The sequence below is a fragment of the Anser anser genome, assembly GCF_964211835.1.
Source record: "Anser anser genome assembly, contig: HAP1_SCAFFOLD_32, whole genome shotgun sequence".
NCBI lineage: Eukaryota > Metazoa > Chordata > Aves > Anseriformes > Anatidae > Anser > Anser anser.
The window spans coordinates 4,666,796-4,737,479 of NW_028154148.1; the positions used below are offsets into that span (position 1 = coordinate 4,666,796).

Below are 70,684 nucleotides of genomic sequence, written 5' to 3' on the forward strand. Positions count from 1 at the left end.
CTATCATGGTGTGTTCCCTCATCTTCCAGGCAGAAAACCTGACTTGATTACACAGACCCTGCTGAATGTCCCCTTTCCAGCTGCCTGTCTGGACCTATGCACTTCCCATGGGTCTCCTTCTTTGCCCTCCCCTTACTCTTTGATCACTCAGACTGCTCTCACCAACCCAGTTGCTGCTTTGAGTTTCAGCGAGTTCCAGCTCGCCCATCTCTCAGCAGTCTGTCTAATGGTTTCCTTAGCAAGAAACTCATCATTTATCATTGTATTAGTATGATATGGATTAATATTAACACTACTATTTAAAATTTCCTATTAATCAGTGTAAAATAAATCTTGAACAGTCATCCTTTTTGGAAGGTAAACATCACTGGAGGCCAAAAAATAAGGTACTTAAATTTTTTTTTTTTTTAAATTGCAGCATGGTTTCCTATTCTTTCTTTTCAAATAGGACAAACCCTGCTCTTTCTACCTAAGCAGGGCTTCAAAGGAGAAAGCCTAGACCAATATCTATAGGAAAATGATGCTCCAAACTGAAATGCAACAAAATTCAGCCTTTAAAACGAGGAAAGATTTCTATTAGATGCTCTTTGAAATCTTCCTCCTTAACTACACCATGAAAGCTCTCCAATTAGCTGAACAAGTCTTGAAGACTTGAAGAAAACTGTGGGAGAGATATGGCTTCTTAGGAGATTCTCTGTTTTAATGAGATCCATGGCGTATTTTGGTGCTGAGTCTATGAAACTTGGGTACTGAGAGGAGAATGATGCAACTGCTTGAGAAATTAAAGTCAGAAGGAAAAGTTGAAGTGACTTGGAGTATTAATGGGCCCCACTGAGGGCTGTTCCTAACAAAGCCTCCCCAGGGACTTGTTAGGGCAGATAACTGGAGGCCATGATTGCAGACAGGCAAAGCGCTGTGCTGAGAAAAGTCTTGGTTGGTTTTGGTGAAGCAGAAGGGCCAAGGCCTGACACCAGCCCCTGGGAGGGGTGATCCTGCACCCCCCCGTCTGGCTCAGGGCTCTTCTTGGGGTCTGTATGATGTGGTGGGCAGTGTGATGCCACGAGAAGAACTTCATGAGGACACCTCCCCACCCCTGCACAGGGTATCAAGGAAGCAGTGAGGCCCCATTGCAATGACTATATCTCGTCTCCTCAGAAGCTCTAGCCAAAAGGACAAACGTCAGGGCTGTTGGGGCCTTCCATTCTTGCCAGCACCATCTGCCTTCTCCTCTGCAGGCTTTCCTATGTTGTTCCAGACTTTGTCCTATTTCCTTGAAGTCTGCAGACACCCATCTCTGTCCAACACCTTGCTCTCATCCAGGACTTTCCATCATCTCACCCATGTCTCGTCAACCCTCATCAGCTGTTCCTTAAAACACAAAGCCTGTGTCTGATTACAGACACTCTTTGGGTGACCTCTAGCACCACAGCACGACCCTTTGAGGGACATTTCTTTCTCCTTGCCGCCAGTGCCACCCTTCCAAGGTGCACTTTGTGGCAGTTTTTCCTCTCCTGGTCTTTCCTACTACCAAAGAAAGCTCCATCAGGGTGGAAACCACTCCTGAAGTAGGCATCCCAACCCGTCAGGCTCCTTGCGGCCTGTCAGCCAAGCACACAGAAGTCAACTCAGCAGCATCTCCCAAGGCCTGGGCCTGCTGCTGGCCTTGCAGCCTCTTGGCTAGACACAGACAAGCCTTGTGCCTCCTGCTGTCCAGTCCTGGACTCAAGCAGAAGGGACAGGACAACCCCTGTGCGGGCCTTCTTTCTGTCTGGGTCCTCCTGGGGATGGAGGCAGAGGGGATCCCACAGGCAGCATGCCAAGCAGGGGCCTTCTGCTGGCCTAGCAGGGCCACTGGCAGATGTCAGCCCCAAAGTGCACATCCCAGGGAGAAGCCAAGGGTGAGCTGCCACCTCCAGACACAAGGGACCTCACAGTCCCTTTGTGTGACATGTTCCTGCTGCTGCCCTATCAGCTGCAGAGACAGAAGTGACCTCCCAGTCACTGCCCCAGTCGCATTCCTCCTGCTGGGGCAGGAGATCCTGAGGCAGAGCTCACCCAGGGGAGTCGTAGCTGACCTACAGAGTCCCCTCGGTACCTGTATTTCACTTTCTGGGTTAGAGATGAAGCAAAGTTTTAGTGGGAGTGTTTGGTGTTCTGCTTGTGGTGTCAGCTCTGTGGTTAAGGTATGGACTAGGTCTGTGGTTTAGGGGTGTTTTAGGCCTGCCAAGAAGTCTAGGTTTAAAGAGACCATTTTAATTTTAGTGTTAAGGCAAGATATTAGGGTTAGCAAGCGAGAAAATGGATTCCTTTGAGAGTGTTATAGTAGCATTTAGGTTTAGGGATTAAAATTCCTGGTTCAAGTAAGGTAAGGGCCATACCTGACTGTTTTAAGTCAGTGTTACCACAGCATCTACATTACAGGAACCCTCTTAGGTCTACCAAATCATAAGTTTCTGCTGGGCAAGCTCTTCTTCCCACCCCAAAATCTCACATCTCTCTTGTCCAGGCTGCTCCTGACCTCCCCATATCTTATTGGGATCAGCTTTCGGATGACATTCTTGATCCCAGAGTATCTGTCTCACCTCTGTTGGCAACTCTATTCTTGAGACAGAAGTGGCATTGTTGTCAGGAGGGAAAAGGGCACAAAGGTCTTTAGGAGCATCCTCCAAAATATGCCCATGAGCTCTGCACCTCTAGCAAATTACGCTTGTTGTGGTTTTACCCGGCCAGTAGCAAAACACCACAGAGCCGTTCGCTCACCCTCCCCCCTCCCTCTCTGGGATGGGGGAGAGAAAACGGGAAAGTGAAGCCTGTGAGTTGAGATAAAGACAGTTTATTAAGACAAAAAAATTAATAATAATAATAATAATATTACTAATAATAATGTGTACAAAACTAGTGATGCACAATGCAATTGCTCACCACCTGCTGACCGATGCCCAGCCTATCCCCGAGCAGCCGGCCCCCCACCCCGGCCAGCCACCCCTATATATTGTTTAGCATGACGTCAGGTGGTATGGAATACCCCTTTGGCCAGTTTGGGTCAGCTGTCCTGGGTCTGTCCCCTCCCAGCTCCTGCTGCACCCCCAGCCTGCCCGCTGGCAGGACAGAGCGAGAAGCTGAAAAGTCCTTGGCCTGGTGTAAACACTGCTCTGCAACAATTAAAACATCAGCATGTTATCAGCGCTCTTCTCATCCTAATCCAAAACATAGCACCCTACCAGCTACTAGGAGGAAAATTAACTCTCTCCTAACTGAAACCAGGACAGATATCCACCCCTTATTCCATACCATTTTATGTCATGCTCAGGTTACACTCTTTCCAATACCTTGTAATTAATCACCATTTTCATCTATGGTATATAGCAATCATGGTAGTGACGACATACAGTAATATATAATAATTAACATACTACAATTCAACTCATGGTCTATTCTCACCCAGTATTAAATCCCCTTGAGGTACACACCGGACCTCCCCATCCTTTTGCATTACCCACCAAGTGCATCCAGGTCCCTGAGCAAAAGCAATTCCACGAATGGGTTTGCCTTTTCCTGAGGCAGGAGTAGCCCAGACTGTTTTACCCAACATGTTTCTTACGTGCACTACAGGAACTTTATCCCCTTCTACAGTGCGTAACAGGTTTGATTGGGCAGGTCCAGCTCGGTTGGCAGCTCCCCTAGTATTGACTAACCAGGTGGCCTTTGCCAAATGTGTATCCCAATTTTTGAATGTCCCAGCACAAATTGCTTTCAGTGTAGTCTTCAACAGTCCATTGTATCGTTCAACTTTTCCAGAGGCTGGTGCATGATAGGGGATGTGATACACCCACTCAATACCATGTTCTTTGGCCCAAGTGTCTATAAGGTTGTTTCGGAAATGAGTCCCGTTGTCTGACTCAATTCTCTCTGGGGTGCCATGTCACCACAGGACTTGCTTTTCAAGGCCCAGGATAGTGTTCCGGGCGGTGGCATGGGGCACAGGATATGTTTCCAGCCATCCGGTGGTTGCTTCCACCATTGTAAGTACGTGGCGCTTGCCGTTGCGGGTTTGAGGGAGTGTGATGTAATCAATCTGCCAGGCCTCTCCGTATTTATATTTCAGCCATCGTCCTCCATACCAAAGAGGTTTTGACCGTTTGGCTTGCTTGATTGCAGCACATGTTTCACAGTCATGAATAACCTGTGCTATAGTGTCCATGGTCAGGTCCACCCCTCGATCATGAGCCCATCTGTATGTTGCACCTCTACCTTGATGGCCTGAGGTGTCATGGGCCCATCGGGCTATAAATAATTCACCTTTATGTTGCCAGTCCAGGTCCACCTGAGCCGCTTCAGTCTTAGCAGCCTGATCCCCCTGCTGGTTGTTTTGATGTTCTTCAGTAGCCCGATTCTTGGGCACATGAGCATCTACATGGTGTACCTTTACAACCAGGTTCTCTACCCGGGCAGCAATATCTTGCCACAATGCAGCAGCCCAGATAGGTTTGCCCCTGTGCTGCCAGTTGTTCTCCTTCCATTCCTGTAACCACCCCCACAGGGCATTTGCTACCATCCATGAATCAGTGTAGAGACAGAGAACTGGCCACTTTTCTCGTTCAGCAATATCTAAAGCCAGCTGAATGGCTTTCACTTCTGCCAAATGACTCGATTCACCTTCTCCCTCAGCAGCTTCTGCAACTCGTCGTGTAGGACTCCATACAGCAGCTTTCCATCTCCGATGCTTTCCCACAATACGACAGGACCCATCAGTGAACAAGGCATATTTCTTCTCATTTTCCGGTAGCTTGTTGTACAGTGGGGCTTCTTCAGCACAGACCACCTCCTCCTCTGATGATATCCCAAAGTATTTGCCTTCTGGCCAGTCCATAATCACTTCCAAGATTCCTGGGCGACTGGGGTTTCCTATTCGAGCCCGCTGATTAATCAGTGCAACCCACTTGCTCCATGTGGCATCAGTTGCATGATGTGTAGAGGGGACCCTTCCTTTGAACATCCAGCCTAGTACCGGCAGTCGGGGTGCCAGGAGGAGCTGCGCTTCAGTACCGACCACTTCCGAAGCAGATCGAACTCCTTCATATGCTGCCAATATCTCCTTTTCAGTTGGAGTATAGCGGGCTTCAGATCCTCTGTATCCCCGACTCCAAAACCCCAGGGGTCGACCTCGAGTTTCCCCAGGTTCTTTCTGCCAGAGGCTCCAGGTGGGACCATTCTCCCCGGCTGCGGTGTAGAGCACATTCTTTACATCTGGTCCTGTTCGGACTGGCCCGAGGGCTACTGCATGAACTATTTCCTGCTTAATTTGTTCAAAGGCTTGTCGTTGCTCAGGGCCCCATTCAAAAGCATTCTTCTTACGGATTACTTGGTAGAGCGGGTTTACAATCAGACTGTAATTTGGAATATGCATTCTCCAAAACCCCACGACACCTAGAAAAGTTTGTGTTTCTTTTTTGCTAGTTGGTGGAGACATAGCTGTTATTTTGTTGATCACATCCATTGGGATTTGACGACGTCCATCTTGCCATTTTATTCCTAAAAACTGGATCTCTCGTGCAGGTCCTTTAACTGTATTCTGTTTTATGGCAAAACCGGCCTTCAGAAGGATTTGGACTATTGTCTTCCCTTTCTCGAAAACTTCCTCTGCAGTGTCACCCCACACAATGATGTCATCGATGTACTGCAGGTGTTCAGGAGCTTCCCCCTGCTCCAGCGCAGACTGGATCAGTCCATGGCAAATGGTAGGGCTGTGTTTCCACCCCTGGGGCAGCCGATTCCAAGTATATTGGACTCCCCTCCAAGTGAAAGCAAACTGTGGCCTGCACTCTGCTGCTAGAGGGATGGAGAAAAATGCATTAGCGATATCAGTTGTGGCATACCACTTGGCTGCCTTTGATTCCAGTTCATACTGGAATTCTAACATGTCCGGCACTGCAGCACTCAGTGGTGGCGTGACTTCGTTCAGGCCACGATAGTCCACTGTTAGTCTCCACTCACCATTAGACTTTCGCACTGGCCATATGGGACTATTAAAAGGTGAATGAGTCTTGCTGATCACTCCTTGGCTCTCCAGTTGACGAATTAGCTTATGGATGGGACTCAGGGAGTCTCGGTTGGTGCGATATTGCCGCCGGTGCACAGTTGTGGTAGCGATCGGCACTTGCTGTTCTTCAACCCTCAGCAACCCCACAACAGAAGGGTCCTCTGAGAGACCGGGCAAGGTAGACAACTGTTTAATGTCCTCTGTCTCCAAGGCAGCTATGCCAAAAGCCCAGCGGAACCCTTTTGGGTCCTTGAAATATCCTCTTCTAAGATAGTCTATGCCAAGGATGCACGGAGCATCCGGGCCAGTCACAATACGGTGCTTTTGCCACTCATTCCCGGTTAGACTCACCTCAGCCTCCAATCCAGTTAACTGCTGGGATCCCCCCGTCACACCATAAATACAGATGGGCTCTGGCCCTTTATAGCTTGATGGCATTAGAGTACATTGTGCACCGGTGTCTACCAAAGCCTTATACTTCTGTGCGTCTGACGTGCCAGGCCATCGAATCCACACAGTCCAATAAACTCGATTGTCCCTTTCCTCCCCCTGGCTGGAGGCAGGGCCCCTCTAGTCCTGGTCAGAATCTTCGTTTCTGTGTTTAAAGGACTGCCTGCTGGAAGTTGGAGCAGCAAACTTTTCAGAGAACCCCTTTTTCCCAATTGTTTTCTTTTGCAATTCACGTACCTGTGCCTCTAGGGTCGCAGTAGATTTTCCATCCCATTTTCTCATGTCCTCTCCATGGTCACGTAGGTAAAACCACAGGGTGGCGCGGTGTGTGTGCCCACCATATTGTCTTCCTTGCATAGATGAACGTTTACCCCTAATAGCTGAGACACTGGTTTGTACAGGTGGGGAGGAAAATAAACTCTCTTTAAGTTGGTGGACCTCTTCATATAGTTTCCCCAAAGTATTCTCCTTTAGCTGGTGGACACTGGTTCGCTCAGGTGGAGGGGAAGATAAATTCTCTTTAAGTTGGTCGAACTCTTCAGAGAGTTTCTCCACAGCCGAGACACAGGCCTGTAGGGAAGAGGAGAGATTTCCTTCGTACTGCCGGAGTATTTTAGCCACTTCATTCACTGTGGGTTCCTGATCCTCTTTCCAGGTTAGTATTGCCAATGAGCTGGCATATGATGATGGTGCACTCCGTACAAACTTCCGCCACATGGGTCGTGTACACTGGACTTCATCTGGATCTGTGGATGTTTGTGCGTCGTCTAGGTCCTTATAAATTACTTCCCGTACGGCAAATTCCCTCAGGTGCTGAATTCCCTTCTGCATGGTGATCCACTTGCCTGGTAGACATACAAGTTCTTCCTTGAAGGGATACCTTTCCTGCACAGCTGACAGGAGGCGCCTCCAGAGGCTGCGAGATCGTGCTCCATCTCCAATTGCTTTGTCAATACATGCGTCCCTAGCAAGGGATCCCAGCCGCCTGGCTTCCTTGCCCTCTAATTCCACACAATTGGCTCCGGTGTCCCAGCACCGGAGCAGCCAGGTGACAAGCTGCTCGCCTATACAGCGACCAAAATCTTTTCGCACATCTCGTAGCTCACGCTGGTATAGAGTCCGGGTAGTTACTGTTGACTTTTCAACATCCCCATCCTCATCTTCAGTCTCCTGCACCTTTGATGGCCCAGCCTCATCTTCACTATGCCCAGACTTAGCAGAAGACTGTCTGCGTTCTAAACGACCTGAGCCTCTATACCATTTTTTCACCTTGTCTACAGGGGCAACTTGCACTGCTACAGCTCGTTTCTCTGACCCAGCCACAGGGTCTGCCACAGGGGTTGGAATACCCTCTGCGGGGGCAACTTGCACTGCTACAGCTCGTTTCTTTGACCCAGCCACAGGAGTGGGGGCAGCTGCAGGAGCTGGAGCTGCTGCAGGAGTTGGAGTGGATGCGGGAGCTGGAGCTGGAGCGGCTGCAGGAGCTGGAGCTGGAGCGGCTGCAGGAGCTGGAGCGGCTGCAGGAGCTGGAGCTGGAGCGGCTGCAGGAGCTGGAGCGGCTGCAGGAGCTGGAGCGGCTGCAGGAGCTGGAGCTGGAGCGGCTGCAGGAGCTGGAGAGGCTGCAGGAGCTGGAACTGGAGCGGCTGCAGGAGCTGGAGCGGCTGCAGGAGCTGGAGCTGGAGCGGCTGCAGGAGCTGGAGCGGCTGCAGGAGCTGGAGCGGCTGCAGGAGCTGGAGCTGGAGCGGCTGCAGGAGCTGGAGAGGCTGCAGGAGCTGGAACTGGAGCGGTTGCAGGAGCTGTCACTAGGTTGATAGTAGCATCAATTGCAGCTCGATAGGCACAAGCCAGACCCCAGCACGCTACAGTGATTTGTGTCACTTTGGCACTGCCAGAGTCATGACACCTTCTTTTCAAGCATTCTGCCAGCTTTTTAGGATTTTGCAGTTGTTCAGGGGTGAATGTCCAAAACACTGGAGGTGCCCACTGCTCTAGAAACCTGCCCATATCCTCCCACACTCCCTGCCACTCGCAACTATCCCACCTCAAGACAGATCTCCGGATGAGATTCCTAAGTAGTTGTTTAACCCTCCACAAAATCTGAAGCGCATTCAGGAGACATAACAACAAGAGCAGGCAGGTCTGAGTATCCCAAGGATATTCAACATCTCGGAGAACCACCGTAACTAGCTCGGGGGATAAGAGGGTGGTGAAGGAGAAAGGGAGAGTGAACAGGGAGGGAAACATGTCTTCCCCTGTCCCCTTCACAGATTGGCTCCCTAACGAAAACAGGCAATAGGTGTAATTGCTAATAGTTTCCGAGATATGGGTTCCAAAGTATAGAGTCGACGTCAGTGCTGAGTACAAATACCAGGTTAAAGTCGTGACCAGATATTTCATCATTTCATAAGCCATTGCTACACCGCACAGTACCATAACAATCTTAAACCAGGGCCCGGAAAGGATAAACAGTGCAACAGGGAGCACATACAGAAAGTAACGCACCATAAAACTCAATTTGGAATACAGGTACAGCAGACTGGAGATTAAGGCAATCAACATCGTGACTAGCAACTATTAAGCAGGTCCAATACTTATACCAATTTTAGTTTAACACACTCTGGTCAGATTTGTCGATATCTCAACCCTTCATGCCTCACGTTGGGCGCCAAAAGGGCTGTTGTGGTTTAACCCGGCTGGCAGCTAAACACCACACAGCCGTTCGCTCACCCTCCCCCCTCCCTCTCTGGGATGGGGGAGAGAAACGGGAAAGTGAAGCCTGTGAGTTGAGATAAAGACAGTTTATTAAGACAGGAAAATAATAATAACAATAATAATAATAATAGTGATAATGGTAATAGTATTAACAATAATAATGTGTAAGAAAACAAGTGATGCACAATGCAATTGCTCACCACCCGCTGACCGATGCCCAGCCTATTCCCGAGCAGCCGGCCCCCCCACCCCGGCCAGCCACCCCTATATATTGTTTAGCATGACGCCAGATGGTATGGAATACCCCTTTGGCCAGTTGGGGTCAGCTGTCCTGGGTCTGTCCCCTCCCAGATCCTGCTGCACCCCCAGCCTGCTCGCTGGCAGGACAGAGCAAGAAGCCGAAAAGTCCTTGGCCTGGTGTAAACACTGCTCTGCAACAATTAAAACATCAGCGTGTTATCAGCGCTCTTCTCATCCTAATCCAAAACATAGCACCCTACCAGCTACTATGAGCTACTTAACTCTGTCCTAACTGGAACCAGGACACTTTTCCAAGTCCCCAGAAATCTCTGATCCAAACCTTTGACAGCCCAGTCCAGAAAGGCGGGGTATTGTGACATGGCAGAGAGGGGCATCTGCACTGAACCTGTGCAAGCGGGGGTTACAGGAATCTCACAAGGACACCAGGGATAGTTTCTGGAGTCACACAGGGCAGTGTCAGGGCTCCGTGAGGTGTCCACATCTGAGTTGGCCTCCTGTGTTCCTCACACACATGGGGCTGTTGAGAGACATGAGCCCCTGCCTTGCACACCCACAGGCAGTGCACTGCAGCACTTGCAGTGTCCCTCTGGCTCCTGCAGCCACTGATAGAGGCTGGGAGGCACCTCAGCCCTGCGGTGCTTCACCCTGCTCTGCCCTCCTCTGAGATGCCCCAAGGCATGAGGAGTGGGCACAGGGACCTCGGTTCAAGGAGGCACATCCCAGAGCTGCACTCAGGTGGCTTCCCAGGGGATGTTACTTGGACTTGTGGCACTATCTGCCCCACTGGCCTTCAAGAGGCTTGTAGGAATAGCTGATGGCCTTGGTGCTCACTCATGTTCATCTCTCCACATGCATGCGATGGCACCACCAGCAAAGGCTTTCTCTTCCCATTTTTCTCCTGCACACACAGGGGGACCTGCTCTTCTCCCATGACATCCCATCTCCCAAGGAGCATTTGCCAGGTGAGCACGTCTGCGCTGGCCTGGACAGACACTGTGGCAACCCTTCCCCATGCAACCCACTTTCTACACAGCCCCGAGTTGCTGCCCTGCCCGGCAGAGTATTAAAAATGACCACAATACCAATAGAATAACCCTTGTGCCAGTAATGTGTTAGATTAGAAGATGAAGGGCTGAAGACGAAGGGCAATATCTTGATTTTGAAGAACATCAAGGCATCAGTTTCCTCAAAGCATCTTTCAGCTCCAGGTTCCTCATGCTGTAGATGAGGGGGTTCACTGCTGGAGGTACCACCATGTACAGAACTGCCACCACCAGGTCCAGGGATGGCGAGGAGATGGAGGGGGGCTTCAGGTAGGTAAACATGACAGTACTGATAAACAGGGAGACCACGGCCAGGTGAGGGAGGCACGTGGAAAAGGCTTTGTGCCGGCCCTGCTCAGAGGGCATCCTCAGCACCGCCCTGAAGATCTGCACATAGGACAGCACAATGAAAACAAAACAAGCAAATGATAAACAGGCACTAAATAAAATAAGCCCAACCACCCTGAGGAATGCCTTTGAGCAGGAGAGCTTGACGATTTGAGGAAGCTCACAGAAGAACTGACCAAGCTCATTACCTTGGCAGAGGGGCAGGGAAAATGTATTAGCTGTGTGCAGGACAGCATTGAGAAAGCCACTGCCCCAGGCAGCTGCTGCCATCTGGGCACAAGCTCTGCTGCCCACGAGGCTCCCGTAGTGCAGGGGCTTGCAGATGGCAATGTAGCGGTCGTAGGACATGACAGTGAGAAGGGAATACTCTGAACCAAAGAAGAAGACAAAAAAGAGAACTTGAGCAGCACATCCTTGGTAGGAGATGACCCTGGTGTCCCAGAGGGCATTGGCCATGGCTTTGGGCAGAGTGGTGGAGATGCAGCCCAGGTCGAGGAGGGCGAGGTTGAGGAGGAAGAAGTACATGGGGGTGTGGAGGTGGTGGTCGCAGGCTACGGCGGTGAGGATGAGGCCGTTGCCCAGGAGGGCAGCCAGGTAGATGCCCAGGAAGAGCCCGAAGTGCAGGAGCTGCAGCTCTCGCGTGTCTGCGAATGCCAGCAGGAGGAACTCGCTTACAGAGCTGCTGTTGGGCATTTCCTGCCCTTCATCAAAGCCACTGCAAAGAAGAAAAAATACAGACTGTTAGGGTAATTTTCCCTGAGGAATACTCTTTTCTTTTCTCCTTAAAGCCTTCACATTGTCTTTCTTTCAGGGTTACCTTTGTGTCTCTCCCTGGTTGTAGCCCTGCTTTGTGCTTGCTGAGTGTCCCGTACTTAGCAACCACCTCAGCCCATCAGCCCCCAACTCGCCACCTCTGCTCCACTGCAGTGGTAAATGTTGTTGCTGTGGCGGAAACCTCAGCCAGAGGTCACATCCAGGAGGGCTGCTCTGTCCATCCCCTGATGCCCAGCTGCTGGTTGCTTGCAGCACTCAGGTGTGGGATGGCTGCACTCAGAGGCTGTGCTAAAAAATTACATCTCCTTGTCTGCAGGTCCTAAAGAACAGGACAGAAAAACCCTGGTGCAGTCTCTAAGTAGGGGATAAGGGAGAATATCCCCTCTAAGGGGGGGGATATTCTGAGGTTTGTCACTAACCTGCTTAGGTCTCAGTTCAATGCAGTGGAAGCTCAGCCACCTGTGCAAATCCAACCACTCAACACAGAGCCTGCCCCAGAATCAGAGCAGGAAAAACAGGCACAGACTGCAGAAAGTGCCTTCTTTTTCCAGGCAGCCCCTGCCCTCCCCTTCCTCTGCACAAGGCTGCCCTGCAGCAATTTCTCCTCTGCACCGCACAAGCCACGAGAGACGTCCTGGCACCTCCTGGCCAGGCAGAGATGTCCCGTACCCAGGAGCCCCTTCCAGGAACCTCCCCTGCACTGTCCTGCAGCCAGAGACTTACCATGGGCAGAGCTGTGAAGGTTTCTCCTGCACTGAGCTCTCCTCTGCCCGCACCCTCCAGGCTGCCTGGAATCCCTTTCTGCCTGGGTGCCTGCGGTCAGAGCCCCCAGCCCTGCTGCACTGTGCACAGGAACTGATCCTGGGCACAGCTGTCTCTCTGCACCACGGCCCTCTTGCCACGAGCTCTCTCTGTCCCACGAGCCCGGCCCAGCTCAGCACCACACGCCCAGCCCAAGGCATTGGAATCCCCCCTTGGGGGGCTGTGGGGAGGAGCCCACGAACCTCAGGCACTGAGAGACAATTGAAGACATCTCTCCAGAAGTCCAAGTCAGAGGCAAGTTTCCTGCAGTGTCCCCCTGAGGGCCAGCACTGACACAGCCTCCCTTGGAGCTCGTTAGAGCAGAGCATTGGAGGCAGTGAGGACAAGGAGACAAAGGCAGTGTGAAGGTGACCCTGATGTCACTTTTGCAAACTGGATGAGTTTCACCAAGCACAAGGTTCAGGCCTTGACCCCTGGAACCCTGGAAGAGAGACCTGTTCCTGTCACACCTTGCTCAGGGCTCTTCGTGGGGGAGGGGGAGATGGGGATGTGGATGGCCAAGTGCAGGAGAATGGTACGACCCGTGCCTGGTTCATGGGTGGGGGCGAGGAGGCAATGAGGCCCTGGTGCTTTACCGATAAGCTGTCTCCTCCTAGGCCTCAGTGGCAGAGACAACAGCCGGAGCCATGGACACAAAGCCCTGGGTCCTGTTGGGACTCTCAGCCTTGTCACAGCCCTTGCTGCTCTCCACACTAGGCTGTCCTAGGGACTTCCAGACCTGTACCTGTTTTCCTGCTGGCTGTAGACCCTTGTCCGTGTGGTATCTCAGACGATCTGAGCTGAGTCTGATAACTCAGATATCCTTGGTGGCCATGCTCCTCGTAAGGCAGCTCTGTAGGAAGCTGGCCTGGTTCCTGGGGAGCAGCACCACTGCTCGTATGGCATCCGTCGTGGTGCCCAGGCCCTCCTCCTCCTGGGCACTGCTCACTCAGCAGGGTCCCAGACTGCCCTGATGTGTGGGGTTATTGTTCTTCTGGTGCAGGACTGGGCTCTTCTCCTTGGAAATGCCACGATGTTTCCATAGGCAAAATCCTGCAGTTTCTCAAGGTTCTCCCACATGGATGCTGCATTCTGTCAGCTGTTAACATCTGCAGGCAGACAGTTCAACCTTCGTGTGATTGTGCTTTCTCTAAGACAGCGGCATGAGGAGCTGCAGGAAGGTTTGGATAACACAGGAGTAACCAGCTGAATGGAATCGCAGCACAGAGTCACAGAAGGGCAGGGGATGGAAGGCTGCCAGGTTCCACCTCCTCTGTGCTTCCTTCTCATGCATGCTGTCAGTTTGTCTGGAGCTGTGTCCGGAATGTTACGGGGCTGTGCACGTCAAAGTTAGAAGGGCCAAAGCGCTGGTAGAGCTCAATCTGTCTATTACTGTCAAAGACAATAAAAACCGTTTATATAAACACTTTAATAAAGGAGGATTAAGAAGACTCATCATCCTTTAATGGATGTGGGGGTAAACCTGGTGACAAGAGATGAGGTAAAGGCTGAGGCACTTAATGTCTTTGCCTCAGGCTCTAGCAGCAAGACCAGTTGTTCCCCTGGACTTTTCCTCCTCCTCATGGTGAGTGCCACACTTCCAAGGTGCACTTTGTGGCACTTTTTTCTCTCCTGCTCTTTCCTACTACCAAAGAAAGCTCCATCAGGGTGGAAACCACTCCTGAAGCAGGCATCCCAACCCATCAGGCTCCTTGCGGCCTGTCAGCCAAGCAGACAGAAGTCACCTCAGCAGCATCTCCCAAGGCCTGGGCCTGCTGCTGGCCTTGCAGCTTCTTGGCTAGACACAGCCAAGCCTTGTGCCTCCTGCTGTCCAGTCCTGGACTCAAGGAGAAGGGACAGGACAAGCCCTGTGCGGGCCTTCTTTGTGTCTGGGTCCTCCTGGGGATGGAGGCAGAGGGGATCCCACAGGCAGCATGCCAAGCAGGGGCCTTCTGCTGGCCTAGCAGGGCCACTGGCAGATGGCAGCCCCAAAGTGCAGACCCCAGGGAGAAGCCAAGGCTGACCTGCCACCTCCAGACACAAGGGACCTCACAGTCCCTTTGCGTGACACGTTCCTGCTGCTGCCCTATCAGCTGCAGAGACAGAAGTGACCTCCCAGTCACTGCCCCAGTCCCATTCCTCCTGCTGGGGCAGGAGATCCTGAGGCAGAGCTGACCTAGGGGAGACGCAGCTGACGTAGAGAGCCCCCTCGGTACCTGTTTTTCAGTTTCTCGGTTAGAGATTAAGCAAAGTTTTAGTGGGTGTTTTTGTATTTCTGAGGCCGTGATTACAGACAGGCAAAGGCACTGTGCTGAGAAAATCTCATTTTGTTTTGGTGAAGCAGAAGGGCCAAGGCCTGACCCTAGCCACTGGAGGACATATCCTGCACCCCCATGTCTCACTCAGGGCTCTTCCTGGGGTCTGTGGGGTAGGGGACGATGCCCATAATATCATGTGAAGGACAATGGTATGACACCTCCCAGTGTCTGCACATGGTTGAAAGGAAAATACATGGTCCCAGTGCCATGAGTATAACACGTCTCCTCATAAGCCATGGTTGCGGAGACAAAGATGTCAGTGCTGCTGCAGCCTTCCATTCTTGTCAGAGCCCTCTGCCTTCTCCTCTGCAGGCTTTCCTGTGCTGTCCCACACCTCTCTGAAGGCTGCAGACAGCCACTTCTCTTCCCCACCTGGCTCTCACTCTGGTATTGCCAGGATTTCACTGATGCCTCTCCACTCTTGCCAGCTGTTCCTTCAAACACAAGGGCATGGGCTGATCCAAACTCCCTCTGGGTGACCTCTGGACCCACAGCACCAGTGCCAGTGCCTCACCTCCAAGTCAAGAATTTCATCTGACTATCTACTCTAAATCTACCTTCTTCAAGTTTAAAACCATTCCCCTTGTCCTATCACAGAATCATAGAAATCATAGAAACACAAAGTTGGAAAGAATCATTTAGTCCAACCATCCTATCACTAATACTACCCACTAAGCTACTAAATCAGATATCGTAGCACCTTGTCCTGGTGCTTCTGGAACACTGCGAGGGGCGGTGACTGCACCACCTCCCTGGGCAGACCATTCCAGTGCCTGACTACTCTTTGAAAGAAAATGTCTTTCGTGACATCTAATCTAAATCTCCCCATGTGCAACCTGTGGCCATTTCCATGAGTCCTATCGTTAGTTATCTGAGAGACGAGGCTGACCCCTGCCTCACCACAACATCTCTTCAGGAAGTTGTAGAGTGCAATAAAGTCTCCCCTGAGCCTCTTCTTCTCCAGACTAAACAATCCCAGCCACTCTTCATAAGACTTGTGCTCCAGAGCCCTCACCAGTTTGGTTGCCCTTCTCTGGACACACTCCAGGGCCTCGATGTCCTTCTTGTAGTGAGGGGCCCAAAACCGAACACGGTACTCGAGGTGCGGCCTCACCAGAGCAGAGTACAGGGGGACGATCACCTCCCTGCTCCTGCTGGCTGCACTATTTCTACTACAGGCCAGGATGCCGTTGGCCTTCTTGGCCACCTGGGCACATGGCTGGCTCATGTTCAGCCGAGTATCAATCAACACTCCCAGGTCCCTTTCCTTTTCACAGTCTTCTAGCCACTCTGCCCCAAGCCTATAGCGTTGCATGGAGTTATTGTGGCCAAATTGCAGGACCCTGCACTTGGCCTTGTTGAACTTCATCCCATTCACCTCAGCCCAGCAATCCAGCCTATCCAGATCCTTCTGAAGAATTCTAAAGAATTCCTTCCAGGTATCTCATTTAAACCTACCCTCTTTTAGTTTAAGGTCATTACTCCTTGTCCTATCACTACACTCCCTGACAAAGACTGTCTCCCCAGCTTTCCTGCAGGTCTTCTTTAAGTACTGCAAGGTTGTTCTAAGGTTTCTCCAGTGCTTTCTCTTCTCCAGGATGAGCAGTACCAGCTTGCTCAGCGTGCCTTCACAGCAGACATGCTCCAGCCTCTTAACCATCTCTGTGGCCCTCCTCTGGACCTGTTCAAATAATTCCATGTACTCGAACTGCCGCGTTAAGTCACAGCAGTGTTTTTGGCACCCAGAGTGGGGCACGAAGGATTGAGATAATGACAGATCTTACCAGAGAGTGCTAAAATTAAATTGTTATAAGCATTAGAACAGTTTAGTAGTTGCTGATCACAATGTCGACGTTTTGGAGCTCAGGTCTGTTGTGCTTGCTTTCAGAAATGTGTTGTATAGCACATTACTTACTGCATGTGTTCCCGTTGTGCTGTTTATCATTTCTGGGGCTGGTTTAAAGTTATTTTGCTATGTCGTGTAACACTGGCTTATGATTCTATAAAATGTCTGGTCATGTGAAAATGTGCTATTTGTACTGAGCATTGCCATCACCTCCATACCTCAGGAACCATCGCTCAGAAACTTAAGAATTACACTCTTGACCTTTTTGCTTTAGGGAGCCAATCTAGGGGGAGAAAATGGAGGGACACTTCTCCACTTATTCAGTCCCCCTTTCCCCTTCACCTCCCCCTTCTCCTCCAGGCTAATTACACTAGCTCTACAAAGCTTTGAATATCCTTGGGATGCTCCTATTGTGATGTCTCCTGAATGTATTTCAACTTCTGTTTAAGGATAAACAACTATTTAAGAATGCCCTCCAGAGACTTGCCCCAAGGCAGGAGAGTTAGGAGAGGCAGGGAGAGTGGGAGGATAAGGGCAGGCACCTAGAGCAGTGGGCACCTCCAGGGCTTTGGAACTTCCCCCCCGAGCATGTGCAGAATCCTTAAAAACTGTAGAAGTGCTTGAAAAGGAGGTGTTATCACCTTGGCAATTCCAAAGGGACACAAATCACTGGAATGTGCTGGGACTTGGTCTGTGCTCACTGAGCCTCAGTCAGTGCCACTCCAACCCCTGTGACAGGCCCTGCAGCTACTCCAACACCTCTGACATGTCCTGCAGCCGCTCCAGCCCCTGGGACAGGCCCCAGGTCTAGTCTGGGGACTAGACCAGACCCCCCAGGTCTGGTCTTGCTAGGCCACAGCACCAACCTGTGCCAGTATCCGTTGCCTCTATATGCAGGAGAAAACAATGGGTGTGAAAATCAGGCTCCTTAGAATGGAAAAGAACTACTACCCAGAAAAGAAAGGAGGAAGAAGAATGTTGATCTATGAAACCTTGACACAGACTTCCCCACGAGGGGGTACTTCAAAGATCCAAACTGGTACAGGTGGGGTTTTGGGACAGCTGCCTTGGAGACAGAGGATATTAAAGAGTTGTCTACCTTGACCAGTCTCTGGGAGGAGCCTTCCGTTTGTGGAGTTGTTGAAGGTCAAGGAAGAGCAGGTGCAGGTGGTTACCACAATGTTCTACCAGCCTGGGGACAGGCTGGACATCAGTAAGTAATGAGCAATTGCACTGTGCATAGCTTGCTTTGTACATAACAACAATGATAATAACAATAACAACAACAATAACAACAATAATAATCATTGTCATAATCATCATCACCATCATCATCATAAAAGCTACTATTATTATTATTTCTCTTCCCTTTCGGTCCGTTAAACTGCCCTTATCTCAACACATAAGCATTTGGGGGGTTGGTGTGAGCTAACTGCTGTGTGGTGCTGAGCTACTTGCCAGGTTAAAGGACAACATGTTTGACAACCACACTCTAATAGCACAAATCGCACTTGTAAAATTCATCTCTCCTGTGTTCAGAGAAGGGCAGTCGCTGATGATTTCAGTCTGCTTCAAGCACCACACCCCCTGAGATGGGTCTAAATTTAAACCAACCCTTGTGACAGGCCCTAGAGCCACTCCAAAATCTGCGATATGCACTGCAGCCACTCCAACTCCTCTGAAAGGCCCTGCAGCCAGAACAACTCCTGTGATGGGCCCTGCAGCCACTCCAGCCCCTGAAATGGGCCCCATGGCTGGGCCAGAGAACCAGCCTGTGCCACTATTGGTTGCCTCTTTATGAAAGAGAAAACAATGGGTGTGGAAGTCAGTTTTTCTTCAGAAAGTGAAGAAACTCCTACCCAGACAAGACAGGAGGAAGAAGAAGATAAGGCAGGTTTCACCAAAGAAGGGCCACCATGGAAGCAGGAGGACAAAGAAGAAGAAATCACCTAAACATCAGAAACCACGTGATCCCTTTCCCAGGGTAAGCTATGAGATAAGGGAAAAGATTTCAGCCATCATCTTGGTGAGCACATTGTCACCTGGCTGCCCCCGTGCTGGGAGAACAGGGCCAATAGCCTGGAATTAAAGGGCAGGGAAGCCAAGCAGCTGGGATCCCCCTCTAGAGAAGGAGTGATTGACAAAGCCATTGGAAAAGGGCACAAGGAATTTAATCCTGTCAGGCGTCAAGGAAAGGTCTCCCTTCAAGAAAGATCTTGTATGTCAACCAGGAAAGTGGACCAACATGGAGAGGGGTATCCGGTACCTGAGGGAATTAGCCATGCTGAAGGTGATTGATAGTGACCTAGACAACAAACAGCTGTCCAAAGTTCCAGATGAAGTCAAGTGCCCATGACCCATGTGGCAGAAGTTTGTACAGAGCACACCATCACCGTATGCCAGCTCATTGGCAGTTATGACCTGGAAAGACCAAGAGGAACCCACATGGATGAATCGGATGTAGTTGGATGTAGCCAACTACAGCATTACAATGAAAGTCTCTCTTCTTCCCTATGGGCCTGCATCTCGTCTTGAGAGAAATTTTCTCACGAGATGCTAGAACTACAAGAGGATACATCTTCCTCCCCACCTGCACGAACCAATAGCTCGGCTATCAGGTGTAAGCATCCCTCTGCTCAAGAAAGTTGATATAGTGCGTGCATACTACGTGCCACCCTGTGGTTTTAACTGTGTGACCATGGAAAGGCCATGAGAAAACGGGATGCAAAAATCTACCCTACCTCCACCCTAGAGGCAGGGATCCATGAAGCGCAAGGAAAAGCATTCGCAAAAAGTGGTTCTTCTGAGAAAATTGCTGTTCCAGGTTCTAGCAGACAGTCCTCCAAACAGAGTAATGAATACTATGAGCAGGACTAGAGGGGCCCAGCCTCCATCCAGGGGGAGGAAGGGGACAATCGGGTGTATTGGACTCTGAGGAGTATTGGCCTGGCACATCAAACCCAAGAGTTAACTGTACTGGTGGCTGAAGTGAGCCTAACTGGGAAGGAGTGGCAAAAGCAACCCATTGGGACTGGCCTGGAGGCTCTGTGCAACCTTGACATAGACTACTTCAGGAGGGGGTACTTCAAAGATCCACAAGGGTATTGGTCGGCTTTTGGCATAGCTGCCTTGGAGACGGAGGACATCAAACAGTTGTCTACCTTGCCCACTCTCTCACAGGACCCTTCTGCTGTGCAGGTGCTGATGGCCAATGGGCAGCAGGTGCCAATCGCTACCACAACAGCGCACCTGAGGCAGTATTGCACTAACAGAGACTCCCTGATTCCCATGCATGAGCTGGTTCATTGACTGCAGAGCCAAGGAGTGATCACCAACACTTGCTCACCCTTTAGTAGTCCCATATGGACAGTGCAAAATTCTAATGGTGAGTGGAAAACAACGATGGGCTTCTGTGCCTGACTGAAGTCACACCACCGCTGAGTGCTGCTGTGCTGGGCATGCTAGAACTTCATTCAGTACGAACTGCAGTCAAAGGCAGCCAAGCGCTATGCCACAATTAATACTGCTAATGCATTTTTCTCCATCCCTTTGGCAGCAGTGTGAAGGCCACACTTTGCTTTCAGTTGGAGGGGCGTCCTGTCCACCTGGAATGGACTGCGCCAGGGGTAGAAACACAGCCCTACCATTTGCCATGGGCTGATCCAGACTGCCCTGGAAGAGGTGGAAGCTTCTGAACACCTCCAGTACATTGATGTTGCCCTCACATGGGGCAACACAGCTCAAGAAGTATTTGAGAAAAGAAAGAAAATAGTCCTAATCCTTCTGAAAGCTTGTATTGCCCTAAACCAAAGTAAGGTCAAGGGACCTGCACATGAGATCCTAATGCAGGCTGGTCAGGTTCATGGGGACCCCTGCTTGGGGAAAGGTTGTGCATCGGTCAGTGGGCGATGAGCAATTGCATTGTGCATCACTTGCTTTATAAATATAATAATAATAAAAATAAAAATTATTATTATTTATTAGTAGTATTGTTACTGTTATTACTATCTCTTCAATTTCTGTCCATTTAAACTATCTTTATTTCAACCCATTATCTTCTGGGGGTGGGTGTCAACTAACATCTGAGTGGAGCTGAGGTGCCTGACAGGTTAAAGCACAACATGTTTGACAACCACAGTCCAACAGCACAAATCACACGTAAAAATCAGTCTCTGAAATCAATAAAGATGAGTAGTTGGCGATAACTTTGGTCTGCTTCAGACACCACAGCCCAGCAGAGACCCTGCTGCCTTCAGGAGCTGTCAGCCCTGAGGCCTTGGGGACACCTCGAGGGAGCCCAATGGCACAGAGCAAGCGATGCCATGGTCGGGTGCTGTGCTGCTGAGCTGGGCCGGGCTCCTGGGCCCAAGGGGAGCTCGTGGCAAGCGGGCAGCGCTGCAGAGAGACAGCTGTGCCCAGGAGCAGCTCCTGTGCACAGCGCAGCAGGGCTGGGGGCTCTGACCGCAGCTGGCACGGGGAGAGGAGAGAAGGAGAGAGGGCTTGGAGGCAGTGAGGAGCGCAGCAACAGAGGGCAGCGTGTGGCAGGACAGATCTGCAGGCCCTTGGCACCGTGAGTCTCTGGCAACAGAACCATGTAAAAGGGATTTCCAAAGAGTTTTTCTGAAGCCAACACAGCTCATGGTGGATTACATCTTAGAGGATAGATCTCTCTGTTTCTCCAATATGAGGTAGACGCTGCCATTCCTCCTGGCTTCTCCTACTGGCCGTGCTGCTGCTGCTCTTGTTCCCAGGCTGCCTGGGGATGGGGGTTTCACCTGCCCATGGAGTGAGCCCTCGGGGTGCTTGGGGGAAAGGGAGTACGGGGACAGGGTGAGGGGTCTGGAGATGGGCACTTGGGGCCTGGATTCCTCTGCTCCCAGCAGTGTCCAGGTTCTGTAGGCACTGGAACAGCTACCGCAGGGAAGTGTTCACAGTGCTGAGGCTGTCAGAATTCAAGAAACATTTGGGCAACCCCCTGAGGTGTATGGACTGATTTTTGGGTGTTCTTGTACAGATTCAGGGGTGGGATTTGATGATCCTTGTGGAACCCCTCCAAGTCAGGATATTCTATGATTCTACAACTCTAGGAACATAGGAGGAGAATTGTCCTGGAGCTCAAAGACCTGCCAACACAGGGCAGCTGAGACCAGGACTGGTGGAATGACTGCCTCTCCTCTCTGAAGGGCACTCTGCTCTAACAAGGCAGTATCTGTGACTCTGAGGACCTACAGGGTTTCACTTGGAGTGCAGCAGAACGCCCAGGATTTATGCCTTAGAAACACTCTGAAAAACTGCTGCTCAGGTGTGGTGGGGCAGCTGAACAAAGAGGACAAATCAAACAAACAAATAAATAAATAAATCTCCACACGTCTGCTCTTCGATGAACTAGGAGCAAAACTGGGGAAACCTCTTCTATATCAGGAGTGAAGTGAATCTGAGACTACACCATGTTCCTACCATGTTGTTACCTTGAGCTGTAGTGCACGACTGATTCTTCCATTGCCCACGGAAGAGTACTCTTCTTGCAGAGAAACTAAGAAGCAGTTGGAAGTCATTAAAGGGAACTTCAAAATAACTGCCCGCAATTGGACAATCTTTTTGATGTTTTTTAATGAGAAAACTAAATTTTCCTCTGGTAAGTCTGTTGTACATTATTACTATTCTTTCTCTTTGTGCAGGACCACATCCCAAAAAAAGCAGATGTCCAACAGCAGCTCTGTGAGCGAGTTCCTCCTGCTGGCATTCGCAGACACGCGGGAGCTGCAGCTCCTGCACTTCGGGCTCTTCCTGGGCATCTACCTGGCTGCCCTCCTGGGCAACGGCCTCATCCTCACCGCCGTAGCCTGCGACCACCGCCTCCACACCCCCATGTACGTCTTCCTCCTCAACCTCGCCCTCCTCGACCTGGGCTGCATCTCCACCACTCTCCCCAAAGCCGTGGCCAATGCCCTCTGGGACACCAGGGCCATCTCCTATCAGGGATGTGCTGTCCAAGTCCTCTTTTTAGTATTCTTGCTTGGAGCAGAGTATTCCCTCCTCACCCTCATGGCCTACGACCGCTACGTTGCCATCTGCAAGCACCTGCACTACGGGAGCCTCGTGGGCAGCAGAGCTTGTGCCCAGATGGCAGCAGCTGCCTGGGGCAGTGGCTTTCTCAATGCTGTCCTGCACACGGCCACTACCTTTTCCCTGCCCCTCTGCCAAGGCAATGCTGTGGACCAGTTCTTCTGTGAAATCCCCCAGATCCTCAAGCTCTCCTGCTCAGATGCCTACCTCAGGGAAGTTGGGCTTACTGCAGTCACCTTTGATTTAGGTGTTGGTTGTTTTTTTTTTGTTGTGCTGTCCTATGTGCAGATCTTCAGGGCAGTGCTGAGGATGCCCTCTGAGCAGGGCCGGCACAAAGCCTTTTCCACGTGCCTCCCTCACCTGGCCGTGGTCTCCCTGATTATAAGCACTGTCCTGTTTGCCTACCTGAACCCCCCCTCCATTTCTTCCCCATCCATGGACCTGGTCGTGTCATTTCTGTACTCGGTGGTGCCTCCAGCAGTGAACCCCCTCATCTACAGCATCAGGAACAGGGAACTAAGGAATTCAGTGAAGACAGTTCTAGAATACACAATTCTTCAATATATTTACATATAATAATATGCATAAAATCAAAATTCCTATGTTTCCTCAAAAAGGTAGGACAATTTTTTGTTAATATTTGTCTGTATTATTGTATTCTGAAAATATTATTTCTAATTTAAATAATATGTTTTTTATTTTCCTATTTGTTAATCATTTTCCCAGAGATGCCAGTTTCCTGTATAGATATACCCAATAAGGAAGTCATCAGAAGTTCATTGCACTCAGCTGCCATCTCTTCCCATCTGCTTTGGAGCTGGGAGAGCAGCCCCAGCACGCAGGAGAGGCTCAGGGCCCCTGCTGCTTCACTGGAGCCATGGCCATGGCCAGCAGCAGGACGTGGCTTTTTCACTGCTGCTCTCTTTTGCCTTCCAGTGTGTTCCTCCTGTACTCTTTTATCTGTGTTAGTCTTGAGGTCTCATGTACCTTGGTGACAGTCCTGTTGTCTCTGCAGTGACATCCCTGTGGCTGCAGGCAGCAGCAGGCACTGTGCAGCCCTGGCTCACAGCTGGCCTCCCTGCTAGCACCACAGTAACAAAAGGGGCTGCTCAGGGTAAACCCAGAAGCCTGGGCACCTCTTCCAAATGTGTTATCAGGAATAGAGCCAAGGGGTTGCTCCCTGCTCTTCTGTTTTCTGGGCTTCTTCATGGAGGGAAGGACACAGGCTGAAAGTCCCAGGGTGGTCTGTGAGGGACCAAGGGCTGGACCAAGAGCTCAATTTGTGGTGGCACTTACCCATGCAAACGACAACTGGTCTTGGACTCATCTGCAAGGGACTGCATCCCCTGCAGTGGGGCTGATGGCAGATTCCAGCCTGGAGAGGAATCTGGAGCTGCCAGGAGATGTCAGGGGATCTGCAGGGACAATGTGCTCAGTGGGTAGTGATTAGGACCTCTTAAAATGAGTGACCATCCAAGGAAGAGTCTTTTAGGGGGAAAAGCGAATCTGAGGTGTCCAGGGGCTAAGGAGGGCTCTGCAACACCAGGGGAGGTCGTGAAGAGCCAGCAGGTGAAGGCCCATAAGACTGCAGAGTAATTGAGGAGACCTTATTTAAAGCCCTGAAGAAGACGCAATACTTCTTCATCTCTGCAGCCTGCCCCCGAGAAATTGCCTTCCCCCCGAGAAATTGCCCCCCTCTCTTGGAAAGATGACCCATTATTTATTGCTGAGCACCACGTTACTGAGTTCCACCTGGAAGGCAGGGCTAGGCAGTGGGGATGGCAGGAGGAAGACTTGTGTGAAGACTATGAAAAACATGGAAATTCAGGGCTTTAGCAGATCCTTAAAGTGCTGCCTGAGTCCCCAAATGGAAAGCAATGTATGTCTGTGGGTGGAGGAGGAGGAGGCGAGTCCCAGCACAGGGGCAGGGCTGAAGGGCCCTGCGCGAAGCTGGGCTGATGGAGAAGTGTCCACCTTGCGTGTGTGCCTCAGCCTGGGAGAAGGGGCCTGCCCGCGGTGCGGGATGGCTGGGCTGTGCTCAGCCATGCCCCAGGAGCTGACCTTGCTCTCCTCCTCCCCGCCACTCCCCACACGGGGCAGGCCCTCAGGAAACACCCCTGAGCCTGGAGATGCACCAACCTGCTGCGGTGAGGTGCCAGTACTGCAGGGGAAGAGGGGAGGGTTGAAGAGACACGTGGGGCCTGCGGGCAAGAGTGGTGTGGCCTGGGGAAGTGAGGGCCTGGGAAAAGTTACCCTGGATCCATAGGAGCCATTCTGGAAAGAAAACTTGTAGGCAGGAACAGCACATTTCTGGAGGTGCAGAGCTGCTGGGCACATGGTGCAGGGTGCCCTGATGGACCTTTGTGTCCTTTTCCATCGTGTCTTCAGTGCCACTTTTCTCAGAAATAGAGTAGCCAGCAGAGGTGTGATGGATACGCTGAGATCATGAAAGCCATCATCAACATGCCCCTAAGAAGATGACTGTTAAGGGGAGGTCAGGAGAAGCATGGACAGGAGAGGTGTGAGATTTGGGGAGGGAACAGGGGCTTGGCCAGCAGAAATTAAGGATTTTGTAGAGGTCAGAAGGTTCAGGTTTTTGCTGATGCTGTTGTAACTGCGACTTAAAATAGTCACATGAGGCCCTTCACCGGCTTCAACCAGTAAACTTTATTCCTAAATTTAAATGCTACTCCACACCCTGACAGGAATCCACTACTCTTATGCCTGAGCTCAAAGTATGCACTGAAGCCAAAACTCAGCCCATAGCCTCTTTCCCTTACCCTTCCTGTCTTGCTTACCTTGATCCCTACACTTAACACTAGATTTAAATGCTCTATTTAAGCCTAGATTCTTGGAAGAACTAAACAAAACCCTAAATCACAAGGCTTGTCCATAACCTAACCACACACCTGACACCCCAAGCACAACACCAAACCCTCCCACTAAATCTTTTTTAATCTCTAACCCAGAAATATGAGACCTAGTCCCTAATCCCATTCATGAAAATCTAACACATAAAGCCCCTGTTCCTGTGCATTAACCTCCTCACCTTCAGCCCCTCTCCTAACCCTTAACTTAAGGTGCTTGTCCCCTTGGGGTGAGGCAGGAATTGTGAGACTTCTCTGCAGTCCCATGGCATTCAGAGATGGATGTGAGGGGCCATGGATCTGATCAGCTTGTGGGCCACAAGGAGGAGATGGGTGGGAATGCTCTGCTGAGCTCAGCTCCGCCTCAGGATCTCCTGCCCCAGCAGGAGGAATGGGACTGGGGCAGTGACTGGGAGGTCACTTCTGTCTCTGCAGCTGATAGGGCAGCAGCAGGAACGTGTCACGCAAAGGGACTGTGAGGTGCCTTGTGTCTGGAGGTGGCAGGTCAGCCTTGGCTTCTCCCTGGGATGTGCACTTTGGGGCTGACATCTGCCAGTGGCCCTGCTAGGCCAGCAGAAGGCCCCTGCTTGGCATGCTGCCTGTGGGATCCCCTCTGCCTCCATCCCCAGGAGGACCCAGACAGAAAGAAGGCCCGCACAGGGGTTGTCCTGTCCCTTCTGCTTGAGTCCAGGACTGGACAGCAGGAGGCACAAGGCTTGGCTGTGTCTAGCCAAGAAGCTGCAAGGCCAGCAGCAGGCCCAGGCCTTGGGAGATGCTGCTGAGGTGACTTCTGTCTGCTTGGCTGACAGGCTGTAAGGAGCCTGATGGGTTGGGATGCCTGCTTCAGGAGTGGTTTCCACCCTGATGGAGCTTTCTTTGGTAGTAGGAAAGAGCAGGAGCGAAAAAACTGTCGCAAATTGTACCTTGGAAGGGTGTCACTGGCCACGAGGCAGAAGAAATGTCCCTCAAAGAGTAGTGCTGTGGTGCCAGAGGTCACCCAAAGACTGTCTGTGATCACACTATGACATTGTGTTTCAAGGAACAGCTGATGAGGGTTGACGAGACATGGGTGAGATGATGGAAAGTCCTGGATGAGAGCAAGGTGGTGGACAGAGATGGGTGTCTGCAGACAGGAAAGAGCCTGAGAAGAAACTGGAGACAGCTGAGAGCAGAGAAGCCCCAGTCCAAGTGCAGCTGGGCAGAATCCTCACCTTGTCTGTGGGTTGTGAGCAGGATCTCAGCTCCTCCCTCCTATCCCGGGCTGCAGAGGCCTCACTCCAGCTGCACACAGACAGCCATCCAGCAGCATGGACATGGCATTAGCATGGAGGTGTCTCCTCCTTAGGGCACCTGGATAACACAAGGATGCCACGAGAGAGCTGCATCCTGCTGGCGAGCAGCCTGCAGACCAGGAGGATGCAGCACAGACAGAGCTGGATATTTGCAAGCTGGGGTGTCCCAATATCCAGTCTGCATCCCCTGCAGTTTCTGGAGGTGGCTTGGCCACTTGGCTGTTGGCTGACCAGGGCCAGCTGGGTTATGACACTCCAAGGGGCTTCTGCCAGACTGCCTGCCATCCAGGCATCGCAGTGCCATCCAGGAAATAGGGCAAAGTGTGGGACAGCATAGGAAAGCCTGCAGATAGAAGGCAGAGGGTGCTTGTCCCTTTGGCTAAAGCTTCTGAGGAGAGGAGATAGAGTCATTGCAATGGGGCCTCACTGCTTCCTTGATACCCTGGGCAGGGATGGGGAGGTGTCCTAATGAAGTTCTTCTCGTGGCATCACACTGCCCACCACATCATACAGACCCCAAGAAGAGCCCTGAGCCAGACGGGGGGGTGCAGGATCTCCCCTCCCAGTGGCTGGGGTCAGGCCTTGGCCCTTCTGCTTCACCAAAACCAACCAAGACTTTTCTCAGCACAGCGCTTTGCCTGTCTGCAATCACGGCCTCCAATTATCTGCCCTAACAAGTCCCTGGGGAGGCTTTGTTAGGAACAGCCCTCAGTGGGGCCCATTAATACTCCAAGTCACTTCAACTTTTCCTTCTGACTTTATTTTCTCAAGCAGTTACATCATTCTCCTCTCAGTACCCCAGTGTCACTGACTCAGCACCAAAATACACCATGGAGCTCATTAAAATGCAGAATGTCCTAAACAGCCATATCTCTCCCACAGTTTTCTTCATGTCTTCAAGACTTGTGCAGCTAATTGGAGAGCTTTCATAGTGCAGTTAAGGAGGAAGATTTCAAAGAGCATCTAATTAAAATTTTTCCTCATTTTAAAGGCTGAATTTTGTTGCATTTCAGCTTAGAGCATCATTTTCCTATAGATATTGGTCTAGGGTTGCTCCTTTGAAGCCCTGCTGAGGTAGGAAGAGCAGGGTTTTTCCTATTTAAAAACAAACAACGGGAAATCATGCTGCAATTTAAAAACAAAAAAACAAACAAACAACAACAACAACAAAAAAACAAAGTTCAAGTTCCTCAGTTTTTTCACGTTCCTCATTTTCTTTACTCCAGGGAAGTTTACCTTCCAATAAGGATGACTGTACATGGTATATTTAACACTGATTAATAGGAAATTTAAAATAGTAGTGTTAATCTATATCATAGTAATTCAATGATAAATAATGAGTTTCTTGGTAAGGAAACCATTAGACAGACTGTTGAGAAATGGGCGAGCTGGAACTCACTGAAACTCAAAGCAGCAACTGGGTTGGTGAGAGCGGTCTGAATTATCCAAGAGTAAGGGGAGGGCAAAGCAGGAGGACCATGGGAAGTGCATAGGTCCAGACAGGCAGCTGGAAAGGGGACATTCAGCAGGGTCTGTGTAATCAAGTCAGGTTTTGCGCCTGGAAGATGAGGGAGCACACCATGACAGACAAAGCGATGACAGTGTAAGTACAGGTGAACACCAGATTTCTTCTTCTGCGATGAATATAGATCATGGAAATTAACATTTCTTCATGATATAAATTACACTTCACATGTGACTTTCTACGGAAGTGGTTGAATCATTTGAGCTGATGAGTAGTTGCTTTTTTAGTTAAGTACTAAAAAAATTACTGGGTATTCAGGCAGAGCTTTGCTGTCTGACCATAAGCACAATCAGGGAAAACCTCCTGTGGCCCCATTCTGTTTGAGGCACTTCTCTGGACCAGCAGATGTCAGAAAAGACCTGCAGGAGACCGGAGCCCTTTGGGAAAATCAGATGGAGCCAGGTGGAGTTCCCAGGGCACCTCCACTGCTAGCAGTGGTCTTTGTCCCTGTAACTGCAGCCCAGCCCAGCACAGGAAACCCCTTCAAAGACAAACCCCTTCTTCTATGGGTTTCTGGGACGGACCTAGATTTGAAATGGCCCTTGGAAACCCATGATACTCTTCCTTATTCCTACGAGACACTTGAACATCCATTTACCTTCCTAGGTCATCTTTAGAAAATTCAGGCTGAAAAACTCAATTATAGCATGCTTCAAATGGCTGAGGCAGAACCCATCAGCTTGACCCACTTTGGAAATGTTCCCCATCCAACTGAGGTTTTCAAAGTGAAAAATGTGAAAGGACCCGTCAGGTCAATGCGCAGAGGAAGGGAAAGTCACACACATTGTGCTGGAGTAGCAGAAGGCAAAAAGCATTGCACTGTGCCTCAGAGTAATCAAGGAGACCTAATCCAGTTCATCTGTGAGATAAAGCAGAGTGAAGGGCGTTGAGTTGTGTCCTAACATGAAGAAGGATGTACATCACTGCTGAAGGAACTGACTTTTTGTGCCATCACCAATGCCAATTATACAAGAACTGTATCAAATAAAGGTAACGTGTCCCACCCTGGCCCTGTCACCCCACAGTGCACGGGAGAGGGAGCTGAAAGCCAAGGGACGCATTTGGGTGTGGAAGGTGGGGCCCAGCAGAGACAAGAGCCAAGGCAGGAGCTGGGGGAGGCCAGGAGAAGCAGCCCAAGGGGTGGTGCTGCTTGTGAGGACACGTTTGTACCAGCAGCCTGAGTGGGCAGCAGCTGTGCGCAGGCGAGGGGAGGCCAGGAAGCGCATGCCAAGAGCGCTCCTGCCAGCAGAGACAAGGCCGGGGCCGAGGGCAAGGGGAGGGGCAGGCGCAGGGCAGGGGGCTGCAAGGGCCATGCTGAGCTCCCTGCCCCTGCAGCAGCCGCACTGGCCCTCAGCAGATGCGCTGGCCGGTATGCACGGGGAGGTGCTGGCGTGCATCAGAGAGCAGCGAGGAGGGCGCTGGAGAGGGCCGGGGCGAGGCGGGTGGCAGAGCCCCATGCAGGGGCTGGCTGGGGGTCCCCTCTGCTGCAGCCACCGCATGCGGCGTGGCAGGAGGAGGGCTCCCTGTGCACCACGGGGCAGAGCCTGGCCCTGGGCTCTTCCTGACGTCCCTGCAGCTCCTGGCAGGCTGCGGTGAGGTGCCCCTCAGCCTTCCCTCCTGTGCTGCCAGGGCACACGGCTGCCTCCTGCCCAGCTCACTGCCCACCAAGAACGTCCGACAGGGCTGCTTCCCAAGCTGGGCCTTGCCCAGGCTCAGTCCCCTGCAGGGGCAGAAACTGGCCCTTGTCCTGGTGGCTTTTCATGGCCTTCCTCTCAGTACATTCTTCTCATCCTTGATCTCTTTTACTGAATTCAGAGGCCCAGGAGAACTTTTTGGTACAGACTACCGCAGAAAAAACTTCGAGTGCCTCAGCCACATCTCTGCTTTTCCTCCACATTGCAGCTGGGCTCTTCAATCCCACAACCTCTGCTGTACCTGAAGAGAAATCATGAGAAAGAAGAGTCACAGAAAATGACTACCTGCTGGTTCCTTTATTTCGTTAATTACCAAGAGCTTCTCAGCACCTGTACATGAGGTCTTTGGGTTAAAAATAAATAAATAAACAAATAAATAGAAGCTAGAAGAAGTGAGATAGAAGTGAGATGAAAAAATACTTTAATTGGAATAATATTGCAAAGATTGAAAGGCAGTTTTGAAATACATGAACAAAGGATTTTCTGCCTTGCCCGGGTATACGTGAGGAAGATGTGCAGGTACCTCATTGATGGGGAAATGCTGTATATTAGAATAACATCCTCAGTGCCTCCTTCAGCCCCTTGTTCCTCGTGCTGTAGATGAGGGTTTCACTGCTGGAGGCAACACTGAGTACAGAACTGAAACCGCCAGGTCCAGGGATGGGGAGGTGATGGAGGGAGGCTTCAGGCAGGCAGCCATGGCAGTGATGCTGTGCAGGGAGACCACTTTGACCCAAAACACAGCACATCTTTACACCTGCTGAGGGTGCACTCACTCTGTTCCGTCATCCAGGTCATTGACAAATAAATTGAGCAGGACTGGACTCAGTGTAGATCCCTGGGGGGCACTGCTGGCTACAGGCCTCCAACTAGACTCTGCTCCACTAAGCACAACCCTCTGAACTCTGCCATCCAGCCAGCTCACAATCCACCTCACTGACCACTCATCCATCCCACACTTCCTGAGCTGGCCTGTGAGGATGTTAGGGGAGACAGTGCTGAAAGCCTTGCTGAAGTCAAGGTACACAACATCCACTGCTCTCCCCTCACCCACTCAGCTAGTCATTCCATCACAGAAGGCTATCAAGTTGGTGAAGCACGGTTTCCCTTGGTGAACCCATGCTGACTGCTCCTGATCACCTTCTTCTCCTCCACATGCTGGAGATGACCTCCAGGATGAGCTGTTCCATCGCCTTTCCAGGGATGGAGGTGAGGCAGACCGGCCTGTAGTTGCCTGGGGCCTCCTTCTTGCCCTTTTTGAAGACCAGCATGACATGAGTTTTCTTCTAGTCTTCAGGCACCTCTCCTGTTCTCCATGACCTTTCAAAGGTGATGGAGAGTGGGCCAGCAGTAACATCCGCCAGCTCCCTCAGCACTCATGGATGTGTCCCATCGGGGTCCATGGACTTGTGGGTGTCAAGTTTGCCTAAGAGATCTCTGAGCTGATCCTCTTCAACCAAGGGAAAGTCCTCGTTTCTCCAGAGTTCCTTCCTTGTCCCTAAGGTCACAGATTCCGGAGGGCTGGTCTTAGCAGTGAAGGCTGAAGCAAAGGAGGCATTCAGTAATTCTGCCTTCCCTTTGTCCTTTGTCACCAGGGCACCCACCTCATTAAGCAGTGGGCCCACATATTCCTTTGTCTTCCTTCTGCGAGGTCCCTATATTCTTCCCAAGTGGCTTGTCCCCTTTTCCACATTATGTACGCTTCCTTGTTCCATTTCAGTCACCCCAGGGTCTCCTTGATCATCCAAGCAGGTCTCCTGCCCCCTTTGCCTGACTTTTTGCTCACAGGAATACACAGCCCTTGAGCTTGGAGGACTTGGAGGTCAGTGCGCTATTGCTGCCGGTGCACTGTTGAGGCAGCCATCGGCACCTGCTCTGCTTCGGCTCTCAGCAACCCCACAACAGAAGGGTCCTGTGCGAGACCAGGCAAGGTAGACAACTGTCCTGGTTCCTTTAGGACAGAGTTAATTTTCCTCCTAGTAGCTGGTAGGGTGATAAATCTTGGTTTAGGATGAGAAGAGCGCTGATAGCATGCTGATGTTTTAATTGTTGCAGAGCAGTGTTTACACCAGGCCAAGGACTTTCCGGCTTCTCGCTCTGTCCTGCCAGCGAGCAGGCTGGGGGTGCGGAAGGAGCTGGGAGGGGACAGACCCAGGACAGCTGACCCCAACTGGCCAAAGGGGTATTCCATACCATCTGGCGTCATGCTAAACAATATATAGGGGTGGCTGGGTGGGGTGGGGGGGCCGGCTGCTCGGGAATAGGCTGGGCATCGGTCAGCGGGTGGTGAGCAATTGCATTGTGCATCACTTGTTTCTTACACATTATTATTATCAATACTATTATCATGATCACTATTATTATTATTGTTATTATTATATTCCTGTCTTAATAAACTGTCTTTATCTCAACTCACTGGCTTCACTTTCCTGTTTCTCTCCCCCATCCTAGAGAGGGAGGGGGGAGGGTGAGCGAACGGCTGTGTGGTGTTTAGCTGCCAGCCGGGTTAAACCACAACAGTCCTTTTGGCGCCCAACGTGGGGCTCGAAGGGTTGAGATATCGACAAATTTGACCAGAGTGTGTTAAACTAAAATTGGTATAAGTATTGGACCTGCTTAATAGTTGCTAGTCACGATGTTGATTGCCTTAATCACCAGTCTGCTGTGCCTGTTTTCCAAATTGAGTTTTATGGTGCGTTACTTTCTGTATGTGCTCCCTGTTGCACTGTTTATCCTTTCCGGGCCCTGGTTTAAGATTGTTATGGTACTGTGTGGTGTAACAATGGCTTATGAAATGATGAAATATCTGGTCACGACTTTAACCTGGTATTTGTACTCAGCACTGACGTCGACTCTATACTTTGGAAACCATATCTCGGAAACTATTAGCAATTACACCTATTGCCTGTTTTCGTTAGGGAGCCAATCTGTGAAGGGGACAGGGGAAGACATGTTTCCCTACCTGTTCACTCTCCCTTTCTCCTTCACCACCACCCTCTTATCCCCCGACCTAGTTACGGTGGTTCTCCGAGATGTTGAATATCCTTGGGATACTCAGACCAGCCTGCTCTTGTTGTTATGTCTCCTGAATGCGCTTCAGGTTTTGTTGAGGGTTAAACAACTACTTAGGAATCTCATCCGGAGATCTGTCTTGAGGCGGGATAGTTGCGAGTGGCAGGGAGTGTGGGAGGATATGGGCAGGTTTCTAGAGCAGTGGGCACCTCCAGTGTTTTGGACATTCACCCCTGAACAACTGCAAAATCCTAAAAAGCTGGCAGAATGCTTGAAAAAAAGGTGTCATGACTCTGGCAGTTCCAAAGTGACACAAATCACTGTAGCATGCTGGGGTCCTGCTTGTGCCTATCGAGCTGCAATTGATGCTACTATAGCTCCAGCTCCTGCTCCTGCAGCCGCTCCAGCTCCAGCTCCTGCAGCCTCTCCAGCTCCTGCAGCCGCTCCAGCTCCAGCTCCTGCAGCCGCTCCATCTCCAGCTCCCGCAGCTACTCCAACTCCTGCAGCAGCTCCAGCTCCTGCAGCTGCTCCAACTCCTGTGGCTGGGTCAGAGAAACGAGCTGTAGCAGTGCAAGTTGCCCCCGCAGAGGGTATTCCAACCCCTGTGGCAGACCCTGTGGCTGGGTCAGAGAAACGAGCTGTAGCAGTGCAAGTTGCCCCTGTAGACAAGGTGAAAAAATGGTATAGAGACTCAGGTCGTTTAGAACGCAGACAGTCTTCTGCTAAGTCTGGGCATAGTGAAGACGAGGCTGGGCCATCAAAGGTGCAGGAGGATGAAGATGAGGATGAGGATGTTGAAAAATCAACAATAACTACCCGGACTCTATACCAGCGTGAGCTACGAGATGTGCGAAAAGATTTTGGTCGCTGTATAGGTGAGCAGCTTGTCACCTGGCTGCTCCGGTGCTGGGACACCGGAGCCAATTGTGTGCAATTAGAGGGCAAGGAAGCCAGGCGGCTGGGATCCCTTGCTAGGGACGCATGCATTGACAAAGCAATTGGAGATGGAGCACGATCTCGCAGCCTCTGGAGGCGTCTCCTGTCAGCTGTGAAGGAAAGGTATCCCTTCGAGGAAGAACTTGTATGTCTACCAGGCAAATGGACCACCATGGAGAAGGGAATTCAGTACCTGAGGGAATTGGCCGTACGGGAAGTAATTTATAAGGACCTAGACGACGCACAAACATCCACAGATCCAGATGAAGTCCAGTGTACACGACCCGTGTGGCGGAAGTTTGTACGGAGTGCACCATCATCATATGCCAGCTCATTGGCAATACTAACCTGGAAAGAGGATGAGGAACCCACAGTGAACGAAGTGGCTAAAATACTCCGGCAGTACGAAGGAAATCTCTCCTCTTCCCTACAGGCCTGTGTCTCGGCTGTGGAGAAACTCTCTAAAGAGTTCCACCAGCTAAAAGAGAATACTTTGGAGAAACTTTCTGAAGAGGTCCACCAACTTAAAGAGAATTTATCTTCCCCTCCACCTGAGCGAACCAGTGTCCACCAGCTAAAGGAGAATACTTTGGGGAAACTATATGAAGAGGTCCACCAACTTAAAGAGAGTTTATTTTCCTCCCCACCTGTACAAACCAGTGTCTCAGCTATTAGGGGTAAACGTTCATCTATGCAAGGAAGACAATATGGTGGGCACACACACCGCGCCACCCTGTGGTTTTACCTACGTGACCATGGAGAGGACATGAGAAAATGGGATGGAAAATCTACTGCGACCCTAGAGGCACGGGTACGTGAATTGCAAAGGAAAACAATTGGGAAAAAGGGGTTCTCTGAAGTTTGCTGCTCCAACTTCCAGCAGGCAGTCCTTTAAACACAGAAACGAAGATTCTGACCAGGACTAGAGGGGCCCTGCCTCCGGCCAGGGGGAGGAAAGGGACAATCGAGTTTATTGGACTGTGTGGATTCGATGGCCTGGCACGTCAGACGCACAGAAGTATAAGGCTTTGGTAGACACCGGTGCACAATGTACTCTAATGCCATCAAGCTATAAAGGGCCAGAGCCCATCTGTATTTATGGTGTGACGGGGGGATCCCAGCAGTTAACTGGATTGGAGGCTGAGGTGAGTCTAACCGGGAATGAGTGGCAAAAGCACCGTATTGTGACTGGCCCGGATGCTCCGTGCATCCTTGGCATAGACTATCTTAGAAGAGGATATTTCAAGGACCCAAAAGGGTTCCGCTGGGCTTTTGGCATAGCTGCCTTGGAGACAGAGGACATTAAACAGTTGTCTACCTTGCCCGGTCTCTCAGAGGACCCTTCTGTTGTGGGGTTGCTGAGGGTTGAAGAACAGCAAGTGCCGATCGCTACCACAACTGTGCACCGGCGGCAATATCGCACCAACCGAGACTCCCTGAGTCCCATCCATAAGCTAGTTCGTCAACTGGAGAGCCAAGGAGTGATCAGCAAGACTCATTCACCTTTTAATAGTCCCATATGGCCAGTGCGAAAGTCTAATGGTGAGTGGAGACTAACAGTGGACTATCGTGGCCTGAACGAAGTCACGCCACCACTGAGTGCTGCAGTGCCGGACATGCTAGAACTCCCGTATGAACTGGAATCAAAGGCAGCCAAGTGGTGTGCCACAACTGATATCGCTAATGCATTTTTCTCCATCCCTCTAGCAGCACAGTGCAGGCCACAGTTTGCTTTCACTTAGAGGGGAGTCCAATATACTTGGAATCGGCTGCCCCAGGGGTGGAAACACAGCCCTACCATTTGCCATGGACTGATCCAGTCTGCGCTGGAGCAGGGGGAAGCTCCTGAACAGCTGCAGTACATCGATGACATCATTGTGTGGGGTGACACTGCAGAGGAAGTTTTCGAGAAAGGGAAGACAATAGTCCAAATCCTTCTGAAGGCCGGTTTTGCCACAAAACAGAATAAAGTTAAAGGACCTGCACGAGAGATCCAGTTTTTAGGAATAAAATGGCAAGATGGATGTCGTCAAGTCCCAATGGATGTGATCAACAAAATAACAGCTATATCTCCACCAAGTAGCAAAAAAGAAACACAAACTTTCCTAGGTGTCGTGGGGTTTTGGAGAATGCATATTCCAAATTACAGTCTGATTGTAAACCCGCTCTACCAAGTAACCCGTAAGAAGAATGCTTTTGAATGGGGCCCTGAGCAACGACAAGCCTTTGAACAAATTAAGCAGGAAATAGTTCATGCAGTAGCCCTCGGGCCAGTCCGAACAGGACCAGATGTAAAGAATGTGCTCTACACCGCAGCCGGGGAGAATGGTCCCACCTGGAGCCTCTGGCAGAAAGAACCTGGGGAAACTCTAGGTCGACCCCTGGAGTCGGGGATACAGAGGATCTGAGGCCCGCTATACTCCAACTGAAAAGGAGATATTGGCAGCATACGAAGGAGTTCGATCTGCTTCGGAAGTGGTCGGTACTGAAGCGCAGCTCCTCCTGGCACCCCGACTGCCGGTACTAGGCTGGATGTTCAAAGGAAGGGTCCCCTCTACACATCATGCAACTGATGCTACATGGAGCAAGTGGGTTGCACTGATTACTCAGCGGGCTCGAATAGGAAACCCCAGTCGCCCAGGAATCTTGGAGGTGATTATGGACTGGCCAGAAGGCAAATACTTTGGGATATCATCAGAGGAGGAGGTGGTTCGTGCTGAAGAAGCCCCACTGTACAACAAGCTACCGGAAAATGAGAAGAAATATACCTTGTTCACTGACGGATCCTGTCGTATTGTGGGAAAGCATCGGAGATGGAAAGCTGCTGTATGGAGTCCTACACGACGAGTTGCAGAAGCTGCTAAGGGAGAAGGTGAATCAAGTCAGTTTGCAGAAGTGAAAGCCATTCAGCTGGCTTTAGATATTGTTGAATGAGAAAAGTGGCCAGTTCTCTATCTCTGTACTGATTCATGGATGGTAGTAAATGCCCTGTGGGGGTGGTTACAGCAATGGAAGCAGAACAACTGGGAGCGCAGGGGCAAACACATCTGGGCTGCGGCATTGTGGCAAGATATTGCTGCCCGGGTAGAGAACCTGGTTGTAAATGTACGCCATGTGGATTCTCATGTGCCCAAGAATCGGGCTACTGAAGAACATCAAAACAACCAGGAGGTGGATCAGGCTGCTAAGATTGCAGTGGCTCAGGTGGACCTGGACTGGCAACATAAAGGTGAATTATTTATAGCCCGATGGGCCCATGACACCTCAGGCCATCAAGGTAGAGATGCAACATACAGATGGGCTCGTGATCGAGGGGTGGACCTGACCATGGACACTATAGCACAGGTTATTCATGACTGTGAAACATGTGCTGCAATCAAGCAAGCCAAACAGTACAAGCCTCTTTGGTATGGAGGACGATGGCTGAAATATAAATATGGGGAGGCCTGGCAGATTGATTACATCACACTCCCTCAAACCCGCAACGGCAAGCGCCACGTACTTACAATGGTGGAAGCAACCACCGGATGGCTGGAAACATATCCTGTGCCCCATGCCACCGCCCGGAACACTCTCCTGGGCCTTGAAAAGCAAGTCCTATGGCGACATGGCACCCCAGAGAGAATTGAGTCAGACAACGGGACTCATTTCTGAAACAACCTTATAGACACTTGGGCCAAAGAACATGGTATTGAGTGGGTGTATCACATCCCCTATCATGCACCAGCCTCTGGAAAAGTTGAACGATACAATAGACTGTTGAAGACTACACTGAAAGCAATGGGTGCTGGGACATTCAAAAATTGGGATACACATTTGGCAAAGGCCACCTGGTAAGTCAATACCAGGGGAGCTGCCAACCGAGCTGGACCTGCCCAATCAAACCTGTTACGCACTGTAGAAGGGGATAAAGTTCCTGTAGTGCACGTAAGAAACATGCTGGGTAAAACAGTCTGGGCTACTCCTGCCTCAGGAAAAGGCAAACCCATTCGTGGAATTGCTTTTGCTCAGGGACCTGGATGCACTTGGTGGGTAATGCAAAAGAATGGGGAGGTCCGGTGTGTACCTCAAGGGGATTTAATACTGGGTGAGAATAGCCCATGAGTTGAATTGTAGTATGTTAATTATTATATAATACTGTATGTCATCACTACCATGATTGCTATATCTCATAGATGAAAATGGTGATTAATTACAAGGTATTGGAAAGAGTGTAACCTGAGCATGACATAAATGGTATGGAATAAGGGGTGGATATCTGTCCTGGTTCCAGTTAGGACAGAGTTAATTTTTCCTCATAGTAGCTGGTAGGGTGCTATGTTTTGGATTAGGATGAGAAGAGCGCTGATAACATGCTGATGTTTTAATTGTTGCAGAGCAGTGTTTACATCAGGCCAAGGACTTTTCAGCTTCTCGCTCTGTCCTGCCAGCAGGCAGGCTGGGGGTGCAGCAGGAGCTGGGAGGGGACAGACCCAGGACAGCTGACCCAATCTGGCCAAAGGGGTATTCCATACCATCTGGGGTCATGCTAAACAATATATAGGGGTGGCTGGCCGGGGTGGGGGGGCCGGCTGCTCGGGGATAGGCTGGGCATCGGTCAGCGGGTGGTGAGCAAGGCAGCATGCCAAGCAGGGGCCTTCTGCTGGCCTAGCAGGGCCACTGGCAGATGGCAGCCCCAAAGTGCACATCCCAGGGAGAAGCCAAGGGTGACCTGCCACCTCCAGACACAAGGGACCTCACAGTCCCTTTGCATGACACGTTCCTGCTGCTGCCCTATCAGCTTCAGAGACAGAAGTGACCTCCCAGTCACTGCCCCAGTCCCATTCCTCCTGCTGGGGCAGGAGATCCTGAGGCAGAGCTGACCTCTCTCTAGTTCCCTGGGGACTTGGTTTTCAAGTTCTGGGTTAGAGTTTAAGCAAAGTTATACTGGCAGGGTTCCCAAGCAACTAGGGCTCACCTTTCTGGGTAAGAGAGTGAAGAAACTTTACTGGGAAGGTTTGGTGTTCTTCTGTGGGTGTCAGGTCTGTGGTTAGGTAAGCTGTGTTGTTTATGTTTTTGTTGTTGTTGTTTTTGTTGTTTTTTCAGGTCTGCCACAAAGTCTAGGGTTGAAGAGAGCATTTTAATACTAGTATTAAGGGAAGTGATAATGGTGAACAAGAGAGTAAAGGTAAGGGAAAGAGGTATGGCCTGAGTTTTCCTTTAAGTGATACTTTGAGTTCAAGCATTAGAGAAATGAATTCCTGTCAGAGTGTTGGAGTAGCATTTAGGTTTAGGGATTAAAATTATTGGTTCAATTAAGGTAAGGGCCATACATGACTGTTTTAAGTCAGTGTTACCGCAGCATCTACATTACATGAACCCTCTTACCGCTATGACATCATTAATTTCTGCTGTCCAAGCTCTTCTTCCCACCCCAAAATCTCACATCTCTCTTGTCCAGGCTGCTCCTCACCTCCCCATATCTTATTGGGATCAGCTTTCTGATGACATTCATTGTCTCAGAGTATCTGTCTTACCTCTTTTGTCTACTCTGCTCCTGAGAAGGAAGTGGCATTATGGCCAAGAGAGAAAAGGACACAAAGGTCTTTAGGATCATCCTCCACAATGTGCCCATCAGCTCTGCACCTCCACACAATCACACTTCCTACCTAAAACTTTTGTTTCCCAAATGGCTTCTATGGATGCAGGGTCCTTTTCCCAGCCCCTCACGCATGCTTCAGTTTTGGATGTACAGGGATGGGATAAAGAAAGTGACACGCTTAGTGGATGAGGGAAAGGCTGTGGATGTGGTCTACCTTCACTTCAGTAAGGCTTTTGACACCGTGTCCCACAACATTCTCCTCAAGAAACTGGCTGCTCGTGGCTTGGACTGGCGTACGCTTCGTTGAGTTAAAAACTGGCTGGATGGCTGGGCCCAAAGAGTTGTGGTGAATGGAGTCCAATTCAGTTGGAGGCCGGTCACTAGTGGAGTCCCCCAGGACTCCGTACTGGGGCCAGTCCTCTTTAATATCTTTATCGATGAGGTGGATGAGGATATTGAGTGCACCCTCAGTAAGTTTGCAGATGACACCAAGTTAGGTGCGTGTGTCGATCTGCTCGAGGGCAGGAAGGCTCTGCAGGAGGATCTGGATAGGCTGGACCGATGGGCTGAGGTCAACTGTATGAAGTTCAACAAGGCCAAGTGCCGGGTCCTGCACCTGGGGCGCAACAACCCCAAGCAGCGCTACAGGCTGGGAGATGAGTGGTTGGAAAGCTGCCTCGCAGAGAGGGACCTGGGAATACTGGTTGACAGTTGGCTGAATATGAGCCAGCGGTGTGCTCAGGTGGCCAAGAAGGCCAACAGCATCCTGGCTTGTATAAGAAACAGCGTGGCCAGCAGGTCTAGGGAAGTGATTGTCCCCCTGCACTCAGCTCTGGTGGGGCCACACCTCGAGTACTGTGTTCAGTTTTGGGCCCCTCCCTACAAGAAGGACATGGAGGTGCTCGAGAGAGTCCAGAGAAGGGTGATGAATCTAGTGACCGGTCTGGAGAACAAGTCTTACGAGGAGCAGCTGAGGGAGCTGGGATTGTTCAGCCTGAAAAAGAGGTAGGCTCAGGGGCTACCTTGTCGTTCTCTATAGGTACCTTAAAGGAGGCTGTAGCAAGGTCTATTCTCCCACGTGCCTGGTGACAGGATGAGGGAGAATGGGCTAAAGTTGCGCCAGGGGAGGTTAAGGTTGGATATTAGGAAGAACTTTACTGAAAGGGTTGTTAGGCATTGGAATGGGCTGCCCAGGGAAGTGGTTGAGTCACCATCCCTGGAGGTCTTTAAGAAACATTTAGATGTTGAACTTAGAGATATGGTTTAGTGGAGGACTTGCTAGTGTTAGGTCAGAGGTTGGACTGGGTGATCTCGGAGGTCTCTTCCAACCTAGACGATTCTGTGATTCTGTGAAAGCCAAGGCACAGATGGAACTGAGCTTATCAAGTGAAGCAAAGAATAACAGGAAGAGATTCTACAGATACATTGCTCAGAAAAGAAAGGCCAAGGAGAGTGTTCCCCTTCTGATGGATGAGAAGGGTGAACTGGTAATGACAGACATGGAGAATGCTGAGGGACTCAGCAACGTCTTCTCCTCAGTCTTCCCTGCCAGTCAGGCTTCCCAAGTTTTTCGTTTCCCTGAAACCAGAGATGGAGGCTGAGGGTCAAAGTCCCATCCACTGTAAGTGAAGAGCAGGTTAGGGAACACCTGATGAAACTCAGCAAGTACACGTCTATGGGGCTTGATGACTTGGACCCCAGGTCCTGAGGGAACTGGCTGATATAGTCGCCAAACCTCTCCACATCATATTTGAAATGTCCTGGCAGTTGGGTGAAGTTCCTAGTGACTGGAAAAAGGAAAATATCACTCCCATTTGTAAAAAGGGTAGAAAGGAGGATCCAAGGAACTTGGTAAGCCTCACCTCTGTGCCTGGCAAGACCATGGAAAGATCGTCCTGGAATCAATATCAGGCACATGCAAGAGAAAGAGGTGATCCGAGACAGTCAGCATGGCTTCACCAAAGATAAATTGTGCCAGACCAATCTGGTGGTTTCTACAATGGAGTGACCACATCAGACAACAAGGGAAGACCGACCGATGTCATCTACTTGGACTTCTGTAAGACCTTTGACATGGTCCCACATGACATCCTGGTCTCCACATTGGAGGGATACGCATTTGATGGGCGCACCATTGAGTGGATAAGGAGTTGGCTTGAAGGTCACACCCAGAAAGCGATGGTCAAGGGCTCTATGTCCAAGTGGAGGCTGGTGATGAGTGGTGTCCCTCAGGGGTCTATCTTGGGACCGGTACTGTTTAATATCTTTATCAATGACAGGGACAGTGGGGTCGATTGCACCCTCAGCAAGTGTGCAGATGACACCAAGCTCAGGGGAGTAGTTGATGCAACAGAGGAAGGGATGCCATCCAAAGGGTCCTGGACAAGCTTGAAATTTGGGTCCATGTTAACCTAAGGAGGGTCAACAAGTCCAAGTGCAAGGTGCTGCACCTGGGCCAGGTCCCAACAGGACCCAGGTCTTTGTGTCCATGGCTCTGGCTGTGTGAAGGGAAAGGATCTCCCTTCCCAGGGGCTGGGGGTCAAGGCCTGCTCCTTTTCATTCGTGAAAGACATCCAGTTTTCCTAAACATCAGTGTCACCTTCACATTGCCTTTGTCTCCCTGCCCTCACTGCCTCCAATGCTCTGCTCTAACGAGCTCCAAGGGAGGCTGTGTCAGTGCTGGCCCTCAGGGGGACACTGCAGGAAACTTGCCTCTGACTTGGACTTGTTGAGAGATGTCTTCAATTGTCTCTCAGTGCCTGAGGTTCGTGGGCTCCTCAGCAAAGCCCCGCGAGGGGGGATTCCAATGCCTTGGGCTGGGCGTCTGGTGCTGAGCTGGGCCGGGCTCGTGGGACAGAGAGAGCTCGTGGCAAGAGGGCCGTGGTGCAGAGAGACAGCTCTGCCCAGGAGCAGCTCCTGTGCACAGCGCAGCAGGGCTGGGGGCTCTAACCGCAGCTGGCACGGGGACAGGAGAGAAGGAGAGAGGGCTTGGAGGCAGTTGGCAGTAAGAGGATGCTGAGAGCTGCCTGCAGGAGAAATCTGCACAGCCCTTGACAAGGTACGTCTCTGGCTGCAGGGCCATGCAGCTGCACGTCCTGGAAGGGTCTCCTGCTGGGTCTTGTTTCTGGGAGGGCAGTGGGCAATGCAGTAGGCTTTGGGAGTCCTGCTGGATGGCACTGCGAGGTGAGGAATTCTGGCAGAAGCCCCTTGGAGTGTCATAACCCAGCTGCCCCTCGTCAGCCAAGAGTGGGGTGGCCAAGCCTCCTCCAGAAATTGCAGGGGATGCAGACTGGATATTGGGACACCCCAGCTTGTGGATATCTAGCTCTGTCTGTGGGGCATCCTCCTGGTCTGCAGGCTGCTCTCCAACAGGATGCAGCTCTCTCGTGGCATCCTTGTGTTATCCAGGTGCCCTAAGGAGGAGACACCTCCATGCTAAGGCCATGCCCATGCTGCTGGATGGCTGTCTGTGGGCAGCTGGAGTGAGGCCTCTGCAGCCCTGGTGAAGAGGGAAAAGCTGAGATCCTGCTCAGGCACCAAGAGACAAGGTGAGGATTCTGTCCAGCTGCACTTGGTCTGGGGCTTCTCTGCTCTCAGCTGTCTCCAGTTTCTTCTCAGGGAAACACCTGAGCAGGACAGTCCTGCAGCTCACAGAGGGTGACACAGGGCAGCTGAGAACAGGAGTGTTCAGCAGTGGCATCTGCAGCTCTGTTGTGCATTGGGGTGCATTGTTTGAAACAGCACTGCAAATTTCATTGACCTGATCAGTGGACTGAACTTGAGTTTCCCCCATGTTCCTGCCTCCCTCCTGCTGCACAGCAGGAAGGACTCCTCTGGAGCCCACAGCAGCCCCTGCTCCCAGTGCCACTTTCAGCCAGCACCAGCCACAGCTCAAGCAGGGGAGATGCAGAAAGGTTCTCCTGCAAAAAGAAAGGCTCAGGCTGGGGGATCCTCTAAGAGACAGAATAGGTTTTCATTAGACAAATCTGTTTGAACTTTCTTCTGCTTTTTCCTCTTTAACAGAAAAGCATGTGTAAAGACAGAAAATGCTGAACAGCAGCTCTGTGAGCGAGTTCCTCCTGCTGGCATTCGCAGACACGCGGGAGCTGCAGCTCCTGCACTTCGGGCTCTTCCTGGGCATCTACCTGGCTGCCCTCCTGGGCAACGGCCTCATCCTCACCGCCGTAGCCTGCGACCACCGCCTCCACACCCCCATGTACTTCTTCCTCCTCAACCTCGCCCTCCTCGACCTGGGCTGCATCTCCACCACTCTGCCCAAAGCCATGGCCAATGCCCTCTGGGACAATAGGATCATCTCCTATCAAGGGTGTGCTGCCCAACTCTTTTTCGTTGCTTTCTTGGTTGGAGCAGAGTATTCCCTTCTCACTGTCATGTCCTATGACCGCTACATTGCCATCTGCAAGCCCCTGCACTACGGGAGCCTCGTGGGCAGCAGAGCTTGTGCCCAGATGGCAGCAGCTGCATGGGGCAGTGGCTTTCTCAATGCTGTCCTGCACACAGCCACTACATTTTCCCTGCCCCTCTGCCAAGGCAATGCTGTGGACCAGTTCTTCTGTGAAATCCCCCAGATCCTCAAGCTCTCCTGCTCAGATGCCTACTTCAGGGAAGTTGGGGCACTTGTGTGTAGTGTTTCTTTAGCTTTTGGCTGTTTTGTTTTCATTGTTTTCTCCTATATTCAGATCTTTAAGGCCGTGCTGAGGATGCCCTCTGAGCAGGGCCGACACAAGGCCTTTTCCACATGCCTCCCTCACCTGGCCGTGGTCTCCCTGTTTATAAGCACTGGCATGTTTGCCTACCTGAAGCCCCCCTCCATCTCCTCTCCATCAATGGATCTTATTGTGGCAGTTCTCTACTCAGTTGTTCCTTCATCAGTGAACCTCCTCATCTACAGCATGAGGAACCAGGAGCTCAGGGATGCAGTAAGGAAACTCTTTGGATACATGCTTCTTCGGAATCAATAATGACTTTGATTTCCCTGATTATTTCAGACACCGTGAGGAGAATTTTTTGTTTTTATATTTCTTTATAAATATTTTCTCCAAGTTGTTTTGGTTTAAATAATGTTAACCTTAACCTGTAATGTGATATTTTTTTGATCTACAGTGACCCAATCATCAAATCTACCTAAAGAAGCGGGCTTACCATGTAGATAAACACAATAAAAAAAACATCAGAACTACATTGGTCTCAGCTGCTGTCTCCTCCTATTTTCTCTGGAGCTTGGGGAGCAGCCCCTGCACGCAGGAGGGGCTCAGGGCCCCTGCTGCTTCCCTGGAGCCATGGCCATGGCCAGCAGCAGGACGTGGCCTTTTCACTGCTGCTCTCTTTTGCCTTCCAGTGTGTTCCTCCTGTGCTCTTGTATCTGTGTTAGTCTTGAGGTCTCATGCACCTTGGTGACAGTCCTGTTCTCTCTGCAGTGACATCCCTGTGGCTGCAGGCAGCAGCAGGCACTGTGCAGCCCTGGCTCACAGCCGGCCTCCCTGCTAGCAGCACGGTAACAAGAGGGGCTGCTCATGGCAAACCCAGTCTTGGACTCATCTGCATGGGACTGTGCCCCCTGCAGTGGGGCTGATGGCAGATTCCAGCCTGGAGAGGAATATGGAGCTGGCAGTAGATGTCAGGGGATCTGCAGGGACAATGTGCTCCGTGGGTAGTGATTAGGACCTCTTAAAATGAGTGACCATCCAAGGAAGAATCTTTTAGGGGGAAAAGCGAATCTGAGGTATCCAGGGGCTAAGGAGGGCTCTGCAACGCCAGGGGAGGCCGTGAAGAGCCAGCAGGTGAAGGCCCATAAGACTGCATAATAATTGGCGAGGCCTTATTTAAAGCCTTGATGAAGACGCAATACTTCATCAGCTCTGCAGCCTGCCCCCGAGAACTTTCTACCCTCTCTTGGAAAGATGACCCCATTATTTATTGCTGAGCACCACGTTACTGAGTTCCACCTGGAAGGCAGGGCTAGGCATTGGGGATGGCAGGAGGAAGACTTGTGTGAAGACTATGAAAAACATGGAAATTCAGGGCTTTAGCAGATCCTTAAAGTCCTGCCTGGGTCCCCAGATGGAAAGCAATGTATGTCTGTGGGTGGAGGAGGAGGAGGCGAGTCCCAGCACAGGGGCAGGCCTGAAGGGCCCTGCGTGAAGCTGGGCTGATGGAGAAGTGTCCACCTTGCCTGTGTGCCTCAGCCTGGGAGAAGGGGCCTGCCCGCGGTGCGGGATGGCTGGGCTGTGCTCAGCCAGGCCCCAGGAGCTGACCTTGCTCTCTTCCTCCCCGCCACTCCCCACACGGGGCAGGCCCTCAGGAAACACCCCTGAGCCTGGAGATGCACCAACCTGCTGCGGTGAGGTGCCACTACTGCAGGGGAAGAGGGGAGGGTTGGAGAGACACGTGGGGCCTGCGGGCAAGAGTGGTGTGGCCTGGGGAAGTGAGGGCCTGGGAAAAGTTACCCTGGCTCCATAGGAGCCATTCTGGAAAGAAAACTTGTAGGCAGGAACAGCACATTTCTGGAGGTGCAGAGCTGCTGGGCACATTGTGCAGGGTGCTCTGATGGACTTTTGTGTCCTTTTCCATCATGTCTTCAGTGCCACTTTTCTCAGAAATAGAGTAGCCAGCAGAGGTGTGATGGATAAGCTGAGATCATGAAAGCCATCATTAACGTGCCCCTAAGAAGATGACTGATATGGGGAGATCAGGAGAAACCCAGGACAAGAGAAATGCGAGATTTGGAGGAGGGAATAGGGGCTTGGCCAGCAGAAACTAAGGATTTTGTAGAGGTAAGAAAGTTCAGGTTATGCTGATGCTGCTGTAACCATGACTTAAAACAGTCACACGAAGCCCTTCACCGGCTTCAACCAGTAAACTTAATTCCTAAACCTAAATGCTACTCCACACCGTAACAGCAATCTACTACTCTAATGCTTGACCTCAAAGAAACCCTTGAAGCCAAAATACTTACCTTACCCTTACTCTCTTGCTTACCTCGATCCCTCCCCTTAACACTAGATTTAAATGCTTTATTTAACCCTAGACTTCTTGGCAGACCTAAACAAAACCCTAAACCACAAAGTTGGTCATACCCTAACCACAGACCTTGACACCGTAAGCAGAACACCAAACCTGCCCATGAAATAATTTATTAAATTTTACCCCAGAAAAGTGAGACCAGGTCCCTAATCAAAACCTGAATACCAAAACAGAGAAAGCACTTGTTCCTGTGCATTAACCTCCTCACCTTCAGACACTTGTTAAACCTTAACTTAAGGTGCTTGGACCCTTGGGGCAAGGCAGGAATTGTGAGACTTGTCACATGTCACATGGCATTCAACGATGAGTGTGAGGGGCCGTGCATCTGATCAACTTGTGGGCCACAAGGACGAGATGGGTGGGAATGCTCTGATGAGCTCAGCTCTGCCTCAGGATCTCCTGCCCCAGCAGGAGGAATGTGACTGGGGCAGTGACTGGGAGGTCACTTCTGTCTCTGCAGCTGATAGGGCAGCAGCAGGAACGTGTCACGCAAAGGGACTGTGAGGTCCCTTGTGTCTGGAGGTGGCAGGTCAGCCTTGGCTTCTCCCTGGGATCTGCACTTTGGGGCTGACATCTGCCAATGGCCCTGCTAGGCCAGCAGAAGGCCCCTGCTTGGCATGCTGCCTGTGGGATCCCCTCTGCCTCCATCCCCAGGAGGACCCAGACAGAAAGAAGGCCTGCACAGGGCTTGTCCTGTCCCTTCTGCTTGAGTCCAGGACTGGACAGCAGGAGGCCCAAGGCTTGGCTGTGTCTAGCCAAGAAGCTGCAAGGCCAGCAGCAGGCCCAGGCCTTGGACGATGCTGGTGAGTATCTATGATCAGACTCTAGCTTTGTGTTTCAAGGAACAGCTGGTGAGGGTTGATGAGACACTGGTGAAATGATGGGATGAGTGCAAGGTGCTGAACAGAGATGGGTGTCTGCAGACTTCAAGGAAATAGGATAAAATGTGGAACAGCATAGGAAAGCCTGCAGAGGACAAGGCAGAGGGTGCTGGCAGGAATGGAAGGCCCCAACAGCCCTGACGTTTTTGTCCCTTTGGCTAGAGCTTCTGAGGAGACGAGATATAGTCATTGCAATGGGGCCTCACTGCTTCCTTGATACCCTGTGCAGGGGTGGGGAGGTGTCCTAATGAAGTTCTTCTCATGGCATCACACTGCCCACCACATCATGCAGACCCCAAGAAGAGCCCTGAGCCAGACGGGGGGGTGCAGGATCTCCCCTCCCAGTGGCTGGGGTCAGGCCTTGGCCCTTCTGCTTCACCAAAACCAACCAAGACTTTTCTCAGCACAGCGCTTTGCCTGTCTGCAATCATGGCCTCCAATTACGTGCCCTAACAAGTCCCTGGGGAGGCTTTGTTAGTGACAGCCCTCAGTGGGCCCATTAATACTCCAAGTCACTTCAACTTTTCCTCCTGACTTTACTTTCTCAAGCAGTTGCATCGTTCTCCTCTCAGTACCTGAGCTTCATAGACTGAGCACCAAAATACACCATGGAACTCATTAAAATGCAAAATGTCCTAAGCAGCCATATCTCTCCCATAATTTTCTTCAAGTCTTCAAGACTTGTAGAGCTAATTGGAGAGCTTTCATGGTGTAGTTAAGGAGGAAGATTTCAAGAAGCACCTGAAAAAAAAAATCTTTTCTCATCTTAAAGGATGCGTTGAGTTGAATTTCAGTTTGGAGCATTATTCTCTAACTGATATTGATCCAGGGTGTCTCCTTGGGAGACCTGCATAGGGAGGAAAAGCAGACTCTTGGGGTCTGACACTGCATGGAGAACCTTGCTCCTCACCAGCCCAGCCCTGACATTTCTCTCTTTGGCGCTTGCATCACTTTTCCTTGCACCAGACTTCGGCCGAGAAGTCTGCAGCTGGATGTTACAGCTCTTTTGCACCAGCTCCCTCCTGCTTGCCTTAGAGACCTGGATGCACACAGGCGCAGAAGGGTTTCCCCTGATTTCAGACCAAACAACAGGAAAACATGCAGCAATTTCCCAAAAGCAAAGCAAGCTCCTCATCCTGTATGCCTCCTGTGAGGTTTATGTTCCCAAAAGGATGACTGGACCGGAAGTCTTTTATACTGATAGACCGGAAATTATAAGTATTAAGATTAGAATTAATCCATATGATATTAATTCAATGATAAATGATGATGAGCTTTCTAAGGACACAGTTAGACAGACTGCAGATAGCTGGGCAAGCTTCAACTCCCTGAAGCTCAAAGCAGCACCTGGGTTGGTGAGGGCGGTCTGAGCGATCCAGGAGGAAGGGGAGGGCAAGCCAGGAGAACCATGGGAAGTGCATAGGTCCAGACAGGCAGCTGGAAAGGGGACATTCAACTTGGACTGTTAAATCAAGATGGGTGGATGTACCTGGAAGATGAGGGAGCACACCATGATAGACAAAGCGATGACAATGCAAGTACAGGGGAACACCAGGATTTCTTTTTCTGTGATGAAAATACATCCTGAAAATGCCTATTTCTTCATGAGAGAAACTACACTGTGTGACATTTTACGGAAGGGATTGAATCATTTGAGGTAATGAGTAGTTGCTTTATGACTTAAGTCCTGAAGAAAATAGTGGGTACTGAGGCAGAGCTTTGCTGTCTGACCATAAGCAACCAGTGCCAAGGTCTTCAGAGTAGTTTACTCACTTTTGAAATATTTCCTTGAAATCCCATTTCCTGGTTATGCTTTCAATGAAATCATTAGGCCTCCAGAGGCTCTGGTGCATTTAGAGTAATTCCCTGGAATGGAAGCTGTCTGAAAGAACCTACAGGAGACCAGAGCCCGTTGGTGGATAAGGTGGAGACAGGTGATGTTTCCCGGGCACCTCCACTGCCAGCAGTGCTCTTTCTCCTTGAAACTGCAGCCCAGCCCAGCACAGCACAGGAAACCCCTTCAAGGCAAATTCCTTCGTCAGCCGTTTCTTGAGATAGATCTAAATTTGAAATGGCCGTTGGGATCCCAAGACACTCTCCCTTCTTCCTAGGAGACACCTAAACATCCATTTACAATCGTGGGTCATGTGTGGAAAACTCAGGCTGAAAGACTCAAGAGCAGGACACTTCAAAGGGCTGAGGCAGAACCCATCAGCTTGCCCCACTTTGGGGAATCATCCCCTTCCAACTAGGGATATGAAAGTGAAAAGTGTGAAATGACCCGTCAGGTCAATGTGCAGAGGAAGGAAAAGGCATAGGCATTGTGCTGGAGTGTCAGAAGGCAAAAAGCACTGCATTGTGCCTCAGAGTAATCAAGGAGACCTAATCCAGTTCATCTGTGAGATAAAGCAGAGTGAAGGATGTTGAGTGGTGTCCTAACATGAAGAAGGATGTACATCACTGCTGAAGGAACTGTCTTTTTTGTGCCATCACAAATACAAATTACACAAGAACTACATCAAATAAAGGTAAGCTGTCCCACCCTGTCCCTGTCACACCACGGGGCAGTGGAGGGAACTTTTTCACTTTCAGCCTCTTTTTCAGAGAGGCTTTGCCCTCTCCCTGTGCACCACGGGGAAGAGCCTGGCCCTGGACGCTCCGTGAGCGCCGTGCAGGTTGTGGCAGGCTGCGGTGAGGGGACGAATGCCCTGGGCCCCCTTCCTGCTCTGCCCAGGCCAGCAAGGGCCCCGAGCGGCCTCGTGTCCCCTGCCCCTGCAGCTCGGGGCTCCCTTCCCCAGCCCTGGCTCTGCAGCACCAAGCCCTGCTGGGAGCCCTCCCCTGCATGCTGCCACCGCTCCCTGACGCTGCTGGTGCCCTCTGCCGGGCACTGCCCAGCCCAGCCCAGCCCCTGCCCACCTCTCCCCACCCCCCGGACCTTGCCCAGTGTTGGTCCTTTCCTACTGTTCACTGAAGGCCTCTGTGACCTTTGTGCTGTGGCTTCGCTGTGTGTCCTGGCATTGCAGAGCTCCCATCAGCCCGTGCATCCTTTGGCTTAGCTTTACTGTGAAGACCCACTCACTGCTCACCCAACACAAGGCACACGGCATCCCAGGAGAACCCTTAGGATATCCTGGTGGCTCCCGATACCTCCCTGATGCCGCCAGCCCTGTCACATTTCAATCCCAGGAAGCTGCTTCTTGACCAGTCAGGGCCTCCAGGGGCACTGGGCATCCACCAGTGACAACTCAGTCCAGCCCTGGCTCCCTCACCCCCCCACCCCGTGCCCTCCTGCCCCTGTGTCCAGGTGGCACCCAAGCACGTGAGTGAGGCCTTGAGCCTGGCATTCCCTGAGCGTCTTCTGCACTCCGCTTTGGGAAGAAGAGCCCTGAGCACTGAGCAACTTCACTTTTATTAACAAGATGCCACAACAGAGGCCAGGTGTCATTTAGGAATAAACATGTTTACAGAAAACGTCTCGGTCAAACAGAGGGTTGCTCATTTGGAAAAGAGGAATGAAAGCAAACATTTAACTGCAGACAGAATTACAAACAATACTACACATAAAGGTCAAAAAATGTCTCAGATTAATTTGAATAAAACTAGAAAACTGAGATAGCCAAATCATTGCTAAGTAAATGTTACCACTAGAATCATTTCCTTCAGCGTAGCTTTCAGGTCCTGGTTCCTCATGCTGTAGATGAGGGGGTTCACTGCTGGAGGTACTACCACATAAAAGACTGCCACCACCAGGTCCAGGGATGGGGAAGAGATGGAGGGGGGCTTCAGGTGTGCAAACATGATAGTGCTGATAAAGAGGGAGACCACGGCCAGGTGAGGGAGGCACGTGGAAAAGGCTTTGTGCCTGCCCTGCTCAGAGGGCATCCTCAGCACAGCCCTGAGGATCTGCACATAGGACAACACTATGAAGACAAAACAACCAAAGACTAAAGAAACACTAAACACAAGTGCCCCAAGTTCCCTGAGGTAGGCATCTGAGCAGGAGAGCTTGAGGATGTGGGGGATTTCACAGAAGAACTGGTCCACAGCATTGCCTTGGCAGAGGGGCAGGGAAAATGTAGTGGCCGTGTGCAGGACAGCATTGAGAAAGCCACTGCCCCAGGCAGCTGCTGCCATCTGGGCACAAGCTCTGCTGCCCACGAGGCTCCCGTAGTGCAGGGGCTTGCAGATGGCAATGTAGCGGTCGTAGGCCATGATGGTGAGAAGGAAGTACTCTGCTCCAACTAAGAAAACAAAAAAGAAGACCTGTGCAGCACATCCCTGATAGGAGATGGCCCTGGTGTCCCAGAGGGCATTGGCCATGGCTTTGGGGAGAGTGGTGGAGATGGATCCCAGGTCGAGGAGGGCGAGGTTGAGGAGGAAGAAGTCCATGGGGGTGTGGAGGCGGTGGTCGCAGGCTACGGCGGTGAGGATGAGGCCGTTGCCCAGGAGGGCAGCCAGGTAGATGCCCAGGAAGAGCCCGAAGTGCAGGAGCTGCAGCTCCCGCGTGTCTGCGAATGCCAGCAGGAGGAACTCGCTCACAGAGCTGCTGTTGGCCATTTCCTGACTTTGGACACTGCTGTCTGTTGGAGAGGAAAAGGCAGAAAATAGTTAGAGCAGACTTCTCTGAGGAAAACCTGTTGCATTCTTACAGCACCCCTAGCAACAGCCTCTCTCTTTGCAGGAGAACCATTCTGCATCTCCCCTGCTTGAGCTGTAGCTCGTGCTGGCTGAGGGTGGCACTGGGAGCAGGGGCTCCTGTGCGATCAAAGAGGAGTCCTTCCTGCTGTGCAACAGGAGGGAAGCAGGAACATGGGGGAAACTCAACTCCATTCGACTTGTCGGTTGTTGCAAACAAGTCATCTGAACACAGAGCTGAGCTGTAGGGATTTTGTTTGCTTTATTTTATCCCAGTAGCCCCTGTAATGCTTAGGATAGGTATTGGATGGTTGAATGCCCTCACATTTCCTGGACACTCCTGCTGATATTTTATGGGAGTGTCCATTAGTGAAGACCGAGAAGAGCCCTTCTGTCCACCAGTCCTGTTCTCAGCTGCCTTGTGTCACCCCTCTCTCAGCTGCACTATCATCCCATTCAGGTGTTTCCCTGAGAAGAAAAAGGAGAATTCTGCTGAGGAAGAAGGGCCACAGCAAGCCAGACGGAGCTTGGGAGCTTCTCTTCTTTGCATGGCTGCAGGAGCTCTGGGGCAGCTGGCAGAGAGTCCAGCCTGGCCAGCCAGGGCAGGGTGTTCTGGGCTGAGCGGGGGCACCTGGCTTCGGGCACTCCGAGGGGCTTCTGCCAGACTTCCTCAGCTCGCAGTGCCATCCAGCAGGACTCCCAAAGCCTACTGCATTGCCCACTGCCCTCCCAGCAACAAGACCGAGCAGGTGACCCTCCCAGGACGTGCAGCTGCATGGCCCTGCAGCCAGAGACGTACCTTGTCAAGGGCTGTGCACATTTCTCCTGCAGGCAGCTCTCAGCATCCTCTTACTGCCAACTGCCTCCAAGCCCTCTCTCCTTCTCTCCTGTCCCCGTGCCAGCTGCGGTCAGAGCCCCCAGCCCTGCTGCGCTGTGCACAGGAGCTGCTCCTGGGCACAGCTGTTTCTCTGCACCACGGCCCTCTTGCCACTAGCTCTCTCTGTCCCACGAGCCCGGCCCAGCTCAGCACCAGACGCCCAGCCCAAGGCATTGGAATCCCCCCTCGGGGGACTCTGCTGAGGAGCCCACGAACCTCAGGCACTGAGAGACAATTGAAGCCATCTCTCAACAAGTCCAAGTCAGAGGCAAGTTTCCTGCAGAGTCCCCCTGAGGGCCAGCACTGACACAGCCTCCCTTGGAGCTCGTTAGAGCAGAGCATTGGAGGCAGTGAGGACAAGCAGACAAAGGCAGTGTGAAGGTGGCACTGATGTGTAGGAAAACTGGATGTGTGTCATCAAGCACAAGGGCCAGGCCTTGACCCCCAGCCCCTGGGAAGGGAGATCCTTTCCCTTCACGCACTGCTCAGAGCTCTTCGCGGGGCAGGAGGAGGAGGGGATGTGCATGGCCAAGTGCAGGAGAATGGTATGAACCCTGCCTTTTTAATCAGTGGGGATGAGGAGGTCCTGGTTCTTTAGCAATGCGCTGTCTCTTCATAGGCCTCAGTGACAGAGACAAAAGCCATAGCCATGGACACAAAGATCTCGGTTTGTTGGGACTTTCAGCCTTGCCTATTTCCTTGCTCCTCTGATTACCAGAGTATCGTAGTGTCTCCCAGACATGCACCTCTTTCGCTGCTGGCTGTAGACCCTTGTCCATGTGCTGTCATATGGGGTCTTAGCTGAGTAGCTCGTATGAGACCACTCGTGGTGCCCAGGCCCTCCTCCTGCTGGGCACTGCTCACTCAGCAGGGTCCCAGTCTGCCCTGATGTGTGGGGTTCCTCTTCCTCTGCTGCAGGACTGGGCTCTTCTCCTTGTAAGGGTCAAGAGGTTTCTGTAGGCAAAATCCTGCAGTTTCTCAGGGTTCCCCCAATCTGATGCTCCATTCTGACAGGTGTTCATGTCTGCAGGCAGACAGTTCCACCTTTCTGTGTTTGTGCTATCTCTGACAAGACAGCAGCATCAGGAGCTGCAGGGAAGTTTGGATAATACAGGAGTAACCAGCTGAATGGAATTGCAGCACAGAGTCACAGAAGGGCAGGGGATGGAAGGCTGCCAGGTTCCACCTCTTCTGTGCTTCCATCTCATGCATGGTTTCATTTTGTCTGGAGCTGTGTCCTAAAAGTTTTGGAGCTGTGCAGGGAAGTATACAGATGGGTTAAAGCCCAGCTGGATGTCAATCCATCTATTACTGTCAAAGACAATAAAAACTCTTTATAGAAACACTCTAATAATGGAGGATTCAGGAGCTTCATCATCTTTTATTGTCTGTGGGAGGAAACCTGGTGACAAGAGATGAGGTGAAGGCTGAGGCACTTAATGCCTTCTTTGCCTCAGGCTCTAGCAGCAAGACCAGTTGTTCCCCTGGGCATTTCTTCTTCCTCATGGCCAGTGCCAAGCTTCCAAGGTGCACTTTGTGGCAGTTTTTTCTCTCCTGCTCATCTCCACAACAAAACAAAGCTCCATCAGGGTGGAAACTACTCCTGAAGCAGGCATCCCAACCCATCAGGCTCATTGCGGCCTGTCAGCCAAGCAGACAGAAGTCACCTCAGCAGCATCTTCCAAGGCCTGGGCCTGCTGCTGGCCTTGCAGCTTCTTGGCTAGACACAGCCAAGCCTTGTGCCTCCTGCTGTCCAGTCCTGGCCTCAAGCAGAAGGGACAGGACAACCCCTGTGCGGGCCTTCTTTCTGTCTGGGTCCTCCTGGGCATGGAGGCAGAGGGGATCCCACAGGCAGCATGCCAAGCAGGGGCCTTCTGCTGGCCTAGCAGGGCCACTGGCAGATGTCAGCCCCAAAGTGCAGATCCCAGGGAGAAGCCAAGGCTGACCTGCCACCTCCAGACACAAGGCACCTCACAGTCCCTTTGCGTGACACGTTCCTGCTGCTGCCCTATCAGCTGCAGAGACAGAAGTGACCTCCCAGTCACTGCCCCAGTCCCATTCCTCCTGCTGTGGCAGGAGATCCTGAGGCAGAGCTGACCTCTCTCTAGCCCCCTCGGTACCTGTTTTTCACTTTCTGGGTTAGAGATTAAGCAAAGTTTTAGTGGGTGTGTTTGGTGTTCTGCTTGTGGTGTCAGGTCTGTGGTTAAGGTATGGACAAGCTCTGTGGTTTACGGGTGTTTTAGGTCTGTCAAGATGTCTAGGGTTAAATAGAATATTTAAATGTTAGTGTTAAGGGAAGACATTAGGGTTTGCAAGAGAGAAAGTGGATTCCTGTCAGAGTGTTGTAGTAGCATTTATGTTTAGGGATTAAAATTCCCGGTTCAAGTAAGGTAAGGGGCTTACATGACTGTTTTAAGTCAGTGTTACCTCAGCATCAACATTGCATGAACCCTCTTACCTCTATGAAATCATTAATTTCTGCTGGCCAAGCTCTTCTTCCCACCCCAAAATCTCACATCTCTCTTGTCCAGGCTGCTCCTGACCTCCCCATATCTTACTGGGATCAGCTTTCGGATGACATTCCTGGTCTCACCTCTTTTGTCTACTTTATTCCTGAGAAGGAGTGGTGTTGTTGCCAGGAGCAAAAAGGACACAAAGGTCTTTAAGATCATCCTGAACAATGTGCCCATCAGCTCTGCACCTCCACAGAATCACACTTCCTACCTAAAACTTTTGTTTCCCAAATGGCTTCTACGGATCCAGGGTTCCTTTTCCCAGGCCCTCATGCATGCTTCAGTTTTGGATGTGCAGAGATGGAATAATGAAACCCAAGGCGCAGATGGAACTGTGCTTGTCAAGGGATGAACGGAATAACAGGAAGGGATTCTACAGATACATTGCTCAGAAAAGAAAGGCCAAGGAGAGTGTACCCCCTCTGATGGATGAGAAGGGTGAACTGGTAATGACAGACATGGAGAAGGCTGAGGGGCTCAGCAACGTCTTCTCCTCAGTCTTCCCTGCCAGTCAGGCTTCCCAAGTCTTTCATTTCCCTGAACCCAGAGATGGAGGCTGCGGGTCAAAGTCCCACCTGCTGGAAGTGAAGAGCAGGTTCAAGACCACCTGATGAAACTAAAAAAGTACAAGTCTATGGGGCATGATGACTTGCACCCCAGGTCCTGAGGGAACTGGCTGATGTAGTTGCCAAGCCTCTCTCCATCATATTTGAAGAGTCCTGGCAGTCGGGTGAAGTCCCTAGTGACTGGAAAAAGGGAAACATCACTCCCCTTTTGATTAAGGGTAAAAAGGAGGACCCAGGGAACTACAGAACGGTGAGCCTCACCTCTGTGCCTGTCAAGACCATGGAAAAGGTCCTCCTGGAATCAATGTTAAGGCACATGGAAGAGAAAGAGGTGATCAGAGACAGCCAGCATGGCTTCACCAAAGGGTAGGTTGTGCCGGACCAGTCTGGCGGCTTTCTACAATGGAGTGACCACATCAGACGACAAGCAAAGACCGACCGATGTCGTCTACTTGGACTTCTGTAAGACCTTTGACGTGGCCCCACACGACATCCTGGTCTCCAAATTAGAGAGATACACCTTTGATGGGTGGACCATTGAGTGGATAAGGAGTGGGCTTGAAGGTCACACCCAGAGAGCGATGGTCTACGGCTCTGAGACCGGTACTGTTTACTATCTTTATCAATGACAGTGACAGTGGGGTAGAGTGTACCCTCAGCAAGTTTGCAGATGACACCAAGCTGAGAGGTGTAGTTTATTGCAACAGAGGAAGGGATGCCATCCAAAGGGTCCTGGACAAGCTTGAAATTTGGGCCCATGTGAACCTAAGGAGGTTCAACAAGTCCAAGTGCAAGGTGCTGCACCTGGGCTGGGGAAATCCCAGACATGGGGATAGGCTGGGAGAAGAACTCATTGAGAGCAGCCCTGCAGAGAAGGACTTGGGGGTTCTGCTGGATGAAATGCTCAACATGAGCCAGCAGGGAGCGCTTGTAGCCCAGAAGGCCAACTGCATCCTGGGCTGCATCAGGAGAGGAGTGGGCAGCAGGTGGAGGCAGGTGATTGTCCCCCTCTGCTCTGCCCTTGTGAGGCCTCACCTGGTGTATTGTGTCCAGGTTTGGGGCCACCAGCACAAGAAAGATGTGAAAGTCTCACAGCAAAATTTAGAGAAGGGGTACAAAGACGATCGGAGGGCTGGAGCACCTCGCCTGTGAAGACAGGCTGAAGGAGTTAGGTTTGTTCAGCCTAGAGAAGAGAAGGCTCCAGGGAGACCTCCTTGCAGCTTTTCAGTCCTTAAAGGGGTCTTTTAAAAAAAACTGGACAAAGACTCTTCACTCGGGTAGATAATGACAGGAGGATGTGGGAATGGTCTTAAACTAAAAGAGGGGAGATCTAGACTAGACGTTAGGAGGAAAATCTTCACTGTAAGTGTAGTGAGGTACTGGAACAGGTTGCCCAGAGAAGTTGTGGATGCCCCATCCCTGGAGGTGTTCAAGGCCAGGCTGGATGAGGCCTTGGCCAACCTGATCTAGTGGCTGGAATCTGGGGGGAGTTCAGTTAGATGATCTGTAAGGTCCCTTCCAACCCAAGCCATTCTACGATTCTATGATACTAGGATGAAAATTAACTGAATCCTAACCAAAACCAGGACACAAATAGACTAAGGGGAAGATATCTCTGTGTGTATATCAAAAGACAGGAAAAGTGGTGATAGTTATTTAGAAAGTGTCAGACCTGAGTAGGACATAGGAACAATGGTATGGAGTAAGGGGTGGATATAGTCTGAGTTTTAGCTCGGATAAACTTAATTTTTCTTCCTAGGAGCTGGTGTGGTGCTGTGTTTTGGATGTACAGAATCAGCGAATCACAGAGTAGTTTGGGTAGGAAAGGACCTTAAGGATTCTAAAATTCCAACCCCTCTGCCGTGGGCAGAGACACCTTCCACTAGACCAGGTTGCTGAAAGCCCCATCCAACATGGCCTTCAAAACTTCCAGTGAGGGGGGATCCACAACATCTCTGGGCAGCCTGTTCCAGTGCCTCACCACCCTCTGAGTAAAGAACTTCTTTCGAATATCTAATCTAAACCTACCATCTTTCAATGTAAAACCATTTCCCCTAGTCCTATCACTACGCTAGTTGATGAAGAGTCCCTCCCCAGCTTTCCTACAGCCCCCTTTAGGTATTAGAAGGCCGCCATAAGGTCTCCCCAGAGCCTTCTTTTCTCTAGGCTGAACAACACCAAATCCCACAGCCTGTCTTCAGAGGAGAGGTGCTCCAGCCCCTTGATCATCCTCGTGGCCCTCCTCTGGATTCATTCAAATAGATCCGTGTCCTTCTTATGCTGGGGCCCCCACAGCTAAACACAATACCTGACGTGTGGCCTCACCAGGGCTGAGTAGAGAGGCACAATCATTTCCCTACTCCTGCTGACCACAAAATTCCTGGTACAAACCCGGATGCTGTTGGCCTTCTTGGCCACCTGAGCACCCTGCTGGCTCCTATTCAGCCGACTGTCCACCAACACCCCACCAATATCCCCAGGTCCTTTTCCCCTGGGCAGCATTCCACCCGCCATTCCCCAGCATTGCATGGGGTTGTCGTGCTCCAAAAGCAAGACCTAGCACTTGGCCTTGTTGAACTTCATAGATTTGGCCTTGGCCCATGAGTCCAGCCTATCTAGGAGCCTCTGCAGAGCCCACCTACTGTCGGGAAGACCAACACTCTCTTCTAAGTTGGCGTTGTATGCAAACATACTGAGGGTGCACTTAATCCCCTTGTCCAGATCATTGATGAGAATATTCCAGGGAATTGGCCCCAGAACTGAGCCCTGGGGGTCACCACTAGAGAACGGCCTCCAACTCCATTTAGCTCCATGTCCCACAACTCTTTGGGCCCAGCCACCCAGACAGTTTTTAATCCAAGGAAGCAGATACCCGTCCAAGCGTCGAGCAGCCAGTTCCTCTGGGAGAATGCTGTAGGAAACAGTTTCAGAATCCTTACTGAGGTCTAGATAAACCACATCCATGGCCATTACGTCATCCACTGAGTGCATCACTTTGTCATAGAAGGAGTTTAGATTTGTCAAGTAGGACCTGACTTTGATAAAGCCCTCCTGACTGCGCCTGATCACCTGGTTGTCTTCTAAGTGTTGCATGATGGTACTCAAGATAATGTGCTCCATGAACTTCCCCGTCACTGGTCAGACTGACAGGCCTGTAGTTCCCCAGATCCTCCTTCCAGCCATTTGGTAGGTGGGCATCATATTTCCTTGTCACCAGTTGACTGGGAACACCCCTGATAGCCAGGACTGCTGATAAATGATGGAAAGCGGCTTGGTGAGCACTTCTGCCAGCTCCCTCAGTACCAAGAGGGGGATCCCATCTAGCTCCATAGACTCGTGAACATCCCCCATGAGGGATGCCATACGAGCAGTGGTGCTGCTCCCCAGGAACCAGGCCAGCTTCCTACAGAGCTGCCTTACGAGGAGCATGGCCACCAAGAAGATCTGAGGTATCAGACTCAGCTCAGATCTTGTGTGACACCACATGGACAAGGGCTTGCAGCCAGCAGGGACAGATGTGCAGGTCTGGGAGTCCCTAGGACAGTCTGATGAGGAAAGGAGCAAGGGCTGTGGCAAGGCTGAGAATCCCAACAGGACCCAGGGCTTTGTGTCCATGGCTCTGGCTGTTGTCTGTGCCACTGAGGCCTAAGAGGAGGCAGCTTATCTCCCAGGGGCTAGGGGTCAAGGCCTGACCGTTGTGCTTGGTGAAACACATCCAGTTGTCCTATACATCAGTGTCACCTTCACATTGCCTTTGTCCAATTGTCCTCACTGCCTCCAATGCTCTTCTCTAACGAGCTCCAAGGGAGGCTGTGTCAGTGCTGGCCCTCAGGGGGACACTGCAGGAAACTTGCCTCTGACTTGGACTTCTTGAGAGATGTCTTCAATTGTCTCTCAGTGCCTGAGGTTCATGGGCTCCTCCCCAAAGCCCCCCGAGGGGGGATTCCAATGCTTTGGGGTGGGCATCTGGTGCTGAGCTGGGCCAGGCTCGTGGGACAGAGAGAGCTCGTGGCACGAGGGCCCTGGTGCAGAGAGACAGCTCTGCCCAGGAGCAGCTCCTGTGCATAGCGCAGCAGGGCTGGGGGCTCTGACCGCAGCTGGCACGGACAGAGGAGAGAAGGAGAGAGGGCTTGGAGGCAGTTGGCAGCAAGAGGATGCTGAGAGCTGCCTGCAGGAGAAATGTGCACAACTCTTGACAAGGTACGTCTCTGGCTGCAGGGCCATGCAGCTGCACGTCCTGGAAGGGTCTCCTGCTGGGTCTTGTTGCTGGGAGGGCAGTGGGCAATGCAGTAGGCTTTGGGAGTCCTGCTGGATGGCACGGCGAGGTGAGGAATTCTGGCAGAAGTGCCTCGGAGTGCCCTAAGCCAGGTGCCCCCGGTCAGCCAAGAGTGGGGTTGCCCAGCCTCCATAAGGCACTGCAGGTGATATCCCTGCAAAAGGGATATTGGGATACCGCAGCTTGCGGATATTCATATCTGTCAGTGGGGTGTGCTTCTGGTCTGGAGGCTGCTCTCCAGCAGGATGTAGCTCTCTCGTGGCATCCTTGCGTCATCCAGGTGCCCCAAGGAGGAGACACCTCCGTGCTAAGGCCATGTCCGTGCTGCTGGATGGCTGTCTGTGGGCAGCTGGAGTGAGGCCTCTGCAGCCCTGTCTGGGAGGGAAGAGCTGAGATCCTGCTCAGGCACCAAGAGACAAGGTGAGGAATCTCTCCAGATGCACTGGGACTGGGGCTTCTCTGCTTTAAGCAGTATCCACTTATCAGGAAACACAAGACTGTGATCACTGTCCTAAGCATAAGAATATTTGCCTTGCTCTACACTGTGGTTGGATGAGTTCTTTGTAACAGCACTGCAAAGTTTATGGATCTCGTAAGTGGACTGAACTTGATTTTCCCCCATGTTCCTGCTTCCCTCCTGCTTCACAGCAGGAAGGACTCCTCTGGAGCACAGAGAAGCCCCTGCTCCCAGTGCTACTCTCAGAGAGCATCAGCCGGGATTCAAGCGATAGACCTGCAGAAAGGTTCTCCTGCAAAGAGACAGGGTTGGGATGAGAGTCCTCAAAGAGTTGCAACAGGTTTTCCTCAGAGAAGTCTCTTCTAACTTTTTTCTGCCTTATCTTCTCCAACAGACAGCAGTGTCCAAAGTCAGGAAATGGCCAACAGCAGCTCTGTGAGCGAGTTCCTCCTGCAGGCATTCGCAGACACGCGGGAGCTGCAGCTCCTGCACTTTGGGCTCTTCCTGGGCATCTACCTGGCTGCCCTCCTGGGCAACGGCCTCATCCTCACCGCCGTAGCCTGCGACCACCGCCTCCACACCCCCATGTACTTCTTCCTCCTCAACCTCGCCCTCCTCGACCTGGGCTGCATCTCCACCACTCTCCCCAAAGCCATGGTCATTGACCTCTGGGACACCAGGGCCACCTGCTATCAAGGGTGTGCCGCACAGGTCTTCTTTTTTGTTTTCATGGTTGCAGCAGAGTTTTCCCTTCTCACCGTCATGTCATACGACCGCTACGTTGCCATCTGCAAGCCCCTGCACTACGGGAGCCTCGTGGGCAGCAGAGCTTGTGCCCAGATGGCAGCAGCTGCCTGGGGCAGTGGCTTTCTCAATGCTGTCCTGCACACGGCCACTACATTTTCCCTGCCCCTCTGCCAAGGTAATGAGCTTGATCAGTTCTTCTGTGAGCTTCCTCAAATCCTCAAGCTCTCCTGCTCAGTGTCATTCCTCAGGGAGGCTGGGCTTATTGTATTTAGTGTCTGTTTAGCATTTGGTTGCTTTGTTTTCATTGTGGTGTCCTATGTGCAGATTTTCAGGGCCGTCATGAAGATCCCCTCTGAGCAGGGCCGGCACAAAGCCTTTTCCACGTGCCTCCCTCACCTGGCCGTGGTCTCCCTCTTTATCAGTACTGGCATGTTTGCCTACCTGAAGCCCCTCTCCATCTCCTCCCCATCCCTGGACCTGGTTGTAGCAGTTCTGTACTCTGTGGTTCCTGCTGCCATGAGTCCCCTCATCTTCAGCATGAGAAACAAGGAGCTCAAGGATGCATTGAGGAAACTCTTTGGATACATTTATTCATCATTAATAATCGGCGCAAACTCGTTACAGGACACTATTTTTTTTTCTTTTTTCTTAATATGTTGGAACAGTCTTACTTCACTTTTATACTATTTTCTGAACCTTGTGATTTTCATTCAGTAATGATCTACTTACTATCCGATGTGTTTATCATTGTATTTTAGTTTTGAACCAAGTATCTCATGTACTTATGGAAGTGGGCTTCCCGTTTAGATAAAGACAAAAAAGAGTTGAGCAGAAATTCATTGGTCCCAGCTTTCATCCCTTCCCATCTTTTCTGGAGCTGGGGGAGCAGTCCCAGCACGCAGGAGGGGCTCAGGGCCCAGAGCCCAGCTGCCACAGGGAGGAGCAGCCCCGCTGGCCCTCGCGGCTGCCCCTCACTGCCCGCTGGGCTCTGCCTCTCTGCTGCCTTCGGGTCGGGGCTGCTGCTTCCCTGGAGCCATGGCCATGGCCAGCAGCAGGACGTGGCCTTTCCACTGCTGCTCTCTTCTGGCTTCCACATTGTGCTTCTTGTATTTGGATAAGCCCTGAGATCTCATGTATGTTGGTGACAGTCCTCTTATCCCTACATTGGCATCTCTTCAATGTCTCTGCACGCCTCTTGCAAACCTGGTTTCAGGAATACACCCAAGGAGCTGCTTCCTGACCAGACCTCTTGCTTTTCTGGACCTCACAATGGATCAGAACCCCAGAGTGATCAGTGAAGGACCAAGGGCTGGAATGGGAGCTGCCTTCTTGCTTGCCTATGGCCCAGCAAACAACAACTGGCCCTTGAATTATCTGCTTGGGACTGTCCCAGTGGTGCTGGGTCTGATGGCAAATGGCATCTTGGAGAGGAATCTGGATGTGCCAAGAGATGTCAGTTGATCTCCAGGGACAGTGTGCAAGCATGGGTTGGCAGTGAGTTCCTCATCTAATGACTGATGATACAAGTTAGAGCGTTTCGTTACAAGGAAAAGCTGAACATGAGGAGCCGATGGGTTAAGGAGGGCTCTGCCATGCCCGCAGGGGTTGTGAGGAGCCAGCAGGCAAAGTTACCCAAGAGTCAACCGTGGTTCAGGACAGCTTCTTTGAAAGCTCACGAGCTGGATCTAGTACACCACTCGCCTGCCCTTTCAGCTCTTAGAGACCCCCCAGGGCCCTGCAAAGCACTGCCCTCTGCTACTGAGACATCAGGGCAGATGGAAAGAGGTCCAGAGCCGCCTTTGTGCCAGCAGCTGTGGTGCCTTGCGAGGGGCTGGGGCTGTGCTGGCCGTGCCCAGAGCCCTGCAGCAGCCTGCGGTGGGCACTGGCCTGGGGCCAGCCCAGGCTGGGCTGCTGGGCTGGGGAGAGGTCCGGGAGGTGGGGAGAGGTGGGCAGGGGCTGGGCTGGGCTGGGCAGTGCCCGGCAGAGGGCAGCAGCAGCGTCAGGGAGCGGTGGCAGCATGCAGGGGAGGGCTCCCAGCAGGGCTTGGTGCTGCAGAGCCAGGGCTGGGGAAGGGAGCCCCGAGCTGCAGGGGCAGGGGACATGAGGCCGCTCGGGGCCCTTGCTGGCCAGGGCAGAGGAGGAAGGGGAACCAAGGCATTCGTCCCCTCACCGCAGCCTGCCACGACCTGCACGGTGCTCACGGAGCGTCCAGGGCCAGGCTCTGCGCCGTGGTGCGCAGGGAGAGGGCAAAGCCTGTCTAGAAAAGAGGCAGAAACTGAAAAAGGTCCCTCCGCTGCCCCGTGGTGTGACACGGCCAGGGTGGGACAGCTTACCTATATTTGATGTAGTTCTTGTGTAATTTGCATTCGTGATGGCACAAAAAGACAGCTCCTTCACCAGTGATGTACATCCTTATTCATGTCAGGACACAACTCAACGTCCTTCACTCTGCTTTATCTCACAGATGAACTGGATTAGGTCTCCTTGATTACTCTGAGGCACAGTGCAGTGCTTTTTGCCTTCTGACACTCCAGCACAATATGTGTGACTTACCCTTACTCTGTGCATTGACCTGAAAGGGCATTTCACATTTTTCACTTTCATATCCCTAGCTGGAAGGGGATGATTCCCCAAAGTGGGGCAAGCTGATGGGTTCTGCCTCAGCCATTTGAAGCATGCTATACCGGTGTTTTTCAGCCTGAGTTTGCTAAAGATGACCCAGGAAGGGAAATGGATGTTCAAGTGTCTCAAAGGAATAAGGGAAAGTATCATGGGTTCCCAATGGCCATTTCAAATCTAGGTCAATCCCAGGAACCCACTGAAGAAGGGTGTTGTCTTTGAAGGGGTTTCCTGTGCTGGGCTGGGCTGCAGTTACAGGGACAAAGACCACTGCTGGCAGTGGAGGTGCCCTGGGAACTCCACCTGGCTCCACCTGATTTTCCCAAAGGGCTCCGGTCTCCTGCAGGTCTTTTCTGACATCTGCTGGTCCAGGGAAGTGCCTCAAACACAACGGGGCCACAGGAGGTTTTCCCTGGTTATGCTTATGGTCACAATGCAAAACTCTGCCTGAATACCCATTATTTTATTACTACTTAACTAATAAAGCAACTACTCATCAGCTCAAACGATTCAATCCCTTCAGTTAAATGTCTCACATGAATGATAATTTCTATCATGAAGAAATGTGAATTTTCATGATCTATTTTCAGCACAGGAGAAGAAATCCTGGTGTTCACCTGTACTTGCATTGTCATCCCTTTGTCTATCATGGTGTGCTCCCTCATCTTCCAGGAACAAAACCTGACTTGATTACACAAACCCTGCTGAATGTCCCCTTTCCAGCTGCCTGTCTGGACCTATGCACTTCCCATGGTTCTCCTGCTTTGCCCTCCCCTTACTCTTGGATCATTCAGACCGCTCTCACCCACCCAGTTTCTGCTTTGAGTTTCAGTGAGTTCCAGCTCGCCCATCTCTCGGCAGTCTTTCTGACGGTTTCCTTAGCAAGAAACTCATCATTTATCATTGAATTAGTATGACGTGGATTAATATTAACACAATTATTTTAAATTTCCTATTAATCAGTGTAAAATAGTTCATGTATAGTTATCCTTTTTGGAAGGTAAACATCATTGGAGGCAAAAAAATGACAAACTTGAAGTTTGTTTTATTTATTTATTTTTCTTTTGAAAATTGCAGCATGATTTCCTGCTATTAGTTTTTAAATAGGAAAAACCCTGCTCTTCCTACCTAAGCAGGGCTTCAAAGGAGTAACCCTAGACCAATATCTATAGGAAAATGATGCTCCAAACTGAAATGCAACAAAATTCAGCCTTTAAAATGAGGAAAGATTTCTATTAGATGCTCATTGAAATTTTTCGCCTTAACTACACCATGAAAGTTCTCCAATTAGCTCTACAAGTCTTGAAGACGTGAAGAAAACTGTGGGAGAGTTATGGCTGCTTAGGAGATTCTGTGTTTTAATGAGTTCCGTGGTGTATTTTGGTGCTGAGTCAGTGAAACTGGGGTACTGAGAGGAGAATGATGCAACTGCTTGAGAAAGTAAAGTCAGAAGGAAAAGTTGAAGTGACTTGGAGTATTAATGGGCCCCACTGAGGGCTGTTCCTAACAAAGCCTCCCCAGGGACTTGTTAGGGCAGATAATTGGAGGCCATGATTGCAGACAGGCAAAGCGCTGTGCTGAGAAAAGTCTTGGTTGGTTTTGGTGAAGCAGAAGGGCCAAGGCCTGACCCCAGCCACTGGGAGGGGAGATCCTGCACTCCCACGTCTGCCTCAGGGCTCTTCTTGGGGTCTGCATGATGTGGTGGGCAGTGTGATGCCACGAGAAGAACTTCATTAGGACACCTCCCCACCCCTGCACAGGGTATCAAGGAAGCAGTGAGGCCCCGTTGCAGTGACTCTATCTCGTCTCCTCAGAAGCTCTAGCCAAAGGGACAAAAACGTCAGGGCTGTTGGGGCCTTCCATTCCTGCCAGCACCCTCTGCCTTCTCCTCTGCAGGCTTTCCTATGCTGTTCCACACTTTTCCCTATTTCCTTGAAGTCTGCAGACACCCATCTCTGTCCAGCACCTTGCTCTCATCCAGGACTTTCCATCATCTCATCAAGGTATCATCAACCCTTACCAGCTGTTCCTTGAATCACAAAGCTAGAGTCTGATCATAGATACTCACCAGCATCTTCCAAGGCCTGGGCCTGCTGCTGGCCTTGCATCTTCTTGGCTAGATACAGCCAAGCCTTGGGCCTCCTGCTGTCAAGGCATGGACTCAAGCAGAAGGGACAGGACAAGCCCTCTGCGGGCCTTCTTTCTGTCTGGGTCGTCCTGGGGATGGAGGCAGAGGGGATCCCACAGGCAGCATGCCAAGCAGGGGCCTTCTGCTGGCCTAGCAGGGCCACTGGCAGATGTCAGCCCCAAAGTGCAGATCCCAGGGAGAAGCCAAGGCTGACCTGCCACCTCCAGACACAAGGGACCTCACAGTCCCTTTGCGTGACACGTTCCTGCTGCTGCCGTATCAGCTGCAGAGACAGAAGTGACCTCCCAGTCACTGCCCCAGTCCCATTCCTCCTGCTGGGGCAGGAGATCCTGAGGCAGAGCTGAGCTCTCTAATCTCTTTTGTACTAGGGCTCACTTTTCTGGGTTAGAAATTTAGCAAATGTGTTGTTCAGCTTAGGGTGTCAGGTCTGTGGTTAGGTTATGGGCAAGCTTTGTGGAATAGTTTTTTGTTCTATGTCTGCCTAGAAGTCTAGGTTTAATAGAGGATTTTAATGCTAGTGTTGAAGGTAGGGATGAGGGTGAGCATAAGAGTAAAAGGAAGAGATTGAGCTATGGGCTGAGTTTTGCTTCATGGAATACTTTGAGTTCAAGCATTAGACTAGTGGATTCCTCTCAGGGTGTTGGAGTAGCATTTAGGTTTAGGGATTTAGGTTACTCTTTAAAATTGGGTAATGGCCTTACATCAATCTTGTAATTCAGTGTTAAAGCAGCATCAACATTACCTGAAGCCTCTTACCTCCACGAAATCATTGTAAAGGTTCGCTTACCCTTCCCCCTCCCTCTCTAGTGTAGGGGGAGAGAATTAGAAAGAAATGAAAACTTGTGGGTTGAGCTAAATAGAAAGGGTTTATTAGGACAGGAAATAAGGGATAATAATAATAATATTAATAATAATAATAGTAATAGTAATAATGTTACGAACAAGTGATGCACGATGCAATTGCTCACCACCCGCTGACCGATGCCCACCCTATCCCTGAGCAGCCGGCCCCCCCACCCCGGCCTGTACCCCGATATTAATTCTTCAGCATGACCCCAGATGGTACGGAATACCCCTGTGGCCAATTTGGGTCAGCTGTCCTGGGTCTGTCCACTCCCAGCTCTTGCTGCACCCCCAGCCTGCGCGCTGGCAGGACAGAGCGAGAAGCCGAAAAGTCCTTGGCCTGGTGTAAACACTGCTCTGCAACAATTAAAACATCAGCATGTTATCAGCGCTCTTCTCATCCTAATCCAAAACATAGCACCCTACCAGCTACTAGGAGGAAAATTAACTCTCTCCTAACTGGAACCAGGACAAATGCTACACCTAAGGGTCACAACTTGCCTGAGATTAACTTGAGTTAAACTAGAAAAGAGAGATAGACAGTTCCTTACTAAGTAAATTCTACTACTAGAATCAGTTTCTTCAGTGTGGCTTTCAGCACCTGGTTCCTCAGGCTGTAGATGAGGGGGTTCACTGCTGGAGGTACTACTACATATAAAACTGCCACCACCAGGTCCAAGGATGGTGAGGAGATGGAGGGGGGCTTCAGGTAGGCAACCACAGCAGTGCTGACAAACAGGGAGACCACGGCCAGGTGAGGGAGGCACGTGGAAAAGGCTTTGTGCCGGCCCTGAGAAGAGGGGATCCTCAGCACCACCCGGAAGATCTGCACATAGGACAACACAATGAAAACAAAACAACCAAAGACTAAAGAAACATTACACACAAGTGCCCCAACTTCCCTGAGGTAGGCATCTGAGCAGGAGAGCTTGAGGATCTGGGGGATCTCACAGAAGAACTGGTCCACAGCATTGCCTTGGCAGAGGGGCAGGGAAAATGTAGTGGCCGTGTGCAGGACAGCATTGAGAAAGCCACTGCCCCAGGCAGCTGCTGCCATCTGGGCACAAGCTCTGCTGCCCACGAGGCTCCCGTAGTGCAGGGGCTTGCAGATGGCCACGTAGCGGTCGTAGGACATGACAGTGAGAAGGGAATACTCTGCTCCAACCAAGAAGACAAAAAAGAAGACCTGTGCAGCACATCCCTGATAGGAGATGGCCCTGGTGTCCCAGAGGGCATTGGCCATGGCTTTGGGCAGAGTGGTGGAGATGCAGCCCAGGTCGAGGAGGGCGAGGTTGAGGAGGAAGAAGTCCATGGGGGTGTGGAGGCGGTGGTCGCAGGCTACGGCGGTGAGGATGAGGCCGTTGCCCAGGAGGGCAGCCAGGTAGATGCCCAGGAAGAGCCCGAAGTGCAGGAGCTGCAGCTCCCGCGTGTCTGCGAATGCCTGCAGGAGGAAGTCAGTGATGGAACTTCTGTTTGACATCTGCTGTTTAGAGGCATCAGGTTCTGCTCAAAGAATAGAAAGACATTCATAATGTACAACCGACTTAGCAGAGGAAAAATCCTACCATTTCTCATTTAAATCTCCCCAAATGACTCTCCACATCCAGGCAGGCATATGGCAGGTCCCTTTCCTGAGTTCTACTTGGTCCTGCCTTAGGGTGTCCCTGGGAGCAGGAGACTTTGCTGTGGGCAATGGAAGAGACAGTCCTGTCCTACAGCCAGACACAAAGAGGAATTTGGTGTCATCTCAGCTTTACTTTACTCCTAATACCAAAGACTTTTGCCCCAGTTTGCCTCACATTCAAATCAACTGTTGAGGAGTGCTGTTGGGATTTTTTATTTTTATTTTGTATTTTTTATTCTAGCTGCCCCAAGACACGTGAAGGCTGCTTTTAAGTCAGAAGTCCAGGCATCTCTCCTGCACTCCAAGTAAGACCCTGTGGATCCTCAGAGAAAAAGGGACTGTACCCTTACAGCCCAGAGTCCTTTAGAGTGTTAAGACCCTAAGTCCATCAGCCCTGCTATCAGCTGCCTTCTGTTGGCATTTCTTTGATCTTCAAGACAGTTGCACTCAGAAGTACACCTCAAAAAAACCTGGACACTGCTGAGAGCAGAGGAATCCAGGCTCCAAGTACCCATCTCCAGACCCCTCACCCTGTCCCCGTACTCCCCTTCCCCCAAGCACCCCGAGGGCTCACTCCATGGGCAGGTGAAACCCCCATCCCCAGGCAGCCTGGGAACAAGAGCAGCAGCAGCACGGCCAGGTGGAGAAGCCAGGAGGAATGGCAGCGTGCTGCTGCCAGGGGAGGCAAGGCCAGGGAGGGACAGACGGACACTCAGCACACCCTCCTGTGCTGCAGCTCTGCCTGCAGAGGAGGCAGCTCCTGCTCACTGCAAACGATCTGTGCTCACCTCAAGCCTGCAGAGAGCTCCCAAAGGCAGGGCACTGGGCATCGGAGGGTTTGCAGCTCCCAAAGAGCAGCTAGGATAAAGCCTGAGAGGACCACAATGATGAAGTCGTTGAAGTTTGCGGGCTGAGGTGTGGGAAGGGACTTCATGAATTTCATTGATGCCATATTGGTCCCTCACTGCCATGCTCCAGGAGTCTCAGTCTCCTGTACAATCCTGACAAAATAAATTAACATGAAACCTGCCTCCCCTTCACTGCAGGATTCTTCAAGCACATGCTACAGAAAAAATCTTGCCTTTCAGGTAGCCCCTGCCTTGGTTTTCTCTTGAAACATCCAACCATAAATGCCATTCTCTAAATCATCTTCTACTCCTCGCTGGAGAAACAGAGAGACCCATCCCGACAGATGCTGTCAGGCATCGGATGTGCCAGCTGTAGAAGACCCCTCTGGCAACCCCACCTGCATGGCCCTGCAGCCAGAGACTCACGGTGCCAAGAGCCTGCAGATCTGTCCTGCCACACGCTGCCCTCTGTTGCTGCGCTCCTCACTGCCTCCAAGCCCTCTCTCCTTCTCTCCTCTCCCCATGCCACCTGCGGTCAGAGCCCCCAGCCCTGCTGCGCTGTGCACAGGAGCTGCTCCTGGGCACAGCTGTCTCTCTGCACCAGGGCCCTCTTGCCACGAGCTCTCTCTGTCCCACGAGCCCGGCCCAGCTCAGCACCAGACGCCCAGCCCAAGGCATTGGAATCCCCCCTCGCGGGGCTTTGCTGAGGAGCCCACGAACCTCAGGCACTGAGAGACAATTGAAGCCATCTCTCAACAAGTCCAAGTCAGAGGCAAGTTTCCTGCAGTGTCCCCCTGAGGGCCAGCACTGACACAGCCTCCCTTGGAGCTCGTTAGAGCAGAGCATTGGAGGCAGTGAGGACAAGGAGACAAAGGCACTGTGAAGGTGACCCTGATGTGTAGACAAAGTGTATTTGTTTCACTAAGCACAAGGGCCAGGAGAATAATGAATGATTTAAAATTTGAAAAGACAGAAAAAGGAGTTAAAACAATAATAATAACAATAATAGTATTAATATGTACAAATCAAGTGATGCACC

At 51.3% G+C, this 70,684-nt stretch overlaps 2 protein-coding genes and 1 pseudogene across 3 annotated transcripts; 2 read left to right on the top strand and 1 right to left on the bottom strand.

Annotated features, from left to right (window-relative positions):
- Window positions 1–10,632: 10,632 nt before the first annotated feature.
- On the bottom strand, window positions 10,633–52,544 carry LOC310890591 (olfactory receptor 14J1-like; annotated as a pseudogene). The gene is made up of 2 exons: window positions 51,723–52,544; window positions 10,633–11,222 (listed from the first exon to the last, which is right to left on the bottom strand). The product of its transcript is annotated as an olfactory receptor 14J1-like (transcript).
- LOC310890511 (olfactory receptor 14C36-like) lies at window positions 43,613–44,548 on the top strand (the record flags this gene model as incomplete). The annotated part of the gene is made up of 1 exon (XM_083852845.1): window positions 43,613–44,548. One exon carries the CDS (start codon window positions 43,613–43,615, stop codon window positions 44,546–44,548), a length of 936 nt encoding a protein of 311 aa, XP_083708971.1.
- An 8,622-nt stretch (window positions 52,545–61,166) lies between the features above and the next one.
- On the top strand, window positions 61,167–64,101 carry LOC310890601 (olfactory receptor 14A16-like). Its single transcript, XM_083852915.1, has one exon. It carries the CDS (start codon window positions 61,233–61,235, stop codon window positions 62,277–62,279), a length of 1,047 nt encoding a protein of 348 aa, XP_083709041.1. The 5' UTR covers window positions 61,167–61,232; the 3' UTR covers window positions 62,280–64,101.
- Window positions 64,102–70,684: the final 6,583 nt, after the last annotated feature.

What these genes read in the sequence shown, in the direction of transcription:
- LOC310890601 (XM_083852915.1), top strand. Translation starts at nt 61,233, where the DNA reads ATGGCCAACAGCAGCTCTGTGAGCGAGTTCCTCCTGCAGGCATTCGCA.